This window comes from Notamacropus eugenii, chromosome 6, assembly GCF_028372415.1.
Source record: "Notamacropus eugenii isolate mMacEug1 chromosome 6, mMacEug1.pri_v2, whole genome shotgun sequence".
Classification (NCBI taxonomy): domain Eukaryota; kingdom Metazoa; phylum Chordata; class Mammalia; order Diprotodontia; family Macropodidae; genus Notamacropus; species Notamacropus eugenii.
The window spans coordinates 341,708,307-341,780,395 of NC_092877.1; the positions used below are offsets into that span (position 1 = coordinate 341,708,307).

At 40.9% G+C, this 72,089-nt stretch overlaps 2 pseudogenes; both read right to left on the reverse strand.

Annotated features, from left to right (window-relative positions):
* Positions 1-35,141: 35,141 nt before the first annotated feature.
* On the reverse strand, positions 35,142-35,821 carry LOC140511706 (transmembrane protein 69-like; annotated as a pseudogene).
* Positions 35,822-67,821: 32,000 nt separating this feature from the next.
* On the reverse strand, positions 67,822-68,883 carry LOC140510066 (GTP-binding nuclear protein Ran pseudogene; annotated as a pseudogene).
* Positions 68,884-72,089: the final 3,206 nt, after the last annotated feature.

Genomic DNA, 72,089 nt, shown 5'->3' on the forward strand with positions numbered 1-72,089 from the left:
TCAAGCGTGGGTACTCTGCAAATTGAGTATGTGTTCAGGTGCAGATCCTTGGCAGTTTGTAGGTGAATCCAGGTGCGGATTCTTGGAAGCTTAGGGTAAGTCCAGATGTGGATGGATGGCAGTTTGAGGGTGTGTCCAGGTGTGGATTCCTTATAGTTTGAGGCTGTGTTCTAGGGTGTCTCCTTAGCAGCTTGTGGGTGAGTCCTGGTGTGGACAGATCCCTGGCTGTTTGAAGGTGTGTTTTTCACCAGGTTTTGTCAGTTTGTGAGTGCAGATGTGGCCCCCTGGCAGGTTGTGACTGAATCTTGGTGTAAGTCTTTGGAAGGTTGAGGGCTAACTCCAGGTGTGGCTCCTTAGCAGTTTGTGGCGGAGTCTCAGTGTGGGTCTTTGGCAATTTGTGGGAAGAGTCCAGTTGTAGACTTCTGGAGGCTTGGAATTTTCCTTAATGTGTAAAGTATTGTCCCTTTGAGGCTCTTTTCCTATGGAGAAGTATAGTACTGAAAGGGCAGAAAAGTATTTCTGTATAAAGAAAAAGATTTAAATCTACTGGTAAAGAATGTAAGATACTGTGGCTATTATAAGTGAATATTTTGATGCCTGAAATGAATAGGAAAAGAACTTTGGCTAAATAAAAACTGCTAAAAATGTAGGAGGAAACAGTTTTCAATGAAAAAAATGTGAAGGCAAATTGCCTTTTGAAAAATGTAGTGTGATGCTTCATTTCTGTGTAAATAGTTTGGTTTAAAGGGGCAAAGAAATAACTTTAATTTATTAAAAACTGGAAAAATGTGAGTACAAAGAAAAAAGTTTCAAGGATAGAAAACAAAGTGTTGGGCCCTGTTAAAAATTTAGAGTTTGAGGGCATTATAGTCCTTTAGATCACCTACATTTAACTCTTTTATGATGAAGTAAAAACACACGGGCGCGCACACGAGAGAGAGAGAGAGAGAGAGAGAGAGAGAGAGAGAGAGAGAGAGAGAGAGAGAGAGAGAGAGAGAGAAGACTGAGGCATGATTAAGTAAGATCTGTTGATTTCTTAGGGGTAATATGGTGAGGTGTCATCTTTTCAGTGAAAGGGGAAGTCATTGAGAGCCAGAAGATTTTGATTTCAGATGGTTGAAAAGTATAGGAGGCAGGAGATTGGAGGCTGAGTCTGAGGCCAGTGGAAGAAACAGTTGCTTTTAGAAAAACCAGCGTTATTAGAGCTGTTAAGTAGAGACCAGCAGTAGAAACAATCAACCAGCAGGCTTTTCAGCTGTAGGATAATTGATTGGTTGGAGAGAAGTGCAACCTCATTGGGCCAGTCCAGCTGTTGCTCTCCAGTACCCTAGTTCTTGCTTTTGCCTGGTCGGCTCTGGTTTGAGAAAATATAGAAAGGAGAAACAGATGTCTGCCGATGCTGAGATTTAATTGGATCACACAAAATCGGGGGTAAGTGAGGAGCTCTCCAAGCTTGTTTGCCTTGCTCAGAGAGTCAACTGCTGTGAGTTCTGTTCTGATTGGACAAGGAGCATCCTGTTGAGTGAAGGGCTAATTAATTAGCGGCCTCTGTTGTGCCCAGAAATAGCCAACTTGATGAGCTTTGCAGTTCCTTGTCTTAAAAGAAACTGATATTCAAAATTAAGAGGGGACAGCCAATATAAAGATGATTGTCAGATGAAAGAGTTGTTAAGTGTTGTGTGTATTTGTTTCTAAGTGAATTTGCCCCCCAAAGAGAGCAGTGAGGACCAAGAGATCAGTAGTTAGAAGAGAAGTAATTTGGGGGCAGTACAGATGTTTCTGAGTGGACCAATGATATCAAAGTCTGCAAACTAGAGTTGTGAGTTACCCAGCACATATGTTTCCTTCCCACGTGCTTCCTTGTCAGGTTTATGTAAGTGTGTGCCCATTATCCATTGATGGGAAAGTGTGATCCAGTTACGCGTGGATGAGGATGTATTTTATTATTCATGCATTGGCTTTAACATTGGAGTACCTGTGGTGCGATTATTATTCCTTTTGTCATTGTTAAGTAAATGGTTATATTTAAGATCTAAAAGAGTTATTATTAAGAGTCATTGGTTTTTATAAAGATATAAATTTATCAGTTGGAGGCTCAAAAGTTAAAGTGGTAAATAGGAAGACATTTATCCCCAGCAAGATGACCGGTAGGACATAATGCAACTACTTGGTTACATTGGTGGTCTGTTTTTGGGAACCTAGACCTACCAGTGTGAGACAAGGCTAGAGTGAGTGAGCCAACCTAGAGAATATGTAGGTATTCACATGCTTCGCTAAAAGGCCTGGAGGTGCTGCAAAGTATGGGTGTGGAAACACCCGATTCTCATGCATCATATCATTATACTACCACGGATTTAGATTTATTTAGTAAGCATGGAGAAAGTGAGGATTAGGTCACAGGTCCTTCTACTGAGGAAGATTGTGAGCCATCCCTCAGCTTTCCATGGAAGAGTTCTAGAAATGGGGGCCAAAGAGAGATCTAACAGAACTATAGGCAGATGGTGCAGTTTTGAGTCTTCCTACAGGAAAAGAAAGTATCCGAGGAGACAGGGGACTCATCCTCTGTGGAGGAAAAGGAAGGTAAATGAATCTGAAGCCAGAAGAGGCGTTTCAACCAGACCATGTCCGAGTGCAACTCTGATCCTTCATACTTCCTGTTGGGGCAGGAGCCACTTTAAATATATGACTAGTTTAAAATCTGAAGGAAGGAGCAACTTAATTCAGTTCCATTCAATTTTGTGAGCCAAGAGTAGACTCAAAAGATGAGCTTCAGTCTTTTTTTTTTTCAGTCATGGCTCTTCATGACCCCATTTGGGGTTTTCTTGGCAAAGATTCTAGAGTGATTTGCCATTGCCTTCTCCAGGTCACTTGACAGATGAGGAAACTGAGGTAAACAGAATTGAGTGACTTGCCCAGAGTCACTCAGCAAGTAAGTGTGAGGCCCTATTTGAACTCATGAAGTTGAGTCTTCCTGACTCAAAGCCTGGCACTCTATCCATTGCATGCCACTGAGCTGCCCTAAGAGATAAGCTATACATCCACTATGCATTTTTTTGATTTTATTTTGAATCTATAAATAAAGGCTGTATACAGTTAACCATGCTTTTGTGATGGACTTCCTTTAATCATGCTCTCATATTTAGGGTCCATTGAAATTCAGCACAAAGGGAAGAGAGGGGAGTATTCCCACTGGGTAGGGGCTCAACCCATGAGTTTACTCAGACAAATCTATATGTTCACCCTTCAAGATGAACGAGAGGAGTGCTAGCATGCATAACAGGGACAGTATGAGGAAGTAGTATTGATAGCTCCCTGAAATCCACAGAGCTGGGTGCTTCCCCTGAGCAGTCCCTGGTATTGGGCAGAAGGTACGACTGCTTGGGTGAGCATGTGACTGTTCCTTATTCCTGAAAAGGACCAGGCCAGTAGACAGTAGCACCCCTGGCGTGTTAAATTTAAAGACTTTTTTCTTTGTGACAAGGGAAGATTCTTTGGAGAAGGTATAAATATTGGTAGATGCCTATGGTGTTAAAACATATAAATTAAAACTTTTTTTAAAAGGGTGGATTGTCCCTTTAAGGCTTAGCCCAAACACTGCCTTTACCTTTCCAGATTCCTCCCTACTCTCAGTGAAACTGTATTTATTTTGTCTATATCCATATTTACTTCTCTGTGAACATGTTGCAGAAGAGCATATGGCCATTGAGGTCAGGGGCTGTCTTTAATTTTGTCTTTGTGTTCCCAGTGACTTAGATTTGGATTTCAGTTGAGACTTTGAAGTAAGCCAGGGAAGTGAAGAGGCAGAGGTCGTGTTGATTAGTGGGTAGAGTGGCTGGATGCATGGAGGAGGGGTTGAACTTAATGACTTCTAAGGTCCCTTCCCAGATTTAAATCTACAGTCCTATGGTCTATGAGAGCATTTCAGGTATGGCATACAGCTAATGCAAAGACACAGAGATGGGAAATTAGAGTGTAAAGTACAAATAAAAACAAGTAGATCACTGTCTCTGGATCATGCAGTGTGTAGGGGAGAAAAAAGTCTAAGAAGACTGGAGAGGAAGGGACCAGGTTACAAAGAACTTTAAGTGCCAAAGAGAAGACTTTTGGGGCAGCTAGGTGGCTCAGTGGGTAGGGTGCTAAGCTTTGAGTTAGAAAGATTAAGGGGAAGAGCCAAATCTGGCCTCTGACCCTTACTAGTTGTGTAACCCTGGACAAGTCACTGATTGCCTCCACTTTCTCATCTACAAAATGAGTTGGAAAAGGACATGGCAAACCACTCTAGTATCTTTGCCAAGAAAACCTCAGACAGGATCACTAAGAGTCAGAAACGATCAAAAAACAGCTAAAAAACAATAATAACAACTTCTTAACTTAAGATGCAGGAATCTTCTTATCACTTTCCAGATGGTTTAGTAAAAGTCATTTCCACTGAAGTACAGGTCAGTTTTTTTAATAGGATCATAATTTGGTTATTGTTATTTTTGGATGAGGCAATTGAGGGTCACACAGCTATTAGATGCCTGAGGCTGGATTTGAACTCAGGTCCTCCTGACTCCAAGGCTAGTGTTCTATCCACTGCACCACCTCACTGCTCCAAAGTCATAGATTTAGAGAATGGACATTAAGTCCCCTATTTTACAGATAAAGAAACAGAGATGTTGCATGACTTGTCCAGGGTCATGTAGCTGGCAAATGTCTGAGGCAGGATTTGAACTCAGGTTTTCGTAGTTCCAAGTCCAATATGCTAACTATCCTGCTACCTGCTATCTAGCTGCCTTGATGGCTTCTGCCCAAGGGAGCCTTTTAGTTTCTTCATCAGAAATGATTTTTTAGAGAAGCATAGACATCAAGGAGCTAGCTCCTTTAACTGGCAAAGGTGTTATTTCTTAAATATGTATGAAGTTAGGGTGTGAGAAATGCTAAGGGCTTTGTTTGAAGCTGGATGAGGTTGCTTGTTTCCCTATCAGAAGCCAATTACAGAAATCCTGTTTCCATTCCTAAATTAGCACAGACCCGTTCGAGTCCATCTTAGCTGGGCCTGGCTCCGTGGCTGGCTTTCTTGCAAATTGAATTCCCTTTGAGGAAGGGTGAAATGGTCACCCGAACATTCTCGGCAAATTGGGTGGATTGCCCGGAGAGTGGGCTTGCTTGAAAGAGAACTAGAAAATGCCTGGAAGAAAAGTCTCTTTGAAATATAAGAAGTAAATATTCTCATCTTTGTTTTGAGAGCACATCGAAATGTGAAAAAGCCCATATTGGCTAAGATGACGAGCCCAGTTTTCTTCCATGGGGGTCAAAGTTTCAGTTTACTTTCAAGGTCTGATTGTCCACTCATTTCTATGGCTTTCCCAGTTCCCCTGGAATCACAGATTAGGATATCTCAACAGTTAATGAATGATAACTCACATACGGTGTATTGAGGAGTGTAAAACCTTTTATATACGTTCAGTCAATCGATCAACAAATATTTATCAAGTACCTACTGAGTGTGAGGGCTGTGTTAAGCACAGAAGATAGAAGTTCAAAGAATGAAGTAATTATTACTCCTAAGGACTTGTATTCTAATGGGGGGAGATAAATATACAATCTTTATTTGATCCTTGCAACAGCCTTGGGAGGTAGGAACTGTTGTGAATCTCATTTTATGAATGAGGAATGAGACTCAGAGAGGTAATACATACATATATGTATTATGTGGTAAAACGGATTGAGTGACTTGCCCAGAGTCACTCAGCCAGTAAGTGTGATATACATATATGTGTATTATGTAGTACGTGTATATGTTCATGATACATATAATGCATTACACACACACAGACATACATGACTTATCCAGGATAATACAGCTAGTAATTGTCTGCAGTACGAGCCAGACTCAGGTCTCTTCTGAGTTCAGGACGTTTCCTATGATTCCAAGGACCATCAAGGACCATAGAGAAGAAAAGCTCTCTCTCTGTCTGTCTCTCTCTGTGTATATGTATAGTTATATGCACATACAATGTGTATTTATATATACACATGTGAACATACACACATGAGTAGTAGATACATACACATATATACATAGGATACACATCTATAGACATACTCATAGGATAACCCAGTTGATGAACTCATTGGGGGAATGATTTCATTTTCCCTACCTGGACAGCATTGTTTGCCAAAAGATGTCAGCATTTTGTGTGTGTGTGTGTGTGTGTGTGTGTGTGTGTGTGTGTGTGTGTGTGTGTGTGTGTGTGTGTGTAGTGGTGGTAGTGGTCCTGGTATCATTTTTCCCCCAAGGGAAAAATTCAGTTGGGTCAGTTTGGGATTAATCCTCTGGGACAGTCCTAGAACCGATCTCACCTATGGGAAAATTCTTAAACTGTGGCCAAGTTACTCAACCCTCTGAACCTCAGTTTTCTTATTTGTAAAACGGGAGGTTGAATCATAGACTTTGAGAGTTAAAAAGGACCTCATTGACCATCTATAATCCATAGTTAATGTTTAATCCTTATGTAAAAGAAATCCTGCTCTAACACACCTGACAAGTGATAACCCAACTGGAAGACTCCTGAAGAGCGGCAACCATTCCCGCCTGTTTTTGATAACTTTGTCCCAATAGTGGGGAGCCTACTGTCCTGTCTCCTGAATTTTCTCTTTACCAGGTTAAACACACCAAGTTCTTTCAATCAATTCACATATGACAGGGATATGACAAAACCCTTCCCCATCTTGCCTACCCTCCTCTGAATGCTCTCCATTTTATCAAGGTCCTTCATAAACTGTGGCATCCAAGACTGACCACAATCATCTAGGAGGGCAGTGGGACCGATGATCACCTCCCAATTTCTGAAAGTTGTGCTGTCCTTGATACAGCCCAATGTCCCTGTTTTTGGTTACCATGTGCTCATTTATGGTGTTACATGTAGTTTGCTAAATACTGATGCTTTTCAGGCAAACTAGTCTAGCTAGACATCTCCCATTTGTATGTGTGAAGATGATTGTTTTTTACCCGTGTCTGAGACTTGACCTTTATCCCTATTAAATTTCTTCTCAATTGATTCAGCTCAACGTCCTAGCTTGTCCATATCCTTTTAGATGCCAGCTCTTATCAACTGGCATTTTAGTGATCCCTCCCAGCTTTGGGCATCTGTAAATTTGATGGGTAAGCCTTTATTCAAGTCATTGATAAAAGTACTTAACAACACTGGACCAAACAGAGACAGATTACTGGGGTATTTCACTATAGGCATCTTACCATGTTGATATGGACCATTACCAACCAATCCCACATCTGGACATCTAGCTGGTTCTGAATCTAATTGAATTATCATCTAGTCCATATTTCTTCAGTTTCTATACAAGAAAAGCAGGAGAAGTTTTATCACGTTTTATCAAAATCTAGTTACCTAGTTCTCCTCAGTCACTTGTTTAAGCATCCTGTCAAAAGAAGAATTACGATCAGTCTGGTGTGATGACCTTTAAGGTATCTTCCAGGTCTATGTCAGTACTAGAAGTAACCTAGTCTGCAGGGGAACTCTTGAACCATGACCATGTTACTTAATCTCAGGACCCCAGTATCCTTACTTGTAAAATAGATGGTTGGACTACTGGATACTATGGGCTTTCAGACATCTCAAAATGGATGTCCAGTAGACATTTTTAACTCAATATGTTCGAAACAGAACTCATTGACTTTCCCCCTAAACCTTTCCTACCTTCCTTATTACTGTAGAGGCCAACGCCAACCTCCCAGCATCTCAGGTTACAGCATAGGAGTTATCTTGGATTTCTCACTGCCATATCCAATCTGTTGTTAAAAACTGTCCATTTCTCCTTTGTTACATCTCTCCAATATGTCCCCCTTTCTGCTTTGAAACTTCCACCACTCTGATGAAGGCCTTTATTATCTCACACCTGAACTATTGCAATAGCCTGCAGGTAGGTCTGCCTCAAATCTCCTCACTCTGATCCGTTTTCCATTCAGCCACTAAAATGATTTTCCTAACATACAGATCTGAAGATGTCACTCTCTTCCCTCTACCTCCCAATAAGTATCAGTGGCTCCATATTGCCTCCAGGAGCACATACAAAATCCTGTTTGGCATTAACATAACCTAGCTTTGTCCTACCTTTCCAGTCTTCTTACACCTCACTCCTCAACCAATATTCTTCCATCCAGAGACACTGGCATCCTGACTCTTCCATAAACCAAACCTCCAGCTGTTGTCTCTGAACATCTTCTCTGTCTGTCCCCCATGCCTCCAAGGCTTTCCCTCCTCTGCTCTGAGTCTGGCCTTCTCGCTTCCGTTAAGGCCCAATTAAAATTCTACCTTCTATAGGAAGTCTTTCCCAACCCCTCTTAATTCCAGTGCTTTTCCCCTATTAATAACTTCCTCTTTATCCTGTATAAATAAAGCTTGCTTTATATCCATTTTTTTTGCATGTTATCTGCCCCATTGGGCGGTAATCTCCTTGTGGGCGGGACCTGTCTTTTGCCTCTTTTTCTATCTCCAGAGCTTAGCACAGTGCCTGGACTTAGTAGCCCCTTAATTAATGTTTATTGCTTGATTGATGGGCTGACTGAGAGTAAATGCCTTCCTTGGGGTAATTATACTAATTCATATTTCTGTGATATTTTTCAGTTGCTAATCATTTTATATGCATTATCTTCTTTTATCTCCAGTGAAGGAGACTCATTATTCCCCCCTCTTTTCTTTAGAGATAAGCCAGATCATGCAGCAAAATGGATAGTAATCAATTTCGAAATCAGTAAGACCTGAGTTCAAATTCTGACTCTTAAACGCACTGGTTTTGTAACCCTGGGAGTAACACTTTTTATAACTTCTTGAGTAACAACAGCCAACATTTCTATAGAGCTTACTGTGTGCCAGGCACTCTTTATAACTATTATCTCATTTCATTCTCACAACAACTCTAGAAGGTAGGTGCTATTTGTTGTTGTTCAGCCATGTCAGACTCCTTGTGACTCCATTTAGGATTTTCCTGGGCAAGAGACTGGAGTGGTTTGCCATTTCCTTCTCTAGCTCATTTTACACATGTGGAAACTAAGGCAAACAGAGTTAAGTGACTTGCCTAGGGTCACACAACTAGTAAATGTCTGAGACCAGATTTGAACTCAAGTTTTCCCAACTTCAAGTCTAGAGCTTTACCCACTGTGACACCTACCTGCTTACAACTCCAGTCCCTGTTCCTTTTATATATGAGGAGACTCAGGCCCACAGAGGAAGTGACCTGCCTAAGGTCCCACAGCTAGCAAATGTCTGAGGTAGGTTCAAAACCTCAAGTCTTTCTGACTCCAAGTCCAATACTTTAACCACAGTAAGCATCATGATGCCACTTAAATTTTCTTAGATTTTTCCTAGATTTCCATCTCAGGTAGGATCTGGAGTGGAAACATGCCAAGAAAATACTTTGGAGGTCACCAGACCACAGAGTTGGAGCTAAAAGGGACCTATGGCATCCATTAGCTAATCTGTTCCATCTTTTTACAGATAAGCAAATGGAAGAGAGAGAAAGGAATAGATTGTCCAAGGTCATCTCCCTGCCCTCTAGCATAGCCTCTCCTAAACTATCCTGGGCATCTGAAAGACTTGCTCTTTTAAAAGATGTCGGGACCTTCAAAGACTCCCAAGGCCCACCCAAGGCTACTCACTTTGTAAGCCCTCCTAGTAAGAATCTTCCCTCTGGCAGTGTTCTTTGCATCCACTGAAAGGAAAATTGTTTTGTATTTGTTTGTTTCATTAACTTGTTTGGATATCTTTTGAGCTCCCTCTTCCCACCTCCTCTCTTTCTTTTTGAGGCTGTGGAAGGTAGCATTTTGTTTTAACCTGCCCCATGAGAGATGTTGATTTAAGCTCATACATGCTGAATCAGACCTAGAAAAATGAATCTATTTGAGCCAAATGGAATGGGTCTTGGGGTTCATCTGAACTCTTTCCTCTCTAGGTCCTCATTTTTGCTTGTTTGGAGATAAAAGGAAAGAAAATCCCACCCATAAGCCCTCTGGTGGCAGCTTCAGGAGATTGGTCCATTCTATTTTTCTATGTTAGTCCAGCACAGAGAGGCTTTTCCCCTGACCCCTCCCATCAGCTGGGTCTAGTTCCCCTTGATACCTCTATCCAATCAAGGTTACTAGCAGCCAGTAAGAACTGGGGCACCTTCATCTAGGTGAGTCCACCCCACCCCATTTTGTTTTGCCCATCAGGGGTATCACAGAATCTAAACAGAAAAAATCTTAATCACCATCTACTCCAAATCCACTAGAATTTCCTAGACAAGTGATTTGGAGGCCTCCATTGAAAGGGGAACTGATCTCCTCCCGCAAGCAGCCTCATTCCCACTTGGACAGCTCCTTGTTAGCAAAGGTTCCATATCATTAAGACTCCTGGCATCATGGACATGGTGCTTATCCCGGGGGGTGGTGTTTTGTAGGGTTCTTTTCTCTCTAATGTCAGAGACTTTGAGATTTATTTTTAGTTGAAAGTAGAAGGCCAGAGTAAAGGGGAAAGGGAGACCCCCTTAGTCCTACCTTCCTGAGTGGGTGGTGGTGGATTTTTCCTTATTTTTTGGTCTATCCACTAGGTGGCAATGTTTACTCATCTATCGTTTCTCAGCCTGTTTTTTTTCACTTGCAAACCTGAATTCAAAAGTAGCAGATATTTTTGGGGGGAGTGGGGGTGGGTTGAATGTTGTGAAGGAAACTGAGATGTCAGGATAGGTACCATTAGGCATCATTGGTCACTTGTAGTTACGAGATTTTCTGTTCTAGTTGTAAACAATTTCCTTGAAATAATTTTGAAGACCAATTTAAAGATTCCCAGAAATTTAGGAAAAAAGATGCTTATTCCTTCCTCCTTCTGGCTCTGCCTTCTCTGAAGCTTTCATCTTAACTCCAGCTTTGGTTCCTGAACAGAATAGGACATGGATGCTTTAAGCATGGAAAACACAAAAAGTGTGTGTGTTTTGTGTGTGTGTGTGTGTGTGTGTGTGTGTGTGTGTGTGTGTGTGTGTACAGAATAGGTGCATTTTCCCCCTTGTTCACCAAAGTTTTGATATCCTCAAAGAAGAGTCCAGATCACTGGAAAATGTGATTGGAGCAGACCAAGCTAGTTCATTGAGTCTAATGTGTGATCAATCTTGGGTCCTTCTGAAAAGAGTCTACCCCCTCCCCACCCCTTTAGCTTCCTCATTTTAGAGGGGGAAGAGTATGAGAAGAGACCTCCATAGTCATCTCTAACCATTACTCTGCAAACCCATCCAGATGCTGAATTCTCACAAGCTTACTCATTGGAAATGGTTGATGATTCAGTGGCATGTGTGTGACTCTTATAGGGTAAAAAGTTCACAATCTGATCTTCCCCCTGTGCTTTTCTCAGGGTTAGGAGGGAGGAGAATCTAGTCTAACCAGCTCAAGCTGAAAGTTTAGAACATTAAGGATGATCTTAGCTGCATTTTGAAGTGCTGAGTCCAGCCATGGTGCAGGTCATCATTATTCTTGTAAATGTCTATGTTGATGGCTCATTCTTATGCATCAGAAGTCTCTTGTTGAATAAAATTTTAAATCAGCTGACTTAAATGGGTATCCTTGTTCTCCTTTATAGCTTAGGCTTATTACAAATGCTTAAATGTACAAAGAATCTGAATTCTCATGTTAGGGACTCCTAGTGTGAAAACTTCCTGCACTACTAAAAATTCCTTTCCATCTACTATTAAGTACAACATAGATTTAGAGCTGGAGGGGACTTTAGAGGTCACAGGATCATGGGATTATAGCTGTAGAGCTGCAATGGAAGTCATCCATTTAAACCTCCTTCTTTTGGTGAGTAAAATGAGGGCCAGAGACATGAAATAACTTGTCCCAAATCACAGAAGTAGTAAGTAGCCAAGATGGAATTTGAACCCAGGTCTTTTGACTCTAAATTCATCAATTTTTCCAGTTCAATAAATCTCAGGGAGGATCTTTCATGTGTCATAGGTCCCTTTGGAAGTCTGGTGAAGTCTATAGACTTTTAAGAATAAGATTTGTAAATAATTGAAAGAGAATAGTGAAAATAAAGATGCTTCCTGCTCCCCGCCCCCTCCCCCCCCCATCCAAGTTCCACTTTGAAATCTATCCCTCAGGGATCCATGTACCCTAACTTAGGACCCCTCACTTAGGGAATTTCCTTGAGACACCAAGGGTAATTGACTTGCTTAGGGTTACACAATAAATGAGTGGCAGAGGAGGGATTTGAATTCAGGGCTTTGTAACTCCAGGGCAGCTAGGTGAATAGTGGATAGAGCATCTGCCTTGGAGTCAGGAAGACCTGAGTTAAAATTTAGCCTCAGATACTTACTAGCTGTGTGACCCTGGGCAAGTCACTTAACTCTGTTTGCTTCAGTTTCCTCATCTGTAAACTGAGCTGGAGAAGGAAATGGCAAACCACTCCAGTATCTTTACCAAGAAAACTCCAAATGGAGTCACAGAGTCGGACAGGACTGAGAAAAAACAACAACAAAAACTTTGTGACTCCAAGCCTGCTGTTCTCTATCTACCACTCTACCTTGCTTCTAAGTCTTGGCTTTCATAATTTAATTGTTATTCTGCAAACATATTTTGCAATTTAGCCTTTCCCAGGAGACTGAGTGGCCTTGTCTGTTTCTCCACCATCAGTCGTTTCTATATGTCCACACACCAGCATTTTGATTTTTCTCTGTCCTCATCTAAATTTAGTCCACACTTGAGCAACTGGGAGGCTCTTTGGGGCCCTGACAAGGGGGACCAGACCAACAGAGGAGGCTCTGTTTGCTTCAGGGCGGAGGGGACATTCTCTCCAAGCGGTCAACCCCATTGCTTTAGGCTCCTCCGCATACTCCGACTTCATCTCCGTCAAGTTAGACATCTGACAATCTTGAACAGAACCACTGTTAAATACTCGGCATTCTTCTCAGAAACTGGCCTCCTCTTGAAGATAATTGTGTGAAAAGGTTTTGGGGGATGGACAAGATAATAGCAGTTTTATAAGAGTCTGAGAGCAATGCCGAACCCTCCTGGTTTTCGTGTGTGTGTATGTGTGTGTGTGTGTGTGTGTGTGTGTGTGTGTGTGTGTGTGTGTGTGTGTGTGTGTGTCTCCCAGCTCCTGGGTGTTGGGCCCATGTTCTTTGTGCTTTTATGATAGCTTTCTCTGAATTTATTTGGTCCTGTGACAAGGAGTATGGGAGTTGGGAGAGAGAGAAGGAAGAGAAGGAGAAAGAAAAGAGGGAGGAAATGAGAAAGAAGAGAGAGAGAGGAGAGAAAAGGGAGAGGAGAGAGGGGGAGAGGAGAGGAAAGAGAACAGAAAGGAATGAATTAAAGAGAGAGGAGAGAGGGCATTGGGTAGAGGAGATGAAGCAGAATGTGACTGAGAGGGAAAGGGAAGAAAGAGAGAAAGGAAGAGGAGAGAGGGAAGAGGATATGAGAGAGGGAGAAAAAAGGGAAAGAAGAGAGGAGAGAAGGAGAGAAGAATAGAGAAAGGGATTGGAAGAGGAAAGAAAAAGGAGAGAAGGGGAGAGGAGAGAGGTAGGGAGAGAGAAGAGATGAGAAAGAGAGGAAAAAAGAAAGGGGAAGAAAAAGAGGGTGGAGATAGTGAGGCAGTGGGACATCCGGGGTTCCCATGGGACATCTTGATTCTGTGATGATACCATGGATCTGACCAACCTGCCCCTTCTGTTCCAGTCCTGTCTGGAGTGCTCTTCTAAGCTGTGAGTGATGATTATTGTGAATGTATCCAGTTGTGCAGGGTTTTCTGTGAGCCAAACATTCCCCCAGAGATGAGGCTAAAGCTGCCAACACATTTCACCCATGATGCATTCCAAATCCTAAAACCTGATTGCCTTTGGAGAGGTTTGGCTTGGCCTAGGGGATAAGGTGCTAGCATGAATGGGGGGTTTTCTCCAGTGTTGTGATGGAGACACTGTGGTACCTCTGGGACTATTCACTCTGGTGTTCTTGAGAATGGATCAGGCCTTCTTCAGGGCATGAACACACTGTTTGGGAGCACATACCCTATTCAGCTTTTACGTGGTAAGTAGAGATGAGGGTGAGAAGGTCCCTGCTTTCTCATCTGTGTATGTCATCCTGCACCCACAAATGCACATCGTCCTTTGGGAGGGAAAGCTGTGGCTTACTTTGATACTTCCATGCATGCCTTGAAGGGTAGTGTGGGCTAGTGAGTAGAGAGTTGAACCTGAGACCATTCAAACACTCAAAAGCTGGGTTTGAATGCCATCTCAGACTAGTAACTGTATAACCATGGGTGAATAATTTCATATCTCTGAGCCTCGGTTTCCTCAGCTGTAAAATGGGGACAGTAAAACCTACAATCTACCTTATAGGGTTTCTGTGAAGCTAGCTCTCTCTCCCCCTTCACCCCTCTTCCTGATTTTTTGAGTCATCTTCTGCTCCTGTCTCTCTCTCCCTAGACACCATGGACTGCCCCCAATATTTTGTTCTTTCTAGTCCTAGGACATCTCTGAATCTGTCCCCTTTTCTCTACCCCCATGCCCACTGCCCTACTTATGGCTCCCCATCACCCCTTGTCTACATAGTGAACTGGCTTCCTAAATGAAGCCTATTACCTTCTCAATCCATCCTCCTCCCAGCTGGCAAGTGGATATTCCTAAAGCCCACCTTCTATTACCTGCTGCTCCCAGAAACCCTCAATGGCCTTTAGGATAAAATAGAAACTCTTTTGTTTGGCTTTTCAAGTCCTTCTCAATCTGGAACCAGCCTTTCCAGGCTTATTGTACATTATTCTCCTTCACACCTGCATTTAAAACCCTTCACACTGTCAATCAATGAACATTTATTAAGCCCCTACTATGTGCCAGGCACTTTGCTAAATGCTTCACCTTTCTATAGTTTGCAGTTTTTCTACACTTATCTTCCTTCGACATGATCTATGATCCAGCAGCTCTGGGCTTGCTGTTTCTCTCATGGGCCACGCCATCTTTATCTTTGTCTTCACTGGCTGCCTCCTGTGCTGGAAATGTTTTCTTTCCTCCCCTCTGCCTTCTGTATCTCCAGTTTCCTTTCAGATAGCTCAAATCCTACCTTCTGCAGAAGGACTTCCCTGGGCCCATCTCCCTACACCCCTTTCCTATTCCTTTCCATTGGCCCTCTATCTGTATGTATATTGCTTTGGCAGGTTCTCTCCCAAATGAGAGCAGAGACCCTATTTTTGTCTTTTTTTTTGTAATCCTAGCCCTCAGTATAATGCCTGATATGTAATAAATGCTCTTCTTCCTCAAGGTAATTGGGGTTAAGTGACTTCCCCAAGGTCATACAGCTAGTAAGTGTCAAGTGTCTGAGGCTGGATTTGAACTCAGGTCCTCCTGACTCCAGAGTTGGTGCTCTAGTCACTGTGCCACCTACCTGCTCCATAATAAGTGCTTAATAAATGATTATTAATTGACTATATTTCTCAAAAAAAAAAAAAAAGGGATCAGAACCCTAGCCTTCTGCAGTTCCTTATACATAAGTCAATTTCCCATCTCCCTGCCTTTACACTGACTTGTCTCCCATATCTAAAATGCCCTCCCTGCTGACCTCTGCATCTTATCCTTAGCTTCCTTTATAACTCAGCTCAGCCACTGACTCATCTGGGACTCTTTTCCCTATGGTCCCTACTGCCACAATTTTTGTTGGCATTTTCCTCTCTACATTTTTTTTTACCAGGATAGGGAATTCCTGGATGAGAAAATGCCCTTATGAAGAATCCCCAGGAAGTCCTCCAGAGCCTTCTCCTACAGGGACCCTCTACAGAAAATTCAGGGAAAAGCATAAATAAAGATTTTAGCTCAGTTAAAGTTGGGGTCATTTTCAATCTGTAGTGAAGGAGGGAGAGCCCTCAGCAAGGAGATGTCCATAGCATTTTACTATATACATACATACATACATATATATATGTATACATACATATATGTAGATACAACATATAGATAAATAGATGCATATATGTATACATACACATACATATAATATATGGATAGAATATATAAATATAAAACAAACACTTTCTAGGCATCATTCATTCATCCATTTATTCAATAAACATTTACCAAGTTCCTATGAGGTATCAGGTACTGTGCTCCTCAGCTAACTGGTGCAGGGAATGAGCACAGGACTTGGAATCAGGGCAAATCCAGTCTCAAGACATTTGCTGGATAGATAAATGTGAGCAGGCAAAGTGTGATTCTGGGCAAGTAATCTCTGTGCCTGTTTTCTCACCTCTAAAGTAGGGATAATAATAGCACCTACCTCCCAGGGTTGTTGTGAGGAACAAATGAGATAAGCTTTGTAAAGTCCTTTAGCAGAAATGTCTGGCCCCAATAAATATTTGTTCTTCCTCTCCCTTAATACAAAGATGAAAAGGAAACAATCTCTTCTCCCAAGGACTCTTTTTGTTTCTGTTTTAATATTTTATTTTTCCCCAGTTACATGTAAAAAACAATTTTTAACATTTGTTTTTTTAAAGTTTGAGTTCCAAAATCTCTGCCTTCCTCCTCCACTCCCGCACCCCCTCCCTCACTGAGAAGGCAAGTAATTTGATAAAGGTTATACATAATAGCCATTTTGTGAAAGAAAACATAGACCAAAAAAGATAACAAAAAACAAAACTTCAAGAAAAATAAAGTAAAAAAAGCATGTTTCAATCTGTATTCAGACACTATCAGTTCCTTGTCTGGGGATGGAGAGCCTTTTTCATCCTAAATCCTTCAGAGTTGTGTCAGAATGGTGTTGTATTGCTAAGAATAGCTAAGTCATTCAGAGCTGACCATGTTTCACTATTGCTGTTACTTTCTGCATAGTACATTTCACTTTGTATCAGCTCAGGTTTTTCTGAGAGCGTTCTGCTCCTCATTTCTTATAGCACAATAGTATCCCATCACAATTATATATGACAACTTGTTCCAATTGATGGTCATCCCCCCCAATTTCCAATTCTTGGCCACCACAGAAAGAGCTGCTGTAAATATTTTTGTACATGTGAGTTCTTTTTCTTTTTGTTTTTTATCTCTTTTGAGATCCGGACCTAGTAGTGATGTTGCTAGGACATTACCTTCTTTTGTGGGAAACAACATGTATACAAATAGGTTAACACAAACATCGGGTCAATACTAGTCAGTTTTAAAGGAGGGCACCAGCAGCAGGGGGTGGGGATGGTGTAGAAATGATATAATACAGATTAAATTTAGAAGCATGTCTTATGTACTTTTTTTTCCTGGAGGGCTGGATGTTAAATATTTAGCAACACATCAACATAAATATTTAACTTTAGGGCCAAGGAGACATACTGCATAAATTAGGAGAATGTTTAATAACAATAATAGTGACAATAATAGTGACTTACATTATGTAGAACTTTAAGGTTTTCAGAGTGCGTTTATAGGGTCATAGACCTAGAGTAGAAAGGGACCTCAGAGGCCATCTGGTCCCTCATAATAGGTGCTTAATAAATGTTTATTAACTGACTCACTTCCCATTTGACAGATTAGGAAACTGAGGCCTAGGATGGTGAATTGACTTGAATTGAATGCCCAGTATCACACAGGTGGCCAGTTCCAGAAGCAGAATTTGAACTCATGTCCACTGACTTCAGCACCAGTATCCTTTTCCTATTCAGTCTTGTCTTATTCTCCTTTAATAATGACTGGTGTTCCCATAGCCTTTAAAGATTGCAAAGTACCTTATGGGCATTATCTTATTTGCTTCTCCAAAGACTCAGAAGTAGGAGCCAGAGATGCTGTTGTTTGCTCTTTATAGAGAAGGCTACTGAAGCTCAGAAAAGGAGAGTAATTTGCCCCTGGTCACAGAGCAATAGGGGGAGCATGGTGTGGTGGAGAGATAGTGGCCCCGGGGCCAGGAAACTCTGACTGCCTACATGAGAGAGGTGTGGAGCTGGAATGTCCCTCCCATTCTCCTGGTTCCAGGTGGGGAAAGGAAAGAAAAGAGAATAACCATTTATATGGTGCCTACTATGTGTCAGGTACCATGTACTCTACAAAAGTTATTTCATTTAGGTCTAGTGTGTTTTAAAATACTTCCACTTATAATAAGGCAAAGACCATTCTGATCTGGGTTTTGACAAATCTATGAACCTAAGAAAACATTTCTCAGGATGACATGGAAACTGCAATTTTTAGCAATGTAGAGGGAACAGTTTCCATTTCACAGGCAAGACCTCCTTCCATGATCTCTTTAACCTTCAAGGATTCTTTTGTTATTTCTATGCTCACAGCCCCCAAAGCTATATAGCTAGTGCTAATCTTTCTTCAGAATTCTAGTCCTATCACTGACTGCTTGACATCTCCACATGGATGTCACATAGACATCTCAAACTATCTCAAACTATGGAACTCATTATCTCCACAGTTTTTCCTCCTCCTCCTCCTCCTCCTCCTCCTCCTCCTCCTCCTCCTCCTCCTCCTCCTCCTCCTCCTCCTCCTCCTCCTCCTCCTCCCCCTTCCTCTCCTCCTCCTCCTTCTCTCTCTCTCTCCCTCTCTTTCTCTCTCTCTCCTTCCCTCCCTCCCTCCCTCCCTCCTTCCTTTCCTCCTTCCTCCCCTTCACTCAATGAGGTTGTTGTCAATAGAATCATGATCATCCTTGACTTTTCCCTCTGCTTCATCTCCCATATCTGATTAGTTTGGAAATCTTATCTTTTCACCCTCCACAATATATATCCTTTGGATCTCTCTCCTCTCACACATCCTCTGTCATCATTCAGGTCTCTCTTCCCTCTCACTAGAACTATTTTCTTACTTCTAATTGGTTTCCCTGCCTTTATTCTCTCCCTTTCTAAACCATCCTCACCTGCCAAACTGATATTCCTAGAACACAGATTTGATCCCATCCCCTGCATCATTTCAAGCCCTCTATCCCCTCTAGAACAAAAGAGAATCCTCAGCCTGGATTGAAAGCCTGACACAGCTTGGCTCCCACCTACCTTTCCAGACATTTCTTTTTTCTGCCCATCAGAGGCTCTTTGTTCCAGCCAAATAGATTTATGAGGTATTCCCTGTCCATAACATGCATCTTCTGCTGCAGTGACTTTGAATGCATGGTTTCACATTCACTCCTTCCTTACCTCCTAGATTCTTTTAACACATAGCTCAGATGCCACCTTTTAAGGGGACTTTCCTGATCCTACATCCATTTCCTCAAACACATATGATGATATTCTCCTCCTTGAAATGACTTTTCACTTGTTTTATATGTATACACAAGGAAGGCATGTGCCCCAATATAATGTAAGCCCTTTGAGGGCAGCTCCTATGCCCAGCATCTAGCCCAATGTCTGGCACAGAGCAAAGGCTTAATGAATGCTTGTTGAATTGAATAAAAGCAAATCAGATGGGGATAACTCATACTTGTATCCTTGCAAAGTTCTTATAAAGAAGATGCTTTGCAAACTTTCATACTTACAGAAATAAAGACAATTGTTAGGTGGGGCTGTTGTTTTATCTTGAGTAACAATATTAGCCAACCTTTATGAGGTTCCCTTTATAGTTTAGGAAGCAGCTTTTACCTACATTATCTCACAGTAGCACTACAAAGTTGGCACTACAGGAAATTCTTATTCCCATTTTCCAGATGAGAAAACTAATGCCACAGGAAGTTAACTGACTTGACCCGCCTCACATAGGTAGTAATTAGTAAGGCAAGATTTGAATATAGATTCCCTGCTTTTTCATTGCACCAAATTTTTCCATTATAACAATTCCATTAAGTATATAGAAAAAGCTTACTTTTGAAGTTTGCAGGAAGGACTCGGGTACCATGTGTTGGCAGATTCATGTCTACTCATATGGTATGTTTTTTTTAAGGATGGGAAGTCCCTAAGTAGCCTGTCTATGTCTGATATTCTCTCCATTGAGATCCCTTGTCAGGGTTAATGCATTATTATCATTACTGTTAATAATAATAACTAGCATCTACGTAATGCTTTAAGGTTTTGGAAGCACTTTACATTTGCTAACTTTACATTTGATCCTCACAACTATCCTATGAGGCAAGTGCTATTAATCTCATTTTACAGATAAGGAAATTGAGGTAAGTACTATTCTTCTTCTTCTTCCCATCTTATAGAGGAGGAAACAGATTGAGAGAAGTTAATTAACTTGCCCAGGGTCACACAGTTTGAAAGCATCTGGGATAGGATTGAGACCCACATCTTCCTGTCTCTAAGCCCTGTGCTGGATCCACTGAACTTGACAGACATCAGCAGACATGATCATTTCTTCAAAGAATATAAAAAGGAGAATTGTATATGAAACCATGAATCTCAGTTATGTACAACTTTTTAAAAAGTGTATAATACATTTTCCATGGTAATTTCATACTTTTCTCTGTCTATGTCTCTTTCTGAACTGTCTTCTCTCTTCGGTGCATGTTATAAATATTTCATGAATGCTTTCTTTGTCTTCTCTTTTCCTTCCTTTCTGCCTTGCTTCCTGCCTTCCTTCCTGCCTTCCTCCTCCTCCTCCTCTTCTTTCTTTCTTTCTTTCTTTCTTTCTTTCTTTCTTTCTTTCTTTCTTTCTTTCTTTCTTTCTTTCTTTCTTTCTTTCTTTCTTTCTTTCTTTCTTCCTTCCTTCCTTCCTTCCTTCCTTCTTTCTTTCTTTCTCTCTTTCTTTCTTTCTCTTTCTTTCTTCTTCTCCTTCTCCTTCTCCTCCTTCTCCTTCTCCTTCTCCTTCTCCTCCTTCTCCTTCTCCTTCTCCTTCTCCTTCTCCTTCTCCTCCTCCTTCTTCTTCTTCTTCTTCTTCTTCTTCTTCTTCTTCTTCTTCTTCTTCTTCTTCTTCTTCTTCTTCTTCTTCTTCTTCTTCTATATTTTTACAGGAAGTCATAGTTAAAATGCAAACAAGGGGGGAGTTCTTAGCCATGAGACTAGAATCACAGATTCTCAGAAGTTATCGATTCTGATCGATCCTTGAGCAAGAATGCTGTCCCGATCCTTCCTTCCTCATACCCTACTTCCCCTGTTCAGGGGAGACCACTGCCTCTGCTGTAGCTGATCATTCTGCTTCAGGACAGTTCTAAGCATCAGAAAGATGTTCCTGATTTCCAGCCCCAATAGACCTCTCCGAACCTTCGCCCACTGCTCCTAGTTCTGCCTCTGGGGCCCAGCAGAACAAAGCTAATCCCTCCTCCATTTGACAACCCTTCAAATATTTGTAGACAGCTCTCATGTCCCCCTGAAGGCGTTTCCAGGCTCAACATAATAACTGACATTTATGGAGCACTTTACATACACGATCTCATCCTATTGAATGATACCGCCTCTTCAGTCCGAGTAATTTCTGTTCCCTACCAATTTCTAGTAGGCATTTATTTCCAATCTTTGAATTAGTTAGAGCTGGAAGGGACCCTGGAGGTCATCTTGTCCAGCCCTCTCACTTACTGAAGTGAGACCCAAAGAGTGAGTGGTCTAAGTCTCATTGAGGGGCAGTAATGGAGGGATAACATGAGATAAAACTGGACACAGAAGTAGGAGCCCATTTATGAATGACTTTGAATGTGAGGATGAGGAAGTTATACTTTCTCTTTAGGGCACTGGGGAACCATGGAAGGTTTTTGGGCAGAGGTGAGAGCACATAAGGAAGATACATGTCTTGGGCAGAGATGAGGGAAAAGAACTGAAGAGATCCCAGACTAGAGTCAGACAAGCAAAGAGGCAACCAATAATGAAATATATTTAAACATTAGCCTTATGAATGTCCAATCTGGATGTTAGAAAACCATCAGAAGTTAAAAAACCATCATCCTTTGCTCTTGCCCTCCCACAAAGTATTCTTTCTTTTTGTGTAGCTCAGCCAGATAGGAGGCATTGGGATAGTAGAAAGAACACTGAATTTGGAATTCAAGGACCTGGACTAAAATCCTGATTCTGCTACTTATGACCTGTATGATAAAGTTACCTAATCATAAAGTATGATAAAGTTACCTAACCTTGGTTCTCAGTTTCCTCATTTGTAAAATAAGGTTGCAGAACTAGATGATCTCTAGGATCCCTTCCAATTCTAAATCTATGGTCCTATGAGCCAATGCCAGACTCTGGATTTCCGGAATATAGCCTGAGTACAGCTGATCATGTCTGGATTTGTCCATAAGCCTCCACCAGGCTCCTAATATTTTGTGAAATAAAATTGTGAACTTGGAAGCCCTTTTTCAATATCATGTCTAGAACATTTGGACTTGGAGTCAAGAAGACCTGAGTTTGAATCTGGCCTTGGATGCTCATTAGCTTTGTAGCCCCAGGCAGGTCACAAAATCATGAAATGAACTTGGAGGGGGACCTTGGAAACCATCACATCCATCTCCTTCATTTAGCAGATGAGGGGCCAAGAGGGGCAAATAACTAAAGCCAGATTTGTTGTCCTCTGACTCCAAAAAACCAATCATGTCCCCACTGCCTCTCACCTAAGCTTTCTGGACCCCTAGTTCCTCACCTCTAAATTGGGGAGAATAACAGTAACTCCTTCATGGGGATGATGTGAAAATCAAATGAGATTAGGTATAAAGGTGCTTTTCAAACCATAAAATAACAAATCAGTGTTGACTATAAAAACTCTGAAGTTTGTAGAAATGTCAGTGATTATTGCCAGCCTCATCATTATCATTGTAATTATATTAGTGTGCCATGTAGGGCTAAGGAAAAAGCCTCATGATATATTTACTGCATCTGTTATTTTCTTCTTATTCCCATCTGGTCTCTCACCTTTTTCATTCTCACGGTAATCCTACAAGGGAGGAAAAGGGTGTTATTACCCCTTTTTTAGATATGGCAAAGCTGGCTAATAACAGAGGATGCTTCTATAAATCTTTTGGGCTTGCAACAGCCTCCTGAGGTGGGTTTCACAACACAGCTCCATTTTGAAGATTGAATCATAGTTTTGCAGCCCAAAAGGACCCCAGTCCAACCTTCTTGTTTTACAGGTGAGTAAATTGAGGCCCAAGGAGGAAAAGTGACTTGGCCCTAGAGGTAGCAAGGGACAAAAACAGAATCTGGCCTCAAGTCCTTGGACTCTTAGTCCTGTGTATCACACTGCTTCTCACTTCACCAGAAATACCTGGTTTCAGATTCCATCTCTCTTGCTTACTGTGTGCCCATGAAGAAATCACTTAACCTTGTTCTGATTCCTCATCTGTAAAACGAGAGGATTGGGTTAACTGACCTGTGAGGGTCCTCCCAACTCTAGCTTTGTGATCCCCATATATCCTCTTTCTGCTCTATCCCACTGCGAAGGTCATGCCCAATCACTGGTTGTCAGTATTGGGAATTCCCAGTTGAATCTAGACCATAGAACCAAGGACATAGAAATTGGAAAGATCCTTACTGTTTGATTTAGCTCTGTTCCCTTAGAACTCATTTCCTTAACCAGCTTTCAAACTCCTTGGGGGGGGGAGGTACTTAGAAGTGCCCTTCTTATTTCTTAAAAAAATTTAAAATACCTTTTTTTGGCATTATCTTCATTTATAAAGATATTCCTTCCCCTCCCTCTTACCCCAGAAAGCTACCAACTAACAAAGGAGAAAAAAAAAAGATTCAGTAAAATTAACCAGCACTTCAGCCAAGTCCAATATTGTATACAGTCTTCCACACCCACAGTCCCCCACTTCCACAAAACCAGAAGGTGCAGTATCATATCTTTGGAAAATGTAATTTATTATTATTATTTTTTAATGTAAAAACGTGTACTTTCAGTTTACCTGGACTTAGAGAACATTTTTAAGGTTGTTGCAAGGTCTACATTCTACATATAATGTACATTTTTTTTCCTCTGGAGAGATAGCTTAGAGTAATGACTAGACAGCTGGTTTGGGAAGCAGGAAGATTTGGCTGCAAGTTCCATTTCTGACACATACTGGCTGGATGACTCTTAAGCCTCTTAGCATCGTGTTGTGGACACCTCTTTGAGAGTCTAAATTGTAAAGAAGGTTCTGACCTGCCTTGGTAGAGTGAGTGTCCTCATCCAGGAGCTTCTTATATCAGTGAAATCCAAGGTCCAGTCCCTATCTTTATCTTTTTTTCTCCAACTGTTATTTCCCTTGCTTCTGAGGCTCATGACCTCCATGTACAATTGCTTCCCATTATGTCTTCCCGTTTCTTTCTTCCTGAGAGGATTTGGAAAAATTTTAAAGTGGTTAATATTAACGACTGATTTCAATTTTAAACAAGCTCCTCGGGTGAGAACCAGTCAGACACAAAAGGATTCTCACCAATGCCTTGTGTGTGCTCATCTCAGCTCTGAAAACCCCCCACCCAGTGTGGGACCCAAGGTCACCACCCTTCGGAACACTGCACGTCTCTTCTAAGGGGAAATGCTCCTGGCAGATGCCGGGAGGGGGCTGGAAGAAGGGGGGGAGGAATGCAGGGATGAAGGGGCCTGCCAGATGTTGGCTCCAAGGGCGGGGTGTGGGGATGAAGAGGCCTGCCAGATGTCTGCCCATGCAGAATACTTGCAAACACCTGCTTCCCAGGAGCTCAGGAAGATGAATCGACATTGCTTCGACTATATCTCTTTAAACAAATTTTTAAAAATTATTTCTGGCAAATAAATGCAGAATCCGAGAGCCTTAATAACTATTTTCTCCAGAGTTTCTTGCCTAGGAGCATATCTTCTTTAAAATTCGGGTTGAGGGTTATGGAAACTAAAATACACAATCAGCCCATAGACTGATTGGTAAATAAAGAGGGTCGGAGGCGCTCTCCATTTCAATTTGTCTCTGGAAAAAACTCTAAAGACAATCACCTCTTATTTGCTATTTATTTTGTCTTCCCATTAAACAACAGTTTGCTCTCCTCTCTCCCCACAATGAATTTAATAGATTTATTCATCAAGTTTTCTAAATTTAGACACCAAACTGATGTTTTCCTCCCCCTGCGTAATCTTATTTTTAGCAGCTCTTACATAAAGCCAGGCAATGAACAAGACGGCAAAATGACTAACTTGTATTGACCTGAAATGCACCAATAGAATAAGATAACGGTAATGAAGATTGATGAGCTGCATCCAGGCTGGAATACCCGGGAGCCCACTGGAAATCTGCTTTCTGGTGGAAACTTTTTACCATGGTAGTTTTGGCCCAGGCATATTTTCTATGGGTTCCAGTAGTCTTGGCATTCCTGGTGATTCCAGAGACTGATATAGCCCTGACTACTAACCATTGTTTCTAATGCCTGTGCAGCCATAGTGGCTATGTGAGTGAAGACTTATGGACTTTGGTTTGAAAGGGATTTCAGTCTGTTCTATGTCCAGTTTTAATTTCTTGGGATCATCCCTTTGATGACAATCAATCAATCAACGTATATTAGGCATTTACTCTGTGCTAAGCTCTGAAGTCACAACTGGTCATTACTTGGATCTGAGTTTCAATATTTTTTGTTTCATAAGTGTCACATTTATAGCATATGCCAATTAATGGGCACTGTAAGCTTATAACTGGTAGGGTCCTCAGAGATTCTCTAGCCCAACTCCCTCATTTTACAGATGAGGGAAGAATGAAAATTCAGTGATTTGCCTAAGGTCACAAGGTAGCAGGTAGCCAGAATGGGATTTGAACCTGGGTCTTCAGACTCTAGGGCCACTCCACTGTTTCTTATCTCAAACTTTGATTCTCCAATCTGAACCATCTACACCATTTATATCAGAGAAAGCATAATGGAATAGAGCAATATTATGCCAGGAAAAATTTCAATACTTCAAAGTCATCTGGTTTTGTCAGTGGGAGTGTTCTCCCACTGACATTGGCCATGACTTTGTTTTTGAGGTTTGCCATAGCCAAACAAAACAAATGACCAAAAACCCACCATTACCCATGAGCTGACTTAGGGTTGGGCAGCTCTAAATTTAGCTAGGCTAGTCTTTGGAAAAGGTGTACTCAAATAATTGCCAGATCTGTCCATTTTCATGAAGTAAGATTGAGCCAATGAGCCAAGGAAAAGAAAATATATTTGTTCCATGTCTCCATTTGCTTTGGTCTATCCAGAGATATGCTCTGATAGAGTTGGGGACCTTTGACTTTTTCTTCTTTTCTCGTTGTTTCTTCTATGCTGACAATGGGATGGGGTCCTTCTGGATCTGTTTGCCTCACTTGGTATCACTGTGTTTTCATATTTCCTTCATATCTTCTTCCTAGAGGCAGCCAAGAGGTATAGTGAATCTCAAAGTATCAGACCTGTAAGATGGGTTTTAGTTTAACCTCTGACACCTTTTAGCTATGTGACCCTAGGCAAGTCACATACAAAATGGAGATAATTATAGTACTTTTCTCAGGGGTTGTCATGATGATCGAATGAGATAATATATTGTAAAGATGGTCTTCATGTATACCTGGAACTGTGCTAAATGCTGGAAATCTAAGCATTTGAAAATGTTAAAGTGTGATGGAAATATGAGCTTCATTATTATTTTTTGGACATTTTTATGGGGTCTTGATATTCCATGGAATTCATAGCTTTCAATATATCAGTGGATCTGGGACCTCATTGAGGTGCATCCTCCTTCCCTCTACCATTGAGGATCCCCCAAGCTATCTCTCCCTCCATTCTGGTGTGAGTGGTATTTATAGAGTAACTAGTTTGGCCATTCTTTAATCCTTGGGCTAGAGGTCATTTCTAGTGTTTGCTGTTGTAAACAAACACCCAGATACCTGAAGGATCTGTGATTGATCAGAATGGGGAACTTCTTTCCATGACAGGTATTTTATGTGACAGCTATGGAATTAGATGCTAGGGATACAAAGAGAGAAATGAGATAGAACCTACCCTCAATCATGCTAAAGACAAAAACTAGCATGTCCCAACATGATAGGAGAATACAAAATACATGTAAAGTAAAGATAACATAATTTTTCAGTGGAGGGCACTAACAGCTGGGGAAATCATGAAAGGCTTCATGTAGGAGGGCACATGAGCTCAGCTTTCAGGGAAACGAGGGATTCTAAGTGGAAGAAATGAGGAGGGAATGCATTCAGGTCCTGGGTAATAATGGCTTGTATTTGGAAGATACAGAGACCAGAAGATGGCCTCTGTGAGGAGGAGCAGGAAGGCCATAGTACAATAAAGGAAATTTATTAAGTGCCTACTATGTGCCAGACACTGTGATAACTGGTTTATAAATATAAACTCACTTGATCCACACAACAACCCTGTGAGGTAGGTGCTATGTTACCTCTATTTGAGGAAACCAAGGCAGCAACATGTAATTAATATATAATGTATAATAAGGCTAGAAAGCTAGGTTTACCAGGTTGTGAAGGTTTTTAGATGCTAACAGTGGGGTTTCTGTTTCTTCCTAGAGACAACATGATTTACTGCAGTTGATTTTAGGGATGTATTGTCTGGCTGAATGCTGTCCTTCAGAGGCTTAAGGGGATGGAGGGAAACTATTTTCTCCCCTCTTCTTTCTGACTCTAAAATGCTCTGATTCTATGATTCTTATTCCAGCACAAGGTACATTTTAAAGAGGTAATTTCTCTCTAATGAACTGTGGCATATTCTCCATCCATTTGTTTCCCCAACAGTGTAGCCAGTGGTGCCTGTGACTGGAGACAGATGTGACCAGTCAGCCATGGTGCTCTGCTGATCCCAGTAGCTAAAGCGACCTGGATTGTCTGGACTCTAGAAACACAAGGCAAACTACCAAACCCCAGAAGATTCTTTTCTCACCCAACCTGAGAGGGAGCCTGGAGTAGGGGAAAGAGCTCTGATGTTAACTAGCTGTATGACTATGGATATCCGTAAGATATAGAGCTGGAAATTCTAGTTTCTAGAATTTCCTAGAATCACTGGCTTCCTTCAAAGCTCAGTTCAAGAATCACCTTCCCCATGAGTCTTTCCTGTTCCCAGCTTCTTAGGTTGCCCTACCAAAAATTCCTCATGTTTATTCTTCATATGTGTCAGGCCCTAAGCCATTTTTGTGTTTCTGTTCTCTGGTGCTTAGCACAGTGCCTAATAATAGTAGCATATAGTAGATGCTTAATAAAGGCTCACTGGCAGATTGATTGGTTGACTAGAAAGAAACTTAGAGATGATAGATTCATAGAACTAGAGCCACAATGGATTTCAGAGGCCATCTGGTACAACCCTCTCATTTTACAGATGAAGAAACATCTATACAAGCCATGGGCAAGTCACTTGACCTATCTATGACTTACTTTCCTCTTCTTTACCTACCCTTGCTTATGACATGGACCCCTTGTAAAAAAAAATTGGTTGTTCTACATAATTGAAAAGTTAAAAATTTCAGTTAGAGGTTATTGAAAATCAAGATGTAATTCCCACCCCCCAGCCCCCACCCCATCCAAATTCCTGAAATCTGGATCCCTAGGCCCAAAGGTTAAGAACCTCTGATTTTATACTTTAAGGTTTGCAAAATGCTTTCTGTACATTTAGATGAACTGGAGTCAGGAAGATTTGAACACAAATCTAGCCTCAGACATTTATTGCTGTGTGACTCTGTTTACCTCAGGTTCCTCATCTGTAAAATGGGGATTATAATAGTATCTACCTCTCAGGGTTGTTGTGAGGACCAAATGAAATAAAAATGGTAAAGCACTTAGCACAGTGCACAGCACCTAGTGGGAGCTACATAAATGTTAGTAATTATTATTTAATCCCACAATGACCCTGGGTAAGTGCTATTATCATGCTCATTTTACAGATGAGGAAACTGAGGCTGAAAGAGGCCCAGAGTCATACAGCTAGTAAGTGTCTAATAATTCCAATGATGGTGCTCTTTCCATTGGGCAGCTCTCAGGCAAGTCTTTGGAATCCTCAAGGCACTGGAGCAATGGGTGCTCTCATTCCCCCTGAGTGATCCCCACTCTCGCTTATATCCCAGATGCTTCCTCAAGCATAATTTGGAAATTTTCAAATCTGATCAGATGCTCTCCATCCTTGTTATTGCTACAGGTGCTCTCTTAGTTCAAGATAAATACAGGCCCTCTCCCCCACCCCTCAACATGTCCTAGCTTTATATGCGGCTAATGGAGCAAAGCCAGGCTCAGACGTCAAATTAAACGGCCCAGCTCTGTAATCACTCAGACTGACACGGCATAAAAGGATAATTAGGAGTTCATTACAGGCAACATTGTTTGTTCAGCTAAATTGATTTCTCAGCTGCCCATGTTTTCTGTTTACTTACTGAGTGCTCTACTGTGCCACTGGGTTGGCAAGTTAGGAAATCCCTGCTTGGGAACTCTCTTACCCTCTCCCCCAATTTTTTTCTTCCTTTTCTGTCCAGTGGATTTTTTAAATATAATTTACCCGGAGGTGGTTGAGTCTCTGGAGGAGGACCTAGGTGTGCCCCAATGGCCCACCTGTGCTAGTTGATGCCTGCCACCAGTTTGGCAATGCCTCCAGTGGGCGAGGAAACAATAGCAGGCTCTTTCCCTGTGCTTGTGAATGTGCAAAATTATTTATAGTAATTCTTTTCATGGTGGCAAAAAAATGGAAATTAAGTTATAGTATATGAATGTAATGTCATGCTATTGTACCATAAGGAATCATGAAGGGGACAGTTTCAGAGAAACCTGGGGAGACTAGTGAACTGATGCAGAATGAAGTGAGAAGAACCAGGAAAAGAATGGATACATCAACAGCAACAATGTAGAAACAAATAATCCTAACAGACTTAAAAACAAACTCCCTCTAATCAACACAAAGAGCAAGTGCAATTCCAGAGGACTAATGATGAAACATGCTACCTGTCTCTTGATAGAAAGGAGAGGGACTCAGGATGCAGAATAAGAGACATGTTTTTGGACAAGACCAATGTGAGAATTTATATTGTTTGATTTTGCATATTTGTTACAAGGTTTTCTTTTTCTTTTTTCAGTGGTGGGGGAGAGTGGAGAGAAAGAAAATAAATATTTAATTAAAAAAAACAATATTTGAAATGTATTAGTTTTCAACTTGCTGTTAACTTTCCCACTTTGGGAAGGGCATCAGTATTTGGGTGGGCAGGCATCTTATCCCATAGGGCTCCTGAGGAAGTTCTCTGCCAAAGCCTTCTTCAAGCCATTGTCTTAGCCTTGAAGACTAATACAAATAATAATAATGATAGCTCACATCAACATAACATTTTCAGATTTGCAAAGCACTTTATGAATATAACGTCGTTTCATCCTTACAACAGGCCTATGAGGTAGATCCTGTTATCATCCTCATTTTATAGATTACAAAACAGTTTCAGAGATATTAGATGGTTAGTTCAGGGTTACACATCTAGGAAGTAACTGAGGTAGGACTCAAATCCAGGTTGTTCTGACTTCAATTTAAACATACTGCCTCTCCAATCAATCCATCAACAAACATTTATTAGGCACCTACTATGTGCCATGAAAGGATACAAGAATGAAATAATCCCTATCTTGATAGAAGAGTCTGCCTTCTATTGGATGGTAATTTATACAAATATAGGAAAGATCCAAAATGGATAGAATATGGTTCAGAGAGGCATTAGAGACCAAAGGGGTGAGTGGTTGATTGATTGTTGTCCTTCATTCTCAAAGAGAACAAAAATTATATCACTATGTTGGAGTCAAAGTATATGTGTCCAACTGTGAGAGATCAGACCAATATGAGCTCAAAAGTCTACCACAGGTTGGACAGAAATAGTCCATGTGAACATTTGGAGTGGAGATGTCTCTAAATTTGTACATCTCATGTTTCTTTTGCACTACTGTAATTCTGCTTTGATCACAGAGCACAGCACCTTCTTTGATTTGGGCACGCTGGATGGTCTTGTGTCAGTGTCTCCCATGTCTTACAATCCATACCAAAGTTCTTCAGAGAGACCTTGAGAGTGTCCTTTTATTGTTCTGACCACCATGTGAGTGAGTGCCTGTCTGGCGTGGGTTCTCCATAAAATAATCTTTTAGGCAAGCATATTTTGGCACTGCAACAACATGGCCAGCCCATTGGAGTTGCATTTTCTGCAGAAGAGTTTGAATGCTTGGCAGTTCAGTTTGAGAAAGGACATCAGTGTCTAGTACCTTATCTTTCCAAATGATCTTCAGAGTGTTCCTAAGACCATCCAAATAGAAGAGATTCAGTTTCCTGGCATGGAGCTGGTATGCTGTTGAGGTTTCACAGGCTTACAACAAGGAGGTCAGCACAACAGCTCTGTAGACCTTCAGTTTAGTAGACAGTCTAATACCTCTTGTCTCTCAAACTTTCCTTTGGAGCCTCCCAGAGAATGAGCTAGCTCTGGAAATGTGTGCATTAAATTCATCATCTATGTGTACATCCCTAAAAAGTATACTGCCAAGGTAAGTGAATTTATCTACAACATTCAAAATTTCTCCATTTTCTGTGACTAATGGTTTCACATATGGATGGTGTGATACTGGTTGGTGGAAAATTGGTTTTTAATTTTCTTGATGTTTGTCAGATCAAAATTAGCACAAGTGGCAGAGAATCAGTCCATACTCTATTGCACCTCAGCCTCAGAGGCTGCATTAAGTGCATAATTAGCCATGAAGAAAAAGTCATGCACCAACTCTCCCTCCACTTTAGACTTGGCTTGCAGCCTTTTCAAGTTAAACAATTTAAGATCAGTGTGGAAGTTGATACTGATGACATTTTTGTCCTTGTTGAAAGAATCTGACATCACTGAAAATGTTATACTAAAAATCATGGAAGCAAGCACCGAGCCCTGCTTCTCTCCACTGGTGACTGGGAAAGTGCGAGAACATTGTTCACTATCCAGAACCAAAGGAAGCATGTCATCATGAAACTGGCATTTAGTACTGATAAACTTCTCTGGGCAACCAAATTTTGCCATGATCTTTCACAACCCCTCATGACTGACAGTATCGAAGTCCTTTGCTGGGTTGGCAAATACTGTGTGTGGAACTCTGTTCTGCTCCTGGCAGAACACTCAGAGGGAGTGGGGAGATGAGGAAAGGCTTCATGTAGAAGGTGGTGCATATACATGGACAAGTACAAGCTTGTTTTCAGGGAAGAGAGAGTACAACAATTGGAAATGAAGATCAAGGATCATGAAGGAAGATGAGGTTTTAAGAGAAAGAGAAGGGAGTGAATTCTAGAAGCTAGGGATGACCTGGGCAAAGGCACCAAGATGGGAAACAAAACACTGAATCTGGGAAATGGCCAACAATCCAATTTAGTTGGGGTGTAGAGTACATGGTTGGAAAATAATATGAAAAAAAAGACTGAAAGTGTATGACCCTGCCCAAAGCAAGGTGGAGCCAATTCTGAATTGGGAACCAGAAATTTAGTTAAGGACCAGGCCAGATCAACATCTGAAAAAAGATTTGAGTTGAAAGCTTTCTAAGCTGGCTAAGATGCCATTTTCCTTTGTTTTAAAGTTTCTGCATTGGCAAAGCCTGGACAGCGCAATGGATAGAGTGCCAGACCTGGAGTCAGGAGGACTCACCTTTGTGAGTTCAAATCTGACCTCAGACACTTAATAGCTGTGTGACTCTGGGCATGTCACTTAACCCTATTTGACTCAGTTTCCTCATCTGTAAAATGAGCTGGAGAAGTAAATAGCAAACCATTCCAGTATCTTCACCAAGAAAACCCCAAATGGGGTTAATAAGAGTCAGATGAGACTGAAAACCAACTGAGCAACAACAAAAGTCCTATCTCATAGGACCAAAGATTCAGAACTGTAACCTATCTTTCCTTAATCCCCTATCTTTCAGATAAAGAAGCTGAGACCTAAAGAGGTTCAGAGATTTGTCAAGGATCATCCATGGGGATAATAAATATCTGAGGTGGGATTTGAATCCAGGTCCTGGAAAGAGAATCTACCCCTAGATTCTGCCCCTTAGAGTTAGCCCAAAGACAAGGTCATGTACTCAAAATTATATTTTTTACTTAATTTGATTCCATTCAATAGCTGTATATTAAACATGTACTTTGTGTAGAATACTGTTTTTGCCACTGAGGGAAATACAAAGTTAGAAAAAACACAGGGTCTTTTCTCATGGAACTTGTGGTGCAGTTGGCACCACAACCTTGTATCTTTCCTTCATTCTATACCATTGGTATGGTTCCATCTAGTACTCAAATAAACTGATGCTCTGGTTATCCCTGAGGCTAGGGATGACGTGAGTCAGACTCAGAGGACAGACCTCAGCACAGCAGGCTTCTCTTCCCTGGAGGACTTCAAGCAGAGGCTGGATGTTATTTGTTGGTTATGTTGAGGGAGATCTTTTTTGGGGGGGGGGTGTGAATATATGGATTGGACTAGATGGCTTCTGAAGACCTTCTAACTTTAAAATATTGTCACTAGAGGAGGAAAACCCCACCAATATTGGATTGGGCCACCAAGGAGTTGGGTCCAAATCCCAGCTTTGCTCCTTATTTACCTGTGTGATTTGACCAATGCACTTCATTGCTCCAGGCCTAGTTTCTTGTTCTGTAAAATGAAAGAATTGGATTATTGCCGTAAGATTAGATTAGAAGTTCCTTGAGGGGAGGGACTATCTTTTGTCTCTTTTTGTATCCCCAGATCTTGGCAGTGTCTGACACATAGTAGATGCTAAATAAATGTTTATTGATTGATTAGAAGAACTCCAAGATTCCTTCCAACTTTGGATCTATAATCCTGTGAACAGATTTTCATTAAAATCAAATAGTTTGACTTGCCATAAAGCAAGAGCTCTTTACTGGGTGTCTATGGACTGATTTTTTTTTTTTTTGGATAGCTATATTTCGCTAAAATTGACTTCACTTGTAATCAGATATTTTATTTTATGCTTAAATGTTTAAAAACATTTTATAGAAGGGATTCATGGTGTTTATTCTACTGCTTTAGAAGTCTAGGACACAAGAAAGCTTCAGAATCCCTGCTAGAGGATGGTGTGAAGTCATAATTAGTTAGACTTAGTCATAGATTAGACCAGGAAGGGAATTCAGAAACTTCTAGTCCAACCTTCTCATCTGATGGTTGAAGAAACTGATGCAAGAGAAGTTAAGTGATTTGCCTAAGGTTATACAGATTAGTAAATTGTAAACTTGGGATTTGAATCCAAGTCTCTTTCCCTCCACAGGCAGCGCTTCTCACTTTAAAAAAAAAAAAAATATTTTATTTTCTGCAATTACATGTAAAGATAGTTTTCAACATTCATTTTTATAGGATTTTGAGTTTCAAATGTTTTCACTCCCTCTCTCCTTTTCATCTCCCTTCCCCAAGACGGCAAGCAATCTGATACAGGTTATTGTGTTCATGCTTCATTGCTGAAGTAGACCATGTCATCAGAGAAAGGATGACATGACTTGCACTTGACTTTGTTATAGGTTATACAGGCGCAATCACAGGAACATATTTCTACATTAGTCGTATTGTGAAAGAAGAAACAGAACAAAAAGGAAAAGCCACAAAAACTCCCAAAAAGAAATGAAAATAGTACATTTCAATCTGCATTCACACTCCATAGTTCTTTCTCTAGATGTGGATAGCCATTTTCCATCATGAGTCTTTTGGAATTGTCTTGGATCCTTATATTGCTAAGTGCTAAGTTCACTGTACAATGTTGCTGTTTCATGTACATTGTTCTCCTGGTTCTGTTCACTTCACTCAGCATCAGTTCATCTAAGTCTTTCTGGGTTTTTCTTAAATCTACCTGCTCATCATTTGTTATGGAACGATAATATTCCATTATATTCTGGCAGAAAGAAGGAACTTCACAAGGAGGGAGCTCATGTCAAGAACCTAACTCAAATGACCAGGCAAGATAAATGCCAAAGGGCAATTCCCAAGAGCATCCTGTGGAAACATAGCTCTCAGATGCTAACATGTAACCAGGGCATTCTCTCCCATGGGCACAAAAATCAATCTCCAAGGATCCACAATACTCTAGCCAAAGGATGCTTTGTAGTCTTTATTTGATCTTTTTAAAAACTCTTCACAATTCATTTATAAACAGCAGAAATAAATCTTTAAGCAAGAGCCTATAGACACCTATGACAGTACTGTGGGCCAGAGCCTCAGGCAACTATAATGAAAGGACATGATTTTGGGGGGTTGGTGGGGCAGTCACTAGATACAGGAATTACAAAGAGAAAACAAGAAGGAGCTTCTGTGAGCATGTGAGGCTCTTAATAGCCTGCCTGCTCACAATTTGTCAGGAGAATGAGTTTCACTCAGTTTGGCAAGGCTTTAGGGCCAGTTTCTGGATAAAAATCTTTAATTATCAAAGTGGCTACAAATGAAAAAAAAATGCCACAAGAGTCAGTGTTATCCTCAAGACTTTGAACCAGTTAGGATAATGGGGCAGGAGAAAGACTTCATTGGGTAATGCCACCCCAAAGCCCATGAGCACTGTGGCAATGACTTTAGTTAGCCCCTCAGAAATAAGGAAGACATAACACAAAAACACCCATGGGGCTCCACTGAAGGCTAAATTCATGATATCTGACTTGGCTGGACTGTCTTCTGGCAGAGTAAATCTCTACCTGACCTCTCCCAGGAAAGACAGGAAGCTGGCTCCATAGGCCATCTGAATAAAGGCCAATATGGGTACATGGGCCTTGGTCATCATCATGATCAGGGCTGGGACCACAAAGGGGATTAATTCAGTTAAAGTAACAAAGAGGGCTGGCTTTGGGGTGTTAGACAGGTATATGGGAGTGAGTGGTGGCCTCATGGGGACCACAGGGATCTTCTTCTTGAAGCAGCAGGAAGATGTATGATAGTTTTTACCCCGTCCTCAGAGCCTAGACTAGATGCCTGTCTTTTGCCTCCCAGAAACCCATGCCACTGATGGAGAAGTCTTAAGGATCTGGGAAGGTACCCAACAGCAGCCATGGAGAGGGTGAATCATGGTGGCCGTGGGTGCCTTTACTTTGTTCTGTTTCTCAGAATTCAGCACAAGGAACCAGGTGTCTTCAACCTTCCCTTGAGAGGTTCTCAGCCAAGTAGCTAACCTTTTTGAGTTTTGCGTAACTAGCTAAGCTATTTGGTCCAGTCTAGTTTTTAGAGCATCTGTTGTTTGGGTCCCTGCTGCACATACATCTATCTATCTATCTATCTATCTATCTATCTATCTATCTATCTATCTATCTATCTATCTATCTATCTATCTATCTAAATATAGCATCCTTCTGCCTAAGCTCTGTTTCTAGTACCCAGTCTTTTGTCCATTTCCCTATGCTGACCTAGACTGGAAAAATGACTCACTGTTATTTTCCTTGGACTTTCTGATGCTCTTTCTAGGTCTTTGTTACAATAGTTGTGGGGCAGAGCTGTACTGTTCTGTTTCCTCCAACTCCACCATTTTGGCTGGTCTCCTTGGCTAAGACAGTTGAGAATTCAAGGTGGGACCAAAAGGAGAATTACAGTCGAGCCTGGCTTTTAACTAGGAACACATAGGAAAGGCTGATGTGGAAAACTGAGAAGGGAATACTATTGTCAGGAAATTAAAGGGATGTCCCACCATTATTTCTGAACCTCTGTTTATGCCTTTTGGTTATAGGTAGGCATGATTAATACCTATCTATATCCCTATTATAGGTTTATGTAAAAATGTATGCATAATGTAGGTTATATTCTTGTTTTATTTCTATTTTGTTTTAATAAAAATTTACAAAATGGGTAGTACTTATTTGAGATCTTGGAATCACTACCTTGGATCCTTTGAGGTGGCTGGGCTAAGTGCAAATTCAAGAAGTTTGCTTTTCAAAAACACACAGTTATATATTATATCCCCAAGAGAACAAAACTGCCTCTTCTGAAGCATTTCAGTCTGTCAGGAAAATATGTATTCACACATTTTTCTTTTGAAAACCATATTATTATTTACCCAATAGACCAGAATGAGCTCCTTTTGAGTGATTTCATTTTGTCATCTAAACAAAATCTGATCCAAAATATGTCATTTGTGAGACAATACCAAGTAGAGCCAACAAGAACATTTCAGTTCTGTCACTGCCAGATGTGGTGTTTTTGAAAGTGAAAGGCAAATGAGAAGTCTGGCTGGCCACTTAAAAGTTAGGGAACTTAGAGAAAGTTGAGGAAAAGAAAGACTGTTTGGGAAAGGTTTGGACCTCAGTTTGTTGGAAGAAGAGACTCTTTAGAGCTTGGTCCTACAGCATGAATCAAAATCGTTGCTTTGCTTGAAAATTTGAGAAGGTGTCTTGAAACTGAGCCCTTACCAATGAAATATGACGACCAGGAGCTTTCTAAATACAATGGGATTCCCAGATTCTTGGTCATTGGTCCATGCATATTGTCCATCTTCTTGATCAATGCTAATTTTCATTTATTGGATCATCTGCTCATTCTGAATGGTCATGAAATTGATCAGATTGGGCAAACTGAAGGTGCCATAGTTCATTCATCTGGTGTGTATTAACTTCTTCATGCTCTGGACAACTCACTAAGCCCTAACTTCCACAAATGTACCTGAATCTCTACAAATATCCTCCTTTGATATCTTGTGATGGTGTGGAAATGACCATGGGGTTATAAGGTCATAGAAGGGACATGGGAATATCCAAGTCTCCAAAGTTTCCTGAGTTCTGGCAGCAAAGTTTTAGGTAAAATGTCGTTGTTATTTTTCAGCCATTCCTGACTCTTTGTGAACACATTTGGATTTTCTTGGCAAAGATACTGGAATGGTGTGCTGCTGTCTAATTCTTTGTGATCCCATTTCTTGGCAAAGACACTGGAGTGATTTGCCATTTCCTTCTCCAGTTCATTTTCCAAATGAGGAAACCGAGGCAAACAGGTTCAAGTGACTTACTCAGGGACACACAGCTAGTAAATGTCTAAGTTCAAAGTTGAACTCAGGAAGATGAGACTTCCTGACTCTAATCCACTGCACCACTGGAAGCAAATTCAGTTTGGGGTGGGAGGATAGAAGGTGGAGTGCACCATCTGATCACAAGGACATCCATTGTGGGAGAAGCAGTTGCTCGTTCTTAAGAGTATGTATTTCTGTGGGGGTTTGTGGGGAACGATGGTGGTAGAGGGTTGGTTGCACCCCACTGTGCACAGAGGATAGAAGTAAGGGGGACTTGGTTTTTAATCCTGACTCAAAAATGTTCTCAGAAACTGCCCAAGTTACTCAGCCTCCATCAATCTTAGTTTGCCCATCTGCCAAATGGGGACAATAAAAGCCTGTATTGCATGGGATTGTTGTGAGGATCAAATGAAATAATCCATCTTAAACATTGTGCAAATCTTAAAGTCCTAAATAAATGCTATTCATCACCATCATTATTGCTTATGAAATAAACAAACAAACAAAATTCAGAATGACCAGCATAGAGGAGAGAGGACTAGGTTTGTAGTGAGAAGAGCTGAGTTCTAATTGCAGCTCTGAAACTTACTGTGTGACCTTCAACAAGTCATTCCAATTCCCCCTAAAATAAGGGGGTTTTATGAGGTGGTTTCAAAGACCCCTTTTAACTTTAAATCTATGCTCCTATGACATAAGTTGGTTATTAGGAATAAATGAAGAATTATGTTTTATTTATCTATGCAGAGCATTTCATGGGACAGGCTTCTCACTGCTATCTTATTACTCAGCCTTGCAAAAAAAGTGAAGTGATTTTGATCTAATGTAATATTTATTTCAGAAAAATATCAAAAGTTCTAATTGTTAGAAATGACAGAGAATTAATTTCTAGTTGCATTGATAAGGAAAAAACCAACAAAATTATTACCTTAGCAGAATTTAACATGTCAGCCTTAAAGCCTGAAGAGGAAACTTGGTGATGATTTTTTGTTTGGAGCATTGAAAATGAGTTTAGAGTTAATTTTGACTGTGAAGAAATTCTCATATACAAGTATCATAGAATATTTTGAGAAAAATGGAATATGAAAGCTAGAGAATTCAAATATATAGTATATATGTATGCATATATATATTTAATATAATTGTATGTGAAATTTCACTTGATAAAAGCTCTGAGGGTTTTAGTGGATCTCAGTCTTGGAATCAGCCAGGGCTCTTCCATCTTCCTTCAGTCCTCCTCTTCAAGAAAAGGCTGAATGAACAACTCATGGGTATATTATACTGGGCTTGATTTAGGCATGGGTTGGCTCCTAAGGCTACTTATAACTCAGAGATCCTAAAATTCTTATAGCTTAATAAGAGCTCTTTCCAGTTATGCAGAATTCCATGTCTACCATTCTTACTCCAAAACAATACCTAGACCTTGATTTTTATCTATAGAAGTTACCTTAAGGATCATCCATTTCAACCCCTTCATTTAACATATTGGGAAGCTGAGATCTTCCCAAGGTTGCTTGTTCCTTGGAATAACTGGGCCAAAGTATGCTATGTGCATTTTTTATCATTAGGGTAACAGAAAAGTCATTCCTATGAGATTTTCAAGTCCTAGACTCAATGAATGGCCTGGTTTAATAAGTCAATAAATATTTATTCAGTGTTACTACTTTGAAGGGCAGCTAGGTGGTGCCATAATGCATAGAGTGCCAGACCTGGAGTCAGGAAGACTCATCTTCCTGAGTTCAAATCCAGCCTCAGACACTTACCAGCTGTGTGACCCTGGGCAAGTCACTTCATCCTGTTTGCCTCAATTTCCTCATCTATAAAATGAGCTAGAGAAGATCATAGGAAACCATTCCAATATCTTCGCCAGAAAACCCCAAATGGGTCATGAAGTGTAGGACAAGACTGAAAATGACTAAACAATAACAATTAATTCAAATCCTGGTTTTGTTCCTTACGTCCTGTGTGATCTTTAGCAAATGACTTGATTACTCTGTGCCTCAGATTCCTCTTCTGAAAAATGAAGAAGATTGGGCTGAATGAACTCTACACCTATGTTCCCATGAACCTGATGAACAGGTAGCCACATGCAGTCTGGTAGCAAAGCAATGTAGTTTCAGACTAAGCTGAAGGGCAAAAGTTATGTTCAACCTCATTTATTTATTGTTGTCAGTGGTTTTTCAGTTATGTCTGACTTTTGGAGACCCCATTTTGGGTTTTCTTGGTAGAGATACTAGAGTGGTTTGCCATTTCGTTCTCCAGCTCATTAGAGCTTAGAGGTCATCCAACTCAACCTTTTCATTTCCCAGGGGGAAGAAACAGAGACTGAGAGAAAGGAAGTGACTTATTCAAGGTCATATGGATAATTTGAACTCAAATTCTATGACTCCAAATTTGACCTTCTTTTCACAATATCACACTGTCTGTCATAGAATTATTCAATTGGAAGAGAAGGTGGCTTTAGATCATTACATAGGAACCCTTACTATAACTTTATAATTACAAGTTCACTTTTTGGGAACTCCCAATGTGGAGCTGCCTCTCCTAAAGCAGATAGCTACCTTTCCTGCAACTTCTCCTCTTGAAAGTCACCGAGGTGGGGCTTGGGTGGCGTGGGGAAATGGAAAGGTTGAACTGAATGACCTCTAAGTTCCCTTCCATTCTAGAATCCTATGAACCCTAGGGGCATAACATATAATGTGGGCAGCTATGTGGCACAGTGGATAGAGTGCCAAACAGGCTCGGGTGGGAGGGACACAATTGGCAGTCAATGCCTTGCCCTTTACCTATCAGATGTGAGACTTGAATCTGTCCAGGACTCTAAGACTAGCTTTCTATTTCTATTCTACATCATTTCTCTTTACTTTTTTTTTAAACCAGTAATCTGTATTCGGTAGACAGGTGAACACTAGAAACAATAAATACTATTTCTGACCCTCATTCCTGTTGTTCTCTTTCCTTTACTCTTTCCACTGCTGTCCTTTCTATGTCACACCTTTGGTCTTTCATAGCTGACCATTTTGCCATTTTGGGGGGCATTTTTTTGGGTCACTTCCTTTCAAAAACTCATGGCTAATCATGACAGATGTTGATTTTGGGCTTTAAAATTTGCAAAACTCTCTATGTTCATTATCTCATTTGATTTTTGCAATATTCCAGTGAGCTAAGTGGAATTAACATCCCCATTTTATGGATGAAGAAACTGAGGCAGAGAAAGGTTAAGTTTTCTGCCCTTTGTCACACAGCTAAGTAAGCATACAAAGATGGATTCCAACCTTCATTTCTTATGTCACACTGACTCTGCTTTTTCTGATCTTTCCAAGATGTCCCTCTTGGTGGGTAGATGTCCCCTTGGTGGGTAGATATGTCCTTGGCAGTCTATCCAGGCCCATAGGGACCCTAGTGCAATGCTGCTGCTCCCATAAAATACCATCTCCAATTGAGAGACCACACAGAGCAGTGTTCATTTGGCTGATACTTCCTCATAGTGTGCTCCCCTGTGTTGCCTTCTTCAGCTTTGGATTCCTTCTGGAAACTCCTTCTTACTCCTATCTAGCCTCTTGAATTTGGTCATCCAGTTAACTCTACCTTCAGTTAGCCTGGCACCACTCAAAGACTGTGCTTTCAGCCATGCTGGTTTTCCCCCAGGAGGGTTCTGTCTCTCAGGTCCTATTAATTGCCTATATTGACCAGCACTCATTGGCCCTACCCTTCTTAGGAAGTGGACATCAGACACTCAGAGTCCACTTTTTAGTATTTTAAGCAATAGCGTAGAAAACCAAGTTCTTTCCTTTATCACCATTTATGTAGGTATTTACTTTTACATATATATTAGCATCAGAAAAATGGTATTGGTTGTTAAGAATAACAAAGAATTAGTGGATATGGATAGCAAAAGTGGGGAATGTCCACAATGTGGCCGTACCCTAGCTTGGTTAGATGACTTCCTCTCTTCCTGCCCAGCTTAGTGCAATGTCCATTATCCAATATACCACTACTCCAACAGATGGATGATCTCATTGATTTATTTATCCCCTCTAATGATGCAGATCATAGCCTATCCATGCTTGTCTGTGCTATGTGATTCTCATCTGTGCTCTCTCATTAACTTGCCACCCACTGCAGTGTAAATGCTTATGGGTTGATTGATTGACTGGTGGATTGGAAAGGCAGGAAGAAGACTGCTTACATGTGTACAGGTGCTGCTGGTATTCATCCTTCACTCCTCCACTAGAACTCCAGGAACAACCAGACAAGCTGTTTCAGCATCACTTGGAGTGTCATGCTGGAGCCATGGTCCGTGTTCCCTTTCTTTGGGGTAGAAAGAGATGCTTCCACATCAATATAGTTTGAGTTCATCTTGTCCCAAAATGGAGTCCTTCACTGATTTCAACAGAACTTTGGAGGAGACAGACAGCTGTTGATGGCTAATAATAGAAATGTTTCTGACAATCTGGTTTTGAATGACTCTGGAAGCTAATGATTTAGGATTCAGATGATTTCCTTTCAAAATAAAAGTGCACTTGGAGAAACAACTACAATATGCTGACAGAAAACAGCTTTTTTACCTTCTAGTTTTTTCTTTAATATTTAAAGTTCCAAACTTTGACTTATTTCATAAAATGCAAAACAGCAACCACAAATGGACATCAAGTGATTTCTTTGTATGGAGCATTGTATCAGGAGTTGGAAAATACATAATATTGAGATAAGACATGGTCCTTGCTCTCATGAACATTATTATCTAATAGGAGAGAGTGAGATATGAATACAGGTATCTATAACATGCAATAATATGATAAATTAATTTTCATGAACTTATTCATAAAGGCCCTTCTTTGTTGCTTCAACATACCAAAAAGGTAAAGACTGTGATAGTAAAACCAGTCTCTGGAAGGTTCTACCATGCTGGAAAGATGGGGAGGATGGCCTTGGGGACAGACTGAGACTGCTGTCCAAGGACCAGTCTAGTTATGGATGGAGATATTACTCTCCATCTGGCTGGAACCTTGGTAATGAATACTTTGGCTTTGGCATCTCATGAAAAAAATTATGAAATGACCCTTACTTTACTTACCCTGTATCTGCTTTTACAGTAATATGGGAGTTTCAGAAAAAAGATGTTAAGAATCACACAGTTTTTAAGATAATCTATAAATAGTATTATAGTGGATAGAGTGCTAAGTCTGGAGTTAGCAAGATTCATGTTTCTGAGTGTGACTCTGGCCTCAGACACCTACTTGTTGTGAGACCCTGGGCAAGTCACTGTTTACCTCAGTTTTCTTCATCTATAAAATGAGCTCAAGAAGGAAATGGCTTTGCCAAGAAAATCCAAAATGGGGTCACAAAGAGTCAGACACAACTGAAACAACTGAACACCAACAATAAGAGCAAATAAACAGTAACCTAATGGTTGATATGCTAAATGTGAGATGCTTGTCCAATGACCAATGAGAGGACATACTACTAGAAGAATGAAATTGTGTTAATTTTTATGTTCTTTGTGTAAAGAGAACCAGAAAACAAAAGGAAGTTGCAGAGGAAGGATGGTGGAAGGCTGCATCACAGGTGCTCTTTGGAGAGGCAAAGAAACACATTCTAGAGGATCATAGCTCTAGAGCTGGAAATGACCTCAGAAGTCATTTAGTCCAACTCATGCCTTTTACAGATGGGGAGGCTGAGGCCCATCTGTATTTGCTGCTCTCCTTGATTTCAATTCCATAGAACAAGAACCCTTCCCAGGTTAAGCTCATTATCTCTAATCTTATCACAATGCTGCTAACTCAAGCTGTGACTATTTCTACTTCTCTCAGCTTTTTTTCCCCCCTAATTGGAAGGCTGGAGGGTAAAGTACCAAACTCCTTCCAATGACTTCCTTTACATTTAATGTTTAAAATTCTTTTTGAGCTCTTCTAGGAATTCCTTTTGGACCTGAGACCAATGCACATTTTTCTTTGAGACTTTGGATGTAGCAGTTTTGACTTTATTTTCTTCTTCTGAATTTGTATTTTTATCTTCCCTGTCACCCATGGCAACTTTGTGTTCCTTTTCAGTCTTTTTCTTAACTTTTAACTTGATGTTAAAGTTGTCCTGTGTTGCTGGGGTGGATTAGGCACTGTCCCAAGCTTCAGGTTTTTGTGCAGTTGTTTTCAGAGCTAGTTCTGGGGGTCTGTAAGTTTTCAGTTCTTCCAAGATGGGAAGGTCTAAGGAGAGGTATGTTTACTATTCTCCTGACCTGTGCCTTTGGTCTGTGAGTGGCCACAAGCATTCTTTCCCACCCTGGAATTGTGACCAGGGTCTCCACTCCCTTTTAGCTGCAAGGTCTGGTGTGCTGGTGCTCCTCCTTACCCTGGGACTGTGATCTAGGACTGCATTCTGGATCCAGCCTCTGTAATCTCTTGTCTGACCACCTTACTGTTGATAACCTGAGAGCCCCAGAAGTTGCTGCCAGAGATTCAGTTGCTCCCAATGCCTGCTGCTGATTTGTACCAGGCATGGCCACTGCTGGCTGCCTTGTGCAGGGACCTGGGGTCTTGCTGCTGCCTTGCACAGGGTTTCTGGGCCTCACTGCTGGCTTGCTGGGCACAGCATGCACCAGACTTTGCTCCTTTGTTTCCCCAGTGAGACTTTCCCTGAAGACCTCCTAAGTTGTCTTGGGCTGGAAAATTGTCCCACCCTTTCCTTTTGTGAATTCTGCTGCTCCAGAATTTACTTTAAGTCATCTTTTTGGATGGGGGAAGTGAGGCAAGTGGGATTAAGTGACTTTCCCAAGGTCACACAGCTAGTAAGTATCAGGTGTTTGAAGCTGCATTTGAACTCAGGTCCTCCTAATTCCAGGACCAGGACTCTATTCATTGTGCCACCTAGCTGCCCCTAAGGTATTTTAAAGAAGTTATTTAGAGGGGAATCTAAATGTCTTCCTTTCTAGAGGGCAGAAACTTGGCAGAAACTCGCTCCATTCTGCATCTGTTGCTTTGCCTAGTTCAACTCCATGGAATAAGATACCCCTGCACTGGGTACTCCCTGTCATCCCCCTCCCCAGTGCTTTCCTGCTTCTTTCTGTGTGCTAGCTCTCCTCATCAGAGGAGAGCTCCTTGAGGGCAGGGGCTGTCCTTTCTTAAAAAATTAATTTATCCTCGGCTCTTAGTATAGTGCCTGGCACATAATATTTGATTAGGAAATGTTTATTGGATGGATGGAAATGATTGGCTCAAGGTCACATAGATAGTAAGTGGCAGAGCTGGTAGGTGAACCTGTCTTCTGACTCCAAATCTAGTTCTTTTTGAACTGCACCTTACAATGGGAAGAAATCATTTCATCAGACATCTGAAGGTTGGAGAACTGAGAAAAATAAGTAATCTATAGCTCATGATTAAGAAATGAAAGAAGCCAAAGACTTGATGATACTAAGTCTCACATTTCTATTTCACAAATTCTTTCTTCAAGGGAAAAAATAAGTGTTTGATATGGTGAGCACCAAACAATGTCACCAAAAATGAAGTTGACTGTATCTTAAGAGAAGGAAATTACTGGTAAATGATACAAGGGTCATTTTTGAATCCTCTGTCTTTGTACAGACAGACAGATCACTGACTTATTTGAGCAAAGCTAAAACTGATCTCCAAATTGGAAACAAGAAATAAAATGGGAGATATGGTATGTAACTAAAATAGCTCTATTTAATCTATTTAAACAAGTTTAATATATTTAAACAAGTTATTGGCATTGGAAAAATGGATAAAGGAATAGACATTGACATAAAACATCATCATATTCTATGAAATTTTAACCTCTGTCAAATAATTGTCAGAACAAGGAGTGCAAAAGAGCCTAGATATCTCGTTAGCTTGCACATACATAATCACCGAACCTCAGAATTGGAAAACAACTCAGTGGCCATTTAGTACAACCCATATGTGAATAAAAATCCGCTCTAAAGCTTGCCCGAGAAGTGATCGTTCAGTCTTTGATTGAAGACCTCCAATAAGAGGGAGCCCACTATCCTATTCCCTCTTTGGGTAGTAATATGATTAGGTAGCTTTTTCTTATATTGAATCCAAGTGTGCCTCTTTGTTCCTAATTCTGACTCTGGGCAAAAAAGGAGTCTCATTTCTACCTACTTTTTAAATTTAGTGTTCAATTCAATTTAACAAGCATTTATTAAACACTTATTACATGCCAGACACTGTGCTAAGTACTAGGGATACAAAGTCAATGGTGGAACAATTTCTGCCTCAAAGAGGTTATGTTCTACTGGAGAGATAAGAAAACACAAAGTGATTTCAAGAGGGAGAGGAGCATTAGCACTACTAGGGTCAGGAAATGCTTCATGAAGGTGGTGGCATCTGAGCTATGCTTTGAAAGAATGTGGGAAATTCCAAGAAGTACAGATGAAGAGGAAGTGGGAGATTGGGGAGATACCCATACAAAGGCATGGAGTAGGAAATAAAATTTTGCATGTGGGGACTGACTTACAATGTTGCTGATAGGGATTTCTTAAGGATGAGAACCAGACTACTAGGCAGGAGTCAGTTTCTAGCCATAAATCTACATCTCTTACCTGTCACTGATTTGTTGTGTGACCTTGAATAGGTGAGATCACATTTCTCTGAGCCTCAACAATGATGTTGAACTAGAATCCTAGAGTTCTCCCTATTAAATTTTATCTGGTTAACTTCAGACCTCAGTTCTCACCTTTCAATATCTTTTGGGATCTCGATTCTGCTGTTGGATGCATTAGCTGTCTTTCCTGGTTTGGGGTCATAAATTTGAATGGAATGCTGCCTAGGTCTTCGTCAAAGTTCTTGGAAAAAAAACCCAGAGAGATGGTCAGTCCTAAAGTCTTCTACTAGAAACGCTTATTCAAATAGTGCCTGGCACACAGCAGGTGCTTATCAAATGCCTACTGATTTCAATCAGTGCTAAATGCATACAATTTCTCATCTATAAGACTATCAGGAAAGAGTTTGCCAAATTTCTTGTTGAAATTCAGTGATATCATGCCATAGCCTCACCCTGGTCAGCTACTCTATTTAGTAATACTTGTAAAAAAAAAATGGGAAATTAAGTTAATCTGGTGTGACTTCTCTTACCACAAGTCCAAACTGGCTCATTGTCAGGGTCTTTCAGGCCTGCACTACCAGAACCTGGTGAATACAAGTATAGGCAATCTGGAGGTGATGGGGAAAAACACAAAGTGCTATGAAGGATGTAGCTGTGGTTTGCCCTACCACAGATTCCCCTCCCACTGAAACCATTTTCTTTTCTCTGTGCCTAAAGCCTCAGGAAGCTCTACCACCCAACTCAGCCCCAGAACACAAAGAGTGGTCACAACACAGACACCCAGGAAATTCACGAAGGAGGAACATCCACCAGAGCCATGGTGCTTTGTAATGGCCAGAGGCTTCCCCTGGCTTCTTATCTTTCCCTCCTTCCAAAAATACAGCTCAGCAGCTGCTGGTTCTCTGTCAGCCCAATAAGCACCAGGATGAACGCTTGCTTCTCCTTTGCTTTTACTTCTAGTTGGGGTTCATTTGCTGCCTGCTGCCTCCACAGTATTTCCTTGGGGTTTTCACACTTACAGGAATCACCTCTTTCCTTTCCAAGTGCTCAGGGACCACATCTTTAATTCTTGGACACTTCAGTGTCTCATGACATGCAACCACACACAGGAGAGAAGACCACTGTATGGAGAAGCTTGGGGTCATTAGAATCACTGCACTATTTCCCAAAAGGAATCAACTCAACCTTTCTTCTTCCTTCTGTTCAATTCTGGAGCCAGCTTATTGTTCAATCACTCTGTTGAAGATATGTATATTAACAGATTCTTTCTGTGGGCTGAATTTCCAATTACATTTAATAACGTGTAAAAAAAGAATTTCTCATCCATTTAGTTTTTCCTGAGTGGATAGCTGCATGAAACTGAAAAAATCAGTCAGTGATCTATCTTGTGTCAAATTCCAACCTACAATGAATCTTTATAATTAAACTCTCTGGTTTTATGTGTTAAGGTTCAGACAGTTGTGGGCTGCCAAGAGGACAGTTGATTTGTGGCTTAACCAGTAGCCTTCATTTCTCTTAATGGAATAGGGAGGGCTAAATCTGTTAAATTCTACCCTGTCTCAAATACTTTTCTTTGATGACATTATTCAGAAGGCAACCCATGCTTAAGGTCACCTTGGAGATATCCCACCTGGTGGTGTACGTGTCTAGATGGCACAGTGGGCAGAGTGAGAGGCCTGGAGTGAGGAAAACTTCAGTTCAAATTTGACTTTGAGACACTTGCCAGTTGTGGGACTCTGGTCAAGTCATTTAAGCTTTCTCAGCCTCAATTTCCTCATCTGTAAAATGGGAATAATAGTCACGTCTATGTTTCAGGGTTGTTGTGAGGATCCAATGAAATATTTGTAAAGTGCTTTGCAAACCTTAAAGCACAACATCAAAGCTACTGTTGTTATCATTATGATAAGCATCATCATCATCATCGTCGTCGTTACTACATGGCACCATGGAAATCTTCTCAGACTTCTGGAGAGAGTTCATCCAACAAAAGACGATCCAAAATAGGTACCAGCAAAACTTGATAGGGAGCAACCTTATGTTCTCCATCCATTGCATCAAAGTGACTCTAAAAGACCCCTAGAGACCCTCCCCCACCCCATCCCCTCCACTTCTGGAAAATAACAGAAGAGCAAAAGTGGATGAAGGTTCAAATTCATATGTTTGAGGGTCTGATGAGGCAATACTGCTTCCTTTTGATCACCCTGCAAATATGTAAGACAGTCTATGAAAGTGAATGTATTCTGTATGGTTTGTAACTCTAAGATGCTACAGTAGGAGATGATGACCGTGCCATGGAAATCTTTTATTACTTGGTGCAGATGCAGAATTTTGGTTTAGCCAAATATGCACATGGAGGTGTGTGTATAGAAATTAAAAGCTGCTTGTCCTGAGGTTATCATATCCCTTCCCCACCCCACCCCACTACAACCTCTACGTTGAAAAGTAGCATGGCACAATGGAAAGAGGAGTGGATTTGAAGCCAAAGGGTTCGAATCTTACCTCTGACATTACCTATCTGTGTGACCTTGGGCAAGTCACCTATCTCCCCGGGTATTTGTTTCTGACTCTGTAAAATGAAGGGGTTGAGCTAAACAGGCTCTGTAGTCCCTTCCAGTTTTAAGTCTATGATCCCATGTCACCACTTCCTTGAGCCTCAGTTTCCTCATATGAAAAATGAAGAGATTGGATTAGATGGCCTCTGAGGGCAACTAGGAGGGGTAGAGGATAGAGTGTTGGATAGAGTCAGGAAGACTCATCTCCCAGAATTCAAACGCAACCTCAGACACTTAACTAGCTATGTGACCCTGAGTAAGTCACTCGTCCTGTTTGTCTCAGTTTCCTCACCTTCAAAATGAGCTGGAGAAGGAAATGGCAAAGCACTGCAATATCTTTGCCAAGAAAACCCCAAATGGGGTCATGAAGAGTTGGACACGACTGAAAAACCACTGAGCAACAACAACGGAGGTCCTTTCATTCTCCAGCTCTGTGTTCCGACGATCCCACGACTGTTTACTGAGGAGGAAACAAAGCCCGGAGGCACATCATGCTAATTACTCCTGGCACTCCTCAGTAATTAATGAAGGGTTAAAGAGACCCCTCCAAATTTGAGCATTTGCTCAGAGGGCCATAAAAGCACAAGGAGCTCATAACTCTGGCCACGCCAGTGACTGTGCCTCGGTCTACCTTCCTAGGAGTGGGAATCGGAAGGGGGAATCAGAGAGAGGAGGTTACCAGCAAAGGGAGGCAGGTTCTGTTTTTGAACTGTGCTCCAGTGGAAGCAAGGGCCCTGACGTGAAGGGAGCACTGGCATTTTGGGTTTACTTCTGGAATTTCTTGAGAAACCGAGTTATCTAAAGAGAAAAAGAAGAAGAAGGAAACAGAGATAGTTATCCTCACTGCCTGGATTACAGCGCAGTCCGCGTGAAATCAGCAGTTTAAAATAATTTGATGATAGTAATGGGGGGAGGCAAATAATCACACAGCCGTGAGCCTGGTATTTATCTCCCGAAGTTGAGCGGAGGATGTAGGCTGGCATCCCGCCTGGCAAATAAGATATCAAAGACATGTCTTGTGTTACAAAATTAACAGAGGCACAAATCTCTCTCTCTCTCTCTCTCTCTCTCTCTCTCTCTCTCTCTCTCTCTCTCTCTCTCTCTCTCTCTCTCTCTCTCTCCTCTCTCTCTCCCTCTCTCTCTCCCTCTCTCTCTCCCCCCTCCTCCCTCTTCTTCTCTCTCTCCCCTCCCCTCCTCTCCCCTCCTCTCCCCTCCTCTCCCCTCTCCTCTCCTCTCCTCTCCTCTCCTCTCCTCTCCTCTCCTCTCCTCTCCTCTCCTCTCCTCTCCTCTCCTTTCCTCTCCTCTGTTTTCCTCTCTTTTTCTGTCTCTCTCTATTTCTGTCTCTCTCTTGTCTGGAAATAGACCAAGAATTAACTCTTTGTGCTTCAGCCTGATTTCACAGTGTGTCCCCTATCCCACTGCTCCTCATTAATCACTGCCAGAGGTCCAGGCCTCAGACAGACCAAGGGCCTTTCCCAGGAACCCCTGCTGCTTGGCAGGAGAACTGAGCCAGGGCCAAAGGGTCTTGCCTTAGAGCTCAGGTACAAACCAGCTATGGCCAAAGTCCATCCTCTTGAACCTATAAAGCTCCTTGAATATAGTGGGCTTAGGAGGAAAAGGCAGTGGAAAGAGGGGATAGGCAGGAGAATTATTATTAGTAGTAATTTAAGTTTAAATTTAGATGAAAAAAAAAAAAGGTTGATCAAGTCCTGGTGAATAGGTTCCTCTCATTTTTGTTGGACTAGGTAGAAATGATGACCAGATTTTCTCTTTCTTTCTCTTTTGAACATACACCTGTCTTCCCAGCCCCAGCTGCTGCCCAGAGGAGTTAAGGAGCAGGAGGGTAAGCAGTAAAGCTGGAGACATGGAGGTCCCCACTGTCTTGTTATCCCTGCCCCCACCCCCTTTAATATGAAACTGGTTCCAGGCATTTTTTTTAAAAGCTCTCAGCAGGAATTGCAAAGTTTCCCAAGTCGTCACCTAGCAACAAAACCCAGCAAAACATTTGCCAAGCTTTTTTTTTTTTTTTCAACTTGGCCATCATGGGCAGAGCTGGCTTGTCGATGGCTGCATTTGCTATGGAGGGAAATTGAATGCTGACCTCTTATTCTTACAGGATGCTGAGCTGTGTGATTGGACCAGCCTGGACAAAATGAATGCATTCTGAACAAGAGCCCTTCACAGTCATTGTGAGGAGGTCAGGGGGAGTCATCAGGATTTGATGAGGTCAGTTTTTGTTGGCATTGCTTAAATCTAACTTTTAAGACAGTTGCTTTAAATTAAGCAATGCTGATTATTGTTAGTTGACTTCCACATGCATTTATGAAGTATGTGATCTGTGGCAGACACTGACCTAGGCACCAAGATGACAAAGACAAAAATCACATTGTTCTTGCTCTCAAGGACAGGAGGGGGGTGGGTGGATAACATATACACAGATAAAGAAACTGAAAAAAATGCAATATTATTTTTTGGAGAGGGTCTGGAACACCCAGAACTGGAAAGATAAAGCAAGTCAATCTAATTCCCAAGCATTTATTGAATACTTACCACTTTTTGCTACTGTTTGTCAGGGACTGTTTTCAGTGCTAGGAATACAAAAATGAAAACTGTCCCTATGTTCAATGAACTTACATTCTATAAGCAATCAAAGTCAATACAGAACCAAGAGGCAGTATGATAAAGTAGATAGAGAGCTAAGTCTGGAGAACTGAAATCTAGGTTCAAGTTACACCTTTGACGCGTTATCTGTGTCAGTCTAGGCAAACCACTTAACTACTTATTACCCCAGGATAATTCTTCTTCTTTTGTTAATATGACATTTTATTTCCCCCCAATTATATGTTAAAAGTTTTAAACATTTTTTTAAAGTTTTGGGCTCCAAATCCTATCCCATCCTTCCTCCTTCCTCCCCCCTCTCCCCAAGACAGTAAGCATTTGCCTATAGGTTATACATGTGCAGTCATGTAAAGTGTTTCCATATCAGTTATTTTGTATAAGAAGACTTGCATAAAATAAAGAATGAAAGAAAGTGAAAACTAGCATGCTTCTGTCTGTATTTGGATAACATCAATTGTTTCTCTGGAGTTGGAGAGTATTCCTCATCATGAATCCTTTAGGATTGTCTTGGATCATTGCATTCCTGAGAATAGCTAAGTCATTCACAGTTGATCATCATTACAATATTACTGTTACTGTGTATAATATTCTCCTGGTTCTGCTAGCTTTGCTTTACATCAGTTCATGTAAATCTTTCCAAGTTTTTCTGAAATCATCCTGCTTGTCCTTTCTTATAGCACAATAATATTCCCTTACAATCATGTACCACGGCTTCTTTAGCCATTCCCAAGTTCATGGGCATCCCTTTGATTCTCAGGATAACTCTAAGACTATAAGTTAAGGAAGGGTTACTGATCTACATTAATAAAAAAAGAGTTTCCTCTAAGGGAATTCCTTTGAGCAATAAAATCCGAGGTCTACAACAAAACACACACAGACAAAATCAAAATAATTTCTGGAAGGGGAGCCAGCACTAGTAATAATGGGCATTATGGGATCAGGAAAAGCCTCTTGTAGGAGGTGACATTTGTACTTAACCTTAGCTAAGGATTCCATGAGGTAGAGGTGGAAAAGAAGAATATTAAAGGCACATTGGGCATCCTGTGAAAATCATGGAGATGAGTAATGGGGTGTGGTGGATAGGGAACAGTCAGTAACCTTGTTTGCTCGAATAGCAAGTGACAAGGAGGGGTAATGTATAAATTGGAGTCATACTGTGAAGGGTTTTAAAGAGCAAAATGCATGAGTTAGACTTTTTCTAAATATATCTGGATAACACAAGAAACCTCAAGTCTGTAGGGTAATCAGCCCAGCATTCAACTAAAGATGACTTGGCTTTCTGATTGAAAATAATATTGGTAGGAATTCCTCCTTCACCAGGAGAGGAAACTGACTTTGTAATTCTACTCAAAATTAAGAGCCAGACATGGCATGTTGCTTCTTCTTCACTGTGAATGTTTCCAGCATTGGTGCAGATCACAAACTGCTCCTCCCCTTAGGGGATGACTTCATGAATTCCTGGGATGAATAGCGTCCCTCCCTTGGTGGCCATCTCTCTGGTGGTGGAAGTCTCCCTGAACTTGGTCAGGTTGCTCCTCATATGTTAGACCTACAGTCTGTCAGTGGAACTTGCAGCCTTTTCAGTTTGGTAGCATTTATCAGAGATTGGACCACATGAACTTACCTTTTGGGAACAAAGTAAGGCCAGCTCCATTGTCTAACCCAGTAGACTGTAGTCCAATAATTTGTATTATAATGAGGAAAATTTTCTGCACCAGATTCTACACCTCTTATCTAGTAGAATATATAAGCTCCTTGAGGGCAGGGACTATTTTATTTTTGTCGTTGTAGCTTTTGTACTTTGAAGCATGTCTGGCACATAATAGATGTATAATAAATCTTCACTGAGGGGGAGCTAGGTGGCACAGTGGACAAAGCATCAACCCTGGAGTCAGAAGGACCTAAATTCAAATCCAGTCTGACACATACTTGCTGTGTGACCCTGAGTAAGTCACTTAACCCTGATTGTCTCAAAAGAAAAAGAAGAAAGGAAAAAAATTCATTGAATTAAAATGAATTGAATATTGGAATCTCAAGGTCATGTTTTCTAAGCATCTGTGATGTGGGCAACTTCATCTTTCCGGTGAAAGCAGATTAGAAATGTCTTTTTGGCCCTCAGACACTTCAAATCATAATAAAGGTTCCAAGTGGACATGCCTTAACTTGAATCTCTTCATAATGTTGGTCGCTGGAGAGCAGAAGTAACATTGACATAGTGCTTTCTACGTACCAGGTCCTCTGCTAAGCACTTTACAATTATCATCTCCTTTGGTCCTCATAACAACCTGGGAGGTAGGTGGTATTATTATTCCCATTTTACAGATGAAGAGACAAAGGCAAACAGAGGTTAAGTGATTTGCCTAAGATCATATGACTAATAAGTCTCTGAGCTAGATTTGAACTCAGGGCTTTGTGACTTCAGGCTTGATACTTTATCCATTATGAACCTAGCTGACCCCATCAGGGGAGTTTCCTTTGGATATCTGTGTGATGGGAGGAGAAAGTTTTGATAGCCACATGAAGGGACCCTTTTGTGTGCTGGTGAGTCTTGGCTCACAAAACACTAGAAAACATGTTGATTGGCCCCTGGCATGTCATCAAGACAGTGTTGCCATAGAGCTATAATATTCATATTGAGGAAGAAGCCACAGCAATAGTCAGCCAATCAGTAATCATTTATTTAGTACCTACTATATGCCTGGTACTATGCTGAATTTTAGAGATAAAAGGAAAGGTAAAAGGCAGTCTTTGATCTCTAGGAGATCAGCAGAGAGTAGTAGCAGTTTGGCAGAGAAGCAGCAAATGCTGCCCCCAGTGACAGAAAAGAATGGGGCTCCAGGTGATGTCAGCAGTGAAGCATGATCAGGAACTTGCAACCATTGACATATGAGTTGTCTGCTCAGTGCTCCGTCTCCCACTGAGGGCATGAAAATCTGGGGGACATTGGATCCCCTTGTGTATGGGAGCTGGATGATGATTTTGCTTGATTTCCCTTCATTATCTACTTCGCTATTCTATCCTCATTTAAAAAATACGTTATTTGATTTCTGGTTTCTAGTGTGTTGGTTTAAAAAAAAAGCACTGATGGGGGCTCAAGTGGTATTTGCATAATTATGATTATCCCAGACTAAACCTGGTATGGTGAAGGGCTCTAGAGGCATGTGGGACCCATGCTACAAACCAACAAGTATGCATTGAACTTCAATTATATGCAAGAATGTGTGCCACACGCTTAGTGGGATACAAAAGAAAATGGCAAACCACTCTAGTATTTTTGCCAAGAAAACCCCAAATGGGATCATGAAGAGTCAGATATAACTGAAATGATTAAGCAACAACACCATTATTGATCTAGCACTGGGACATATAAAGGTCAGTGGATCATAGGTCCAGAGAGGAAAGGTACATGAGAGGCTAATGAGTCCAATGTCCTAATTTTACAGATGAAGAAATAGAATCCTAGGGAGGGGACTAGATTTGCCCAAAGTCAAATTGATTGTAAATAGAAGAGTCAGGATTTGAATCCAAGTCTTCTGATTCCAAATTCAGTACTTTTGTCATTGTTGCTTCCCCTGGTGAAGTTCTCCAGCTGTAATCTCCTTGAGGTGATGCTCAGTTTCCTAGATCAGAGCATGATGCACACTTCCACAAGTAGGTTCTTTGTCATCATTCTCTGTTACCATCGTAGACTTCTGGTCAGTGTGTCTTAATGTTATAAGGCCAATAGGGAGAAGGAGGGAGTTTACAAGGACAAAATAAAAAATATTGAGTTGAACATCATGTCTAAGGGTTTCCCTTACCTGGGAACTGAGGCAGGTTCAAGTGATCTAGTACAAAATTAGTTCTGGAGAAATTTCCCAATAGACTAAAGGTATTCTTTTAATGAGTCCTAATCTTTGGCATTCTTGAAGTCTGATAGTAATCTGCTTTTAGTTCAGTCGCATTTCTAGGACTCTCATAAAGAAGGACAGTCTCCTTGGCAGAGGTTGGGGTTGATGTTGGATCTATTTTGTGGAGTGACTTTCATCCATGTAATCCATGGACAGTTTCCCTAGTTGGGAAAGACCAGAGACATTCTTGAAAGTAAGGACCAATTTGGGAAGAGTGTAACTTAAAATAAGTCAAGTTTCAGAGTAGATAAAGAGGTGACTTTACTGGAGATGGGAAGTCCTGGGTTCAGGTCATACCTCTGACATATACTTGGTATAAGCCCTTTGTGAATAGAAATTTGTGATAATAACTCCAACACCTAGCACATTATAGGTTCTTAATACATATTTATTGATTCCAAGCAAGTCACTTAATCTTTCCTTGTCCCGGATTAAGAACTGGTAGACAGTTTCCTCATTAGTAGTTCCATAAAGCCAGAGAGCCCACTGGATCAGTCCAGAAGGAAAACAAAAAACCTATACTAGATATCAAAGAACACTATACTTTTATTGGTTTCTAATAACCTTTAGCCCTTTTGGAAGACACAATTTCCTTCATATAGTTATTCATACAAGTGTAAATACTATATTATTCAATGGTAAAATTAACAAGTGCAAAATGAAACTCATTTTAAAATCCCTAAATCTACCTTTTCTTCAGACTTCCCTATTTCTATCAATCTCCCATCCAACGAGCTGTCCAAGTCTTCGCAGTTCTAAACCCACAACATCTCCTGCATCTGTCCCCTTCTCACCATTGATACAGTCACCATTCTGTTTCAGGCCCTCCTTCCCTCTTAATAATCTCAGTCATCTTTGATTCTTTCCTCCTCCTCATTCCACCCTCCCCCATATTCAATCAATTGCCAGTTTCTTTCTCTGTCTCTCTCATTCTGTTGTAGCCCCCAAATGGATATAAGGCCTTTCCCTCCCCTTCAAGTGTTGTCTTTATGTTCTGAGCACAGTAACTGGAACATAGTAGGCATTTAGCAGCTCCTTGTCAAATCGACAATGAATTGATTACTTCCTAAGTTTTGCTCTTCTAAAACATTTACAAAGAATAATGTGGGTATCTGGAAACCAGATCAGTCAGAGAAGTTGAAATGAAAATTCCCTTTTTTTTATGATGACAATAAGCAACTCACCTATAGATTCCAGATTTATGCTTATATCAGTTTATTTAGGGAAAGTGAAAATAAATCTGACAATATAATTGAGTTTCATATAAATGAAAAGAAAGATTAAGATTATTTTAAAGGTGAGTGATCAGCAGGGTAATTCTATTTCTCTACATACATTTTGTGATTCACATCAGATGGAAAAACAGTCAAACTGGAGCTTCTTTCAAGGGACAATGAAGAGAGCAAATACAGAGAGCTTTGGGAGCTGAGCTAATTTCAGTGGAAGAGAATACTTTCCTAGCTGAAGGCAGATCTGTACTTACTTAATCAAGAATTCTGACCCACAGGTAGAGGAGAAGACAGATGCTGTCTCTCTCTGTATGTAACACCTCCTTGGCCCCTGGTTACCAGATGGCATTGTTTTTCACTGAAGGATGAGGCACACGGAAGTTTTGGAAGCTTACACCATCTCCCTCTCCCCCTCCTTACCCAGCTCCTTGAAGCTACAAAATTGGACTGGAAATCCCACAAGAATCAAGCCCTAGCCTGAGGTCTCGTGACTTTCTTGCTGCTGCACAGACCCCCTGGGTAGTTTGGCGGGAGTCTGGTGGAGTGGAAGTTGTGCAGACAGCTCTTCTATTCTTGGGTCATGACTGAACAAGTTTTCTCCCTTGAACCTCTCAAAATGAAGTGAGTCTCTAACAGCTGCTTGAAAGATCTTTTCTTCTTCTTTTTTTTTTAAAAGATTTATTAGTAAATTGTAGCCTCATTCAATATTTTGCCTCATCTCCCTGCATTGGTGCTGATTGTGGGTATCCCTGGTGGACTGGTATGCCGGATGTCATCTTTGGTAATGATTACAGGATCATAAATTTAGAGCTGAGGACCTTGGAGGTCATCTAGTCCACCCCTCTCCTTTTAGAGATAAAGAACTGAAGTCAAGAGATGTAAAAGGACTTACCCTACATCGCACAAGTGACAGAAGTCATTGGCAGAATCTAAAATGGTTATGGTTCAAATATATCCTCTGTTGCATACTGCCTGATATTCAAATTCCAACCTCACAAGCATCCATTAAACATCTACCATGTGCCAGGCATTATACTCAACACTGGAGAGACAAAAACAAAACCCCCAAGTTCCTATCTTTATGGAACTGTTGTTCCATTGGGGTAGGGGTGAGGGAGGGATACAGTGTGTGCTTAGATACTACACAGTAGGGGAGTCTAGGAGACAAAGAGCTTTGGGGGAATTTGATGGGGAAGATGAACCTTTCCTAGAGGTGGAAGGTGGGAAATCAAGGAGGACTATGGGGAGGAGGTGACTCCTTGGCTGAGCCTTGGCAGGTTCCAATAGGAGAGTACTTTCTGGCATGGGTGATCATTCCTTCAAATGCATAGAGATGGGAAATGGACTGTTGAATTCAGAGTTAGACTTAAAGGCAAAAGTTTCATTTCCCTGGCATTTGGTCTCATATTGTGGCCTCATTCACCCTCTTTTTTTGATACTTCAGCATATTCAGATCTGTATAAGAAGCTGAACTGAATTCTCAGAGAGCCTCGCTTCTTTAAGATGAGTGGGACTTCTTCATTTCTTATATCAGTTTGAAAGATGCTTTTCCTGCCATTGTTTTTCTTCTGGAGAGGGCCTGGTGTGTCCTTTCCCACATTGGAGTCTTGATCCCCTAGAATCATTGCTTTATAGCTTGGAGGTCATATAGTTCCTCTCCTCATTTTATGGGTGAAGGAATTGGGGAACAGAGAGATTAAGTGACTTGTCCAGGGTTACAAAGCTATTATATGCTCGAGGCAGGATTTGAATTTGGGTCTTCCTACCTCCAGGTCCAATGCTGTAGTTATTCCACTTCCCAGGTGCCACTCTAACAATTCTCCAGCCTTCTTCCATATTGGACAAGAGTCACTTGGAATTATCCAGTTTTCATATTCGAAATATACTAGCTTCTGTAGTAATAAAACAGGACTTAGGGTCAGGAACTGGGTTAAAACTATGGCTTCAACCCTTTCTAACTGTGTGACTATGGGTCATTCACTTCTCCTCTCGAAGTATTAGTTCTGCATAGGTTGAATGAGAATCATACCACTTGTACTACCTACCTCCTAAGGTTTTTGGGAAGGATGCACTTTGAGAATCTTCAAGTGCAATAGAAGAAGAGCTGACATTTATGTTGGACTTTACAAAGCATTTTTAAAGTGCTTTATATATGTTAGCCCATTTTAATCCCCAAACAACACTGAGGTTAAGTACTAGAGCTATCGTTCCCCTCCCCCCATTTTACAGATAAGGAAACTGAGGCTCAGAAAAGTGAAGAAAGATTTGAACATGTAAGAAAGAAACCATTACTCCTAAGATGATGAGATCAGCAGAAGTGACTGAAGATGTCAAACACATACTGAAGACATTGGTGATGAAAGGGGCACAATTGTGAGAGTACTTGAGAGGTTGGTTTTCAAGATTTCTCCAAAAGAAGATTCTGAAAATGTGGACATGACTATGGTGACTACTGTTAACAGAAAAGTAAATAAAATATTGAGAAAACTCATCAACTTCTGACCCCATGTCTTCTTTCTTTACTCTATAAAACCATGATGAGAGTGATCTATGCATGCATCCAGGAGATCATTAATGAAAATATAAGTAGGGAACATGAAGGCTTATGTAGATCATTTTATACAGCATATTTCATCTTCAATCAATCAAATAAACAACCAATGAGCAGTTATTAATCAGGTAGCCTGGAGACTCAGTGGATAGAGAACTCTCAGGAGTCAAGAAGACCTGAGCTCAAATGTAGCCTTAAACACTAACCAGCAGTACGACCCAGGAAAAGTCATTTTGCTTTTATTGCCTCAGTTCCCTCAGTTGTAAAATGGGGATAATAATAGCACCTGCCTCCTATACTTGTTGTGAAGATCAAAAGAGATAATATTTGTAAGTAGTTAGCACATAATTATGTCTGACTCTTCATGACCCCATCTGGGGTTTTCTTGGCAAAAATATTGGAATGGTTTGCCATTTTTTTCCTCCAGATCATTTCACAGATAAGGAAACTGAGGCAAACACGGTTAAGTGACTTGCCCAGAGTAACACAGCTAGTAAGTATCTGAGGCTGAATTTGAACTCAAATTTTTCTGACTCCAGGCTTAGTGCTCTATCTACTGTGCCATCTAGCTGCACCAGTACCTAGTGGGCACTTAATAACTGCTTGCTTCCTACCTTTCATAAGTGCTTACTTTACACAGATACTCTGCTAGGTGCTTGGAATAGGAAAAAATAATCTATATTATCAAATATCTTCCATTCTAAAGACTTGGACTAGTTCTCCCATCTTTAGGCAGCCCAAATACTTAGTGGTATTGCCACTTCTAATTCTCTCATCTCTGCTCCTGGAGGCTCATAGTGTTGGTGCTGGACTTAGTGTGGACTCTCAATTGGTTTGTTTCAGTGCAGCTCAGAATTTCCAAATTCAAGCAATCTCCCAGCCTCAGCCTACCCAATAGCAGGGATTAAAAGTGAACATCACCATGCCTGGCCTTCTTATTTATTTTTAAAAGGGTGTTTGAATTACTTGAAAGGAAAATCTAATTGGAAACTATTGTTCAGTGATTCTGCCATTTTGAGGGTCCCTGTTGCCATCACCACCACCACCTGCCTATCTTTACAGAAGCCCCATCCTTCTTGCCTTGTATCTATAAGATACAACCTCAGTAAGACAAGAATTGGAGACCTGAGAGGATGTGCTAATATGAGAAAGATACTCATCGCAGTTGATCCTACCTCCTGGGCTCCATATTGTCCTTCTGAATATTTTTGTCCTTGTTTCTCTCTCTCTCTCTCTCTCTCTCTCTCTCTCTCTCTCTCTCTCTCTCTCTCTCTCTCTCTCTCTCTCTCTCTCTCTCTCCCTCTCTCTCTCTCTTAATTATCCATCACCATTATTGTTAACCCCTTATGAGCAGTGAGCTTGTTTTGTACTTTTCCTAAGGGACTAACATGGTGTGTGCTACATCCATTGGGCACTTAATAGACAATGATAGTGCTGATGATGGTGGAGAGGAAAAAAATAAAAGGTGACAAGTAGAAGAAGAAGAAGGAAGAAGAGGGGAAGCAGAAAGAGGAGGAAAGAATGAAGAAGAGACAAAAGGAGATGATGGGGAGGGGAAGGGAAGGACAAGGGAGAAAGGAAAGAAAAGGGAGGAAAAGAGCATGGGAACAAAGAGAAAGAAGAGAAAGAGAAAGAAGAGAGAAGATAGAAATTATGCAGGAGAAAGAAGTCAGTTGCTGTATGTATATTCAGATTGATGCGAGATGATTCTGACTTTTGTAAGTTTACTATCGTATACTGAGAAATTTATTTCTCTCTCTAATTTATTTAACTTTGAATCTTTTTAGCACTTAGTATATCATTCATATGCAATAGATGCTTAAAAAATTAATGGAGTTACTTCAGTCCTTCCCCAGAACCATGATTCATCAATATGGTTATTTGTACGTCTGATGCAAGTCCATGCAGAGGAAGACTTGGTCCTCATTTTCATCTGGTTTACACCCAGATTAATAGACCTTCATGAGCCTTTCAATTCCATTTCTTTCAGATGAGAAAATGATTTAGTGACTAAACAAATTCCAATTCAAGAAACATTAAACATCTACTATATGTGGATCACTGTGCTAGATGCTAGGGAGTTTCAAGATTCAAAGATTGGACAAATTAGAGAAATAAACTTCTAAGTTTATTATAATTAACTTGCTAAAGGCAAAATTTTCTTGCTTCAGTTTGAACATAGTACACTTTTGGGGAGGGCAGCGGAATATCTTCTTTCTTTGTGCTTTTAATCAATTTACAGTTAGGGCTACAAAGATCCCAAAAAGTGGTTCATGTAGGGGAAATTGATCTAGAATATTGCATTTTTTCAGAAGGGGCATGTACAAAGTAGCAAGTCCAGATTTATTCCCCAGTTATTGCCCAGACTTAAGTCCTTATGTTTGTCTAGTTAGTTACAGAATTCATTTTGGAAGGAATGTGACTGGTCACTATTTTCAAGTCCTACTTTCTTTGGAGAAATGAAATCACCTCCAGCACCATGGAGAGCAGTCTTCCTCCCTGCTGCTATCTTCTGGGTTCTTGCCTACTCCAAGGCGTGACATTCTCTAAGCTTTATTATTGTTAAATCAGCTCAGAACATTTTGACCCTTAACAAACAATACTAAAGGACAAATTATCACAAACCTTGGGAGGTCTCTGGGGGTGCTCTCCTTTCCTCCACCCCCCATGTCTTCTTCCACTGGGCTTTGGTTCTTGCTGATTCCCAGCGCCAACAGAAACAGGAAACGTGGACTTGCCACATATAAAATCTCTAATTTCAAGGGCTATACCTTTGATTTTGTTTAGCCAGAATCAAAAGCAGAGGCTGAATGTTGGACCACTCAAAGGGAACTGGAAATCGCCGACTTCAAGCACACCTTTGAACAGCGCATCCTGCCATTATGACATTCACAAAAGGCTGTGGGAATGCCGCTGGTTATATCTACCTACTTTCTTGGGAAGAAAATCTGAAAATGAAAAGACTCAACAAAAGACTCTAAGATGGAAGGAGATTGTTGTGAAGGAAATGTCCTGGATTTTTTTTATCTGTTGCCAAGGTACCCAGGGGCCTAGTTTACAAAAAGAGCCCTCCTTAGAGATATCACTTGTAAAAACCATAATTTCAGTTCCAGGGGACATGCAAATGGCCATTATGATCAATGAATTAGGGTAAGGAGAATTAGCACACATTTAAAAATTGGAAATGAAATGGTGGTGGTGGGGAGGGGGGAGGAGTACCTGATACAAACCAATGCATCCAACATCTTTTGGTGGTGGGGAGGCTTGATGGGACAAAAACTGGAAGTGGAAGGGCTGGGTCACATAAAGTGGGACAGATGAAAGAACACTTTAGAGTCTGTAAGAAGTTTCCTTTGCAAAGGGACTGAACAATAGTTGAAAGTAGATTTTAAAGCTGCATTGTTGTAACGCTCCTATTCTAGGGTCTTCTTTAACTCTTCTGTGTGAAAGCACACACTAGTTGTCAGGTTAGCAGCAAATATGGAAATGACAAAATGAGCACAATCCCAGGAGGGATGAAAAGACAAGGGCAGAATAGGAACCTGCTGCAAGAAGACACTTTGTTAACCATATTTGGGCACCCACTTCACTGGCCTTGAGCCTTTGGATTATGTTTCTTTACCAACCCAGGCTGTCACTACCCCTGTCCGCCCCCAGGAGATGAACCCCCTGAGGCTTAGCTTGATGGGCCTGTTTGGGAGTTGGTGACTTCAATGGTTCTTTGAGGTTATTAGCAATTTGGTCCTGTCAATCTGAGGTCTTAACAATCTCCTCTTCCAAATCCCTCAGATCAGAGTGGGCATCTGTCTCGGTTCTAGGTTTAAAGAGTTCCTGTGGACTGATACAATGGTGCACGCTCATGGTTGGTTTGCTGGAATAGCTTTTATTGGGGGGTACACAGAGACAGACAGAAAGGAGTTAGTGGTCTACAGATGGCTCTAGTCAGTCATAGCTTCTCTAATATAGTTCCCCTGCTTAAGTCAGTCCTCAGACCCAGATATGGGCCAGCCATCTACTGGGAACCTAATCTACAAAGATCGAAACTTCCGTCAGAGTCCCTTTGGTGGAGGGGGGCATCATTGTGGCTTAGATAGGGTGTCTAGGCAAAGTTTCACATACAGAGGGAACGTGGCTGGAACTAAGCTTGACCCAAGTGGAGTTTATCATATGTTGTATGTCTGTGTGTGTGTGTGTGTGTGTGTGTGTGTGTGTGTATTTTTTCTAGCTGGGATGGGGGATAACGTGTGTAGGCCTGGGAAAATGGATTCCAATATATACCCAATAGTGTAAGAGCATTAAGAAAGTGTGAATCTATTACTAAAGATCCAATTGAGCTTTTCTGAAGATTCTTTTCTCAAAATTCCTCTATTCATTTTTTCCTTTGGAAACATGGGTAAGCCAGACCACCACCAACCAACTTTTATCTTCCCTAGCATCTATTGTAAAGTCTTATACATAATAGATACTTTAAAAATATTTGCTAATTGCTTCCATGATCCATTTCATTTTGACTACAAATTTGTTTTTCAATTCACCATGATTCATCAGGGCATGGAAGTAATCTTGGATTCTTGAGGACTGGGTCAGCAGAGTGGTGGTTCTACCAAGCTCTAAAGGCTTCAAGTATGATCTTGGAAGAAGGCTATCTGATTTCTGAAGACTAGCTTACCTAAACAGAAGGATGCTCATCATCAGTAGGCTAGCCATCCAAGGTCTTTGGTCATGTCAACCAATGCAGCAACTGAAAAAAGAAAATGACTTTCAATCCTGTGCAGTATCTCTCTGTTTCTCTAGTGATATGGTTGAGTAATGGAAATAGGGTCAGAAGATGATGAAAAAAATAGAAGTTTTTTGACCATCTGGAAACAGCGATTTAGCTGTTGCCATTCCAAATGGGAGATCCTTAGCCAATGACCAGTGAGTGGACATACAATTGGAGAAACTGTATTCTATCAGTCTTGATATATGTTTCAATATATATACTATAAATAAAACTAGGAGAAAAAAGGAAATTGCAGCTAAATGGGAAGGTGGCTCACAGGTTTTCTTTGGAACAGCAAATAAAGGAGTAGGTGAGATTGATTTCTGTCATCTGCCAAAAGGCAAGAGGAACTATCATGTCCATCATCATGGGAAATTTTGTTATCACATATGATAATATCCAAGATAAATATTTGAAAACAAATCATTATGGAAACAATTGCAACTTATTCACTGAAGCATCATGAAGAAGTAAAGAAATTCTATAAAGAACTCTAGGAAGACCTTCCAAAATTGATGATGATGATGATGATAATGGCTCACATTTATTTAGCACCTTCAGATCTGCAAAACATTCAACATGTTATCTCTTTGAAACTTGGTGACATCAATGCAAAGTTTCGTATTAGGCAAGAATGACAGAAAACATGTTGGAAAATGTAGTTCATAAGTAAGGAACGAAAGGGGTGGAAGACTTATAGAATGCACAAAAGGCTCATGGTTTTGGATTATTGATGCTTTAGTTGAGAAAAGAATTAGAAGCTACAGGATATGGCACAAACAAAATGACACCATAAAAAGGAAGTTGGTTATATCTTAATAGATAGGAAATTACCCCAAAAGGCAAGGAAGTCAACACAGATTATGGCAATTCCATGTAAAAGTTTGGCTGATATAAATCAACTGTTACAACAAGGAGACCAAAAGAACCCCCAAACCACCTTAATGATTTCTTTTCCAACTGGAAAAACATGGCAGTCAAGGGCAACACTGGTTTAGAATATAAACTTATTTGTGAAATCTTATAGAGAAGGCAGATAGGTGGCTCAGTGAATAGAGTGCTGGACCTGAAGTTAGGAAGTCCTGAGTTCAAATCCAACCTTAGACACTTATTCTCTGTGGGACCCTGGATGAGTCACTTAACCTTTATTTGTCTCAGTTTCCTCGTCCATAAAGTGGAAATAATATCACCTACCTCCTTGAGTTGTTGTGAGGGTCAAATGAGATACTACTTGTAAAGTGCTCTGAACACAGCAAGCACTATATAAACTTTAGCTATTATTGTTATTATTATCTTCTCATAGAAAAGCATGAAGGAGTGGAGTGAAAAGCCAGCTGAAAGAAAAATTGGGGATAAATCAAATTAAGCAATTGATCTTAGATGGAGTTTAAGGATGAAATTGGAAGGAGGGCTATAAACAGACAAAAAATTGGCAAAATTTTAATTGTAAATTCTTCACCATCCAGGACCCTGGAATTATCATATCTGGACTCCAACTTTATCATCCCAAATGTACTTGTAGATGGAGAGGAAATGGCACTAAAGAAAGAAAAGAGTGGAAGGAAAAAGTGGTGGAACTGTCTACCTATAAAAGATTTGTTCTGGGGGTGGAGAGGACTCAGTTTTGAGGGTACTGATGGATTAATTCTTTAGATTTCTGAAAGAAGCACAGACACTAAAGTTGTGGGGGGAAATCTTGTATTTTCTCCTTTCCTAAAAAAGGCAACTGAAACAATACCAATAACTAAGACCTATATGCAATTTTCTCATTTATATAAAATATTTATGAGAATAATTTTCACATACACCCATACCAAAGGCATTTTTGGTGAGGGCTTTAGAAGAGATGAGGGGCTTCACAAATAATAGTCCTCATAAATGATATTCCATGATATTGGGTGTAGGATGTGTTCAGGGAGGACCAGTACCTTTGGTGTGCTGGCTGCTGAGCCCTTTTCAGGGCTCTTTCCACCTTTGGTGTCCACCTATTTCTCCTACCTCTCACCTGTGGCTCCAAGAAGCTGCTGCATGTGCAGTGACTACACCCCAGTAAACCGTTTCAGCAGATGGGCCAAACCAGGTTGAGGGTAACCAAGGGTTCTCAAACCCATTGGTGAGTTAGGGAGCTGTCTACCTCAAGCATGTGAAGACTTCCTCTGGTGGAATGGGGGGATGAGAACAATTTGTTCCAATGACCATGAAGGCAGATAAAGCAGGTGATGTGGAGTGCTTAGAGCCTGGCTAGACACCAAAGATGCCAAGGTCATCCACTGCATCCTGAGCCATTGCAAGCCATTTTGACTCTGTCCTGCCACTGGACTATGATGACTCTGGAGGAGAGAGTGAGGTTGATGATTTCGCAAGTCTGCCTCACTTAAATCCAATTTATGCACGAATCAAAAGACATTCCATGATATTCCACAGTAGATAATGCATCTTAACCATAAATCAATTCACAGAAAAATGTAAAGGACAAGATCTGACTGGGCTTCATATTTGTTGAACTACAAATAAGCAAGCATTTATTTCAGTAAAGCAAAATGCTATCCAGAGTGACTGTCATCCCCTTGAAACATTCAGTTCCTTTGGTAGTCATCTTTGAACTTTTGGATGGAATCACATCCATGAATTGTGGACTTTTTTCTTAAAATATTTTAGGTTGCTGGGGTGGAAGCCAATATAATATGCATATTCATATGTGTTGTGCACTGGGTATATTTGCAGATTGAAAATTGGGAAAGGGTAAAGGAAGATGTCAGAACAGTCTAGTGGAAAATTTCTCACATGCTTGTGAATTCTAAGTTCTCCCATGCTAGTTCAGATGTGGTTGATATGTTAGTATATTAAAGAGTTGAAAAAAAGAAAGGGTGGTAATAAAAATAGTGACTATATTAGGCAATGGTGTACAGTAGAAAGAATTTTGGATCTCTAGATAATCCGGGCTCAAATCCTACTTCTGCTACTTCCTTATTGTGTGACCATTGACAAATCACTTGATTTCTTTGGAACTTAGTCTCATCATTGGTGAAGCTGGGGTCTAGGTTGACCTAGAGGACCTCTAAGTTCTCTTCTGGTGGTAAATATATGATTTCATGGGGCTACAACACTTTAATTCCCCCCAAATCTGTTACTTCACTGGTCTGGGTGATCTTTCCTCCCCAGACAGATGTCAAAGCACATGTAACTTAGTAAATCATTGAGAATTGCTGTGTCTATAAAATTAATCCCTTTATGACCAGTCTAGTGATTAGACTTTCTGAGCATAGCTGGGCTGGCATTCAGACAACAGCTCTATAATCTAGCACCAAACTCTTAACTGAAACCTTACCACTTGGTAAACCCGGTGAAGTGGAAAAAATGCTGAGTTTGGAGCCAGAGGACTTGGGTATGAATCCATCCCCACAATCTGTGACCAGCAGCACCTTGAACAAATCATTTCACCTTTCAGGACTCAGTTTCCTTATCTGTAAAATTAGGGGACTGGACTTAATAGATTCTTCCCATCATCCTATAAATCTGCAAAGTGGGATAGTTTTTGAGAACTTATGGCCACATTCATGTAAGGCCACATTCGTTATAGTATGATCCATCAGTGGAGGTGAAATGATGGTGATGGTGGCTGATGTCAGCATCACATTTTACAGTTTAGAAGGCACTTTATATACATTATCTCATTTGGTCAATGAGAAGCACTGAGTGCATGAAATGGTAAAGATTGAGATTTGTATGTAGGTCTAAATTTATGCAATGGAAATATTTCCTTTAGTGACTGTCTGGCCATGTCACTCTCCCAGTCAGTAAATTCCAGTGGTTCCATATTGCATATAAGATCAAAAATCAATTCCTCCATGTGGTTTTTATAGCCCTTAACATTTTTTTTATTTTTATTTATTTTTAGTTTTTAGTTTTTTTTTTAGATATTTGAAATACAACTTTATTATGATCTAAACGAAAAAGGAATGGGAATGACAGTAACAAACAAGATTCACCACTGAATATTGTGATGGGACTGCAGCAGTCTTATATTTGAAACTCAAGGGGACGTAATTGCGGTCCAAAACAGCTAAATACGCAGGTCCAAAATATGAATTATATATTTTTTAAACTGCCACATTCACTCCGAAGCCCATTCATTTCCTTCAGCATCCCAAAGATTAAGCACATGTTCTACTCAGCTATATAATAAAGTGGCAAACACGCTACACCACTGACATCACAGGACAGTTGCCTATAAAACTAGACCTCTGACGCTGGGCTCTAGCTTCATTCCTTTACAGGTCATCATCTTCATCAGGGAGCGCAGTTGTCTGAGCACTCTGTAAGTCCTGCTCATACTGTGCGGCCAGTGCTGGATCCATGACAACCTCTGGAGGTGCAAGAGCAGGCATGGCAACAAACTCCAAATTAGGGTCTCCAATAAGTTTTCTAGCAAGCCAAAGGAAGGGCTTCTCAAAATTGTAGTTATTTTTGGCTGAGATGTCATAGTACTGGAGATTCTTCTTCCTATGGAAGGCAATTGATTTCTCCTTGACTTTTCTGTCCTTAATATCCACTTTGTTGCCACACAACACTATAGGGATATTTTCACATACTCGTACCAGATCTCTATGCTAGTTAGGTACATTCTTGTAAGTAACTCTTGATGTTACATCAAACATTATAATGGCACACTGAGCTTGGATGTAATAACCATCTCTCAGACCACCAAATTTCTCTTGGCCAGCTGTATCCCATACGTTGAATTTAATAGGATGTCTGTTAGTATGGAACACGAGAGGATGGACCTCAACACCCAGGGTGGCTACATATTTCTTCTCAAATTCACCAGTCAAGTGACGTTTCACAAATGTGGTTTTTCCAGTACCTCCATCTCCAACTAATACAAGTTTGAACTGCACTTGGGGTTCTCCTTGGGCGGCCATCGCGATGGTTCTTTACCACGCTCTGGCGCTTGGCCTCGGTCCCACCTCAGCTCCCGGTTGGCGTAGCCCTTAACATTTTGGTCACAATCTATCTTTCCAGCTTCTTTGAACTCCCCCTCCAAAACTCTTCAGTTAAACGCTGACATTCATTAACCTGATGACCTGGGGCAAGATTTGAACTCAAGTCTTCTTTACACCAGGTCCAGCACTCTATGCACTGCTCCATTTAACTGCCAGTCAAGTGAAACCAATGTTCACATCCTGCCTTAGAGACTTCCAAGCTCTATGCCTTTGGACAAGTCTTATAACCTTCAAAGACTGCCATTTCTTCATCTGTCCAACAGGGATAAAAAGATCTGGAGTATCCATTTCATAGAGAGGTTGTGACAGCCAATGAGTCCACGTACGTAAAACCCTCTGCAAACGTCCAAGCTCCTTGTGTGTGAATTGTTGATCCTGCTGTACTGTGGAAGATGAAACCTCCTGCACAGGGAAGCTGAGCCAGATGGCAAAGTTTAAGATAAACGGGCAATAACGGTAATAAAGTGCTTAATTAGGAGCAGAATAAATATTAGCACAGCACATTAACCTAAGTTACAGCAACAAATTACGAAGCTTAACATGCAATTAAAATCCCGAATGGCATACGCCATAGAGACAGAGAGCATGTCTCTGAGCTTGAGGATCAGCTGTTTGGGACCTGTCGGCTGCTGATCAGAGGGATGTGCTCTCCTTAACTGATTTCTGAGGGGTTCCTCCTGCCTCCCCCTCTCAACCATATGAAGGTCTCACTTTGGTTGTTCCTGTGTGTCATGGTTGCTCATAATTTAGGTCTCCCTTACAGCATGGTATTTATGGGGTTGAGTCAATTTTTCTGTCCTCCAACAAATGGACAGATGTCAGGTCTGGCAATCATGTGGACTAGGGATATCTCCTGGAGCCTCTTACTACTCAGGGTACATGTTTCTTTCCCATCAATAGATTGGGAGATCCTTAGAGGCAGGGGCTCTTCATTTTTCTTTTTAGAGCAGACTGCCTGATTCATGGTAGGTGATTAATAAATGCTTGAAGAATTGTATTAAATGATCATGGTGACTTTGAAAGAAAACTCAAGACCAACAAGCTACTCAGCTCATATATGGGATAATTCTGTTATGACATATGATATATGGTAAGATTGTCTACTGGAGGCTAAGAAAAAAATAGTCAACCATCCCTCCAGGGCCTATACTTACCATCCAAGACTATAGCGTAGGTAAGCCATAGCTCAGAAGAGACGAGAGCAAAATCCAGCCTCAGGGTAGATAACCAGTGTCAGAGGCAAAAGCTGGCTGGATTTCCATTTTTTGACCTTTGATCCATTTAGAGTCCTTCACTGATCTACCAGAGGAGTAATAAAAGATTTTTTCCCCTCACTGGGGGCCAGACAATTGGACATCACTGACAGCAGAAACTATGTACTTGGCAGGGGTGAGTAGAGGGAGCAGAAGTGCAGAGAAGGTGAGGATGGTGTCATAAGCCAATTATAGGCCAACTGCAGAAGGGGTAGTCCATCCTTCTCCAATATTCCACAGGCCTGAGACTCTATTCCTTTTTCCCTTTCCTGGAATATATCTTTCCTCTAAGCCCCCATAGGATTGTGGGATGGTGAACAGTGTAGAGTCAGGGTATTTTTCTCTGGATGACTATGGAAAGGAAATTCCTTCCCATGTCAACCCTAGAGATAATGTTCAGACTGTCCTACCTCAGTTACATCTCTGAGCTCTGCAATTACTGAACCCTAGCTTGACAGTTGCCTTAGCTTCAGCAGCTGCAGGCTAGGGAGCCAAAGTGCTGATTGAGGGTATTTTATTTTTAAGACTAGCTTAATTTTTAGGAAGTGGAAGTATTCTGCCTCTAAATCAAACCAAAATAGCAATATATCATTTTCAAGTTAAAAATTATAAATCTGGTTATTCTGGGGGAAATCTCCCTAGCTGAAGCAGTAAGGCACCCTGAGGGAGAGACAGAAGACAGCATGTGCCAGGTGAGTCAAACTGCAGCTGCCATCTTCTTGGATGCAAACTCCCCTTGGAGCCTGATGGAGACAGTCCATCATAAAGAACCCCTGAATTTAAGGAATAAGAGATATTTGAGTGAAGAGGAGACTCAAGAGGATATGACAACTTTCTTTTAAGTATCTGAAACACTAATTATGGAAGAGAGATTAGATTTGTCCCTCTTGACCCCAGAAGAAGAATGAGGAGCAAGGGTGGAAATGGTGAAGAAGCAAATTTGGCCTTGACATTGAGAAGGCTTTCCAACAGTGGAATGGCTTGTATCAGGTGATTGATTTCCCTTCACTGGCAGTCTTCAGGCATAGCAGAGATGATAGTGAATGATAGAATCTAACAGGTGGAAAGGACCTCAGTGGGCACCTAGTCCAATTGATACCTGAACAAAAATCCACTTTAGAATATCCCTCTAAAGGAACCATCTACTATCTACTTGAAAGCCTCCAGTGATGGGGAGAGCACCAACTCCCAAGGTATTTCATACCACTTGGAGGTAGCTTTATTTGTTAGCAAGGGTTTCCTGACATTGATCCTAAATGTATCTCTTTGCAACTTCCATTCATTGATCCAGGTTCTTTCTCCTGGAGTTGTCTTTTTCATAATCCTCAACCTTGTTGGCCTCTTTGTAGCATTTGATACTGTTATCACTCTCTTTCCCATGATACCTGCTGTCTAGTCTTTTGTGATGCTAAACTTCTCCTTCTGTCTATCCAACTGCTTCTTCTCAGTCTTGAGACTTTCTCCTGCTCTTCTCTGTCCTCTTCAGTTAAAGCAACTCAAGTCACTCTTAATCTTTCACTTCCATCATTTCATATTCTTGTCTTCCTTCATCTCAAGTCTATCTCCTTCATCTTAAAGCCTTGTTCTCTGTTCTCTCCCTGCAGTTTGAGTCCTGCAGTTTCTCAGATCCTTCTCAAAGTTTCCCCTCCTGAAATCCAACCTCTGGACTTTCCCCACAAGTCTAAAGCTCTTTGAATCTCCTTCATGATTCATTAAGCTTCTTCATCTCATGTCTTTTTATAGCTTTCTTTTGCACAATCTTTTTCCACCAAAACTGTCACTGATAGTTTGTCAGTGCATTATTGTTGTACAGGGACTTCCTGTCCAGTTAGGGGTTGGACTTGGTGATCTCTCACGTCCCTTTGAACTAGGAGATTTCAGAATTCAGGAGAATTCTTTTTGTTAAAATTAGCAATGTACGCTATTACAA